This window comes from Crinia signifera, chromosome 2 (assembly GCF_055691185.1).
Source record: "Crinia signifera chromosome 2, ASM5569118v1, whole genome shotgun sequence".
In the NCBI taxonomy this organism is placed as follows: Eukaryota; Metazoa; Chordata; class Amphibia; order Anura; family Myobatrachidae; genus Crinia; species Crinia signifera.
In genome coordinates this window covers 116,592,854-116,664,942 of record NC_139218.1, presented here as the reverse complement: position 1 = coordinate 116,664,942, position 72,089 = coordinate 116,592,854, and the positions used below count along the sequence as shown (strand labels likewise).

The following is a 72,089-nucleotide window of genomic DNA, read 5'->3' as shown; positions in this document are numbered from 1 at the left end:
CTATGAAGCAAGTACAGAATACCTCTGAATATTTAATGTATACAGTGGCGGATTATGACATAGCTCATTTTGTAGCTGAGGACCGAGGCTTTCCAATTATCCTGGCCCCGCGTCGCTAGCTGGAACGTTTTCTCCATAGGATAACATGGGACCCGCACCCGGTTCCGACAGCTGGCAGTCGTGTCCCCCCCCCGGCATCACAGAAGCTTGTGGTTCATTTATTTAAACCCAAATTGCTGGGCCTTAAATCTAATACCAGACTGGTCCATATGGGTCAATTAGTTCTGAAGATATTGCGGGTAAACAGATTTCTTTTATTTCTGAAATATAATTTCATGGCTGTTCATGTTCTTTGAGGGCAGATTTCTCTGGAACCAAACGGCCCAGTTTCACGGGACCAAAATCATTTGAAGCCCACTCAAAATTTCTTCAATATGATACCCTTCAATATGATACTCATGTTGGTTCCGAAGATATAGCCGGTTAAACGATATAGTCGGTTAAAAGGGCCGGGACTTGCAGTGCTCTGAATACAGTTTTGCAGCCCCCCACTTCTGCCCGGTGGCGGCTGTCCCCCAGTTACCATGAGCATGTATTCCCTCTTGGCAATGGGCATGTAATCCCACATGGCAACGAGCATGGAACCCCTGGCAATGAGCATGTAGGTAAGTAGCACTTATGTAGCATAATTTTTAGTAGGCATTATGGTGTTTGGCTTAATACATAATGGACACTATGGTATGTGGCTTAACATGTAATGGGCATTATGGTGTAAATTTTTAATGCGCGCTGAAGGTGCCCAATGTCCCTGTTTATGAAGCATATTGTGAATTTTGGCTCAATCCATGTAGCATTATGTGAATTTTGGCTCAATCTGTATGCATTATGTAAAATTTGGCTCATTCCGTTTGGCATCATGTGTAAGGGGCAAGCATAATGGGGTCTAGTATTTTGTTGCATAATGTGTAGAAGTGGTATATGGTGTGCTACACTGCAATCAAGGCCACGCCCCCTTTTGAGTGGTCCCACCCCCTTTTCCAGAGCGCGCCTTCGGCACGCTCTGGAACCTGTGTACTTTGAATGCAAGGGCCTATTTTTAATCCCATTCCTGCCCTCTCTCTGCTCTCCTCCTCTTTCTCGCCACCGTACACTGGCACCACTAACACACCCCCTCCCAAACCCTCTCCTATCATGGTGCCCTCCCTGTCATTTTCCCCTGGATCCACCCCTGAATGTATATGCCCTCCTTACTATTTGTTTTTATGTCTGCATATATTTTTCTACAAACTATGCTGCTGTTATTTGTCCTACCTTCCGCTTCCTAGCGCAGCAGAGCACTGTGGCACCTTACACATACCTGCCAACATTTTCATTTTGCAAATGGGGATGCTTGAAAAGGGTGTGTGGCTCTGTTGAAGGGGGCATGGCCTTTCTGGGATGCCGAGGCTGCAAGACATGCCCTCGTTTCTCTTCACTTCGGGGGCATGGCCAGTGCTCTGTGAGCTGCTGGCCATGCCCCGAATCCCTTTGTCTCTCTGAATAGATGCTGTGTGCATGTGTACAGAGTCTATTCATTGCTGCTCTGCTGAGCAGAGCAATGATGGACAGGGGGAGTCCCAACTGCCCCCCACCACGGGACACTACTTTCTGTGGGTGGGATGCGGGACAGACAAAGGGCCTGATTCAGAGGTGGATGCAATGGAGCAATTTGATGCATCGGATCAGAGAGAGTATGCTAATGACGTAGCTGAATGGATCTGTACAGAGATGACCAGTGATGTCTCCATCTGATGCTTGTGAAAAAAGATTTAACATCGGTCGTATCACATTGCAGTCGCAGACATGCGGGCAATGCTGAAACAATATACCTGCAATATATACAATATACCTCTGGGCTGTAAATGTATATGTATGCATTATTTACAGTTGTGCATATCAGAAGATTTGTTACAGAAAAAAAGGGGGACAGAGCTAAGTACATTACAGTACACTACGGTTATATCTGTCCCCGCTTTCCTTTAATTACTGGCAAATGGAATAGGATAGAGCCGGAGCTGATTTCATGGGCGCACTCTAAAGGTGTTTTATATATATCTATATTATTATAAACCAAAGTGGAGGTCAGGTTAGCCCACAAAATAAAAAAATCCTGGGTGACGCCATTGTCTGAGATCTACACCATTATGCAGACTCAGAGTGCAAACTAGAACAGGGAGTGAGTGTGTCACCTCTTCCAGATGTCTGCTTACCAGTGAGTATCATTGAACATGTGCCTGGCTCTCTCTCTTTTTGTTTACTTAATATCATGAGATGAACTGTTCGGGACTCAGCAAGAGAAGACTAAGAAGGCCAGGATACGTAAAGGGGCGCATACAGACATAGAGGGGTACAGACAAGTAGACGTGTCTTACTGCACTGTGTTCCAGGAGTGATCTTTTAGGAGAATCTCATATGATGGCACCAACATGTCTTTAAAGAAATGCTAGGGTCAGCTTATTATAAATTGATTAGGGCGGTAACCCATACTCGCTTACCTTTGAAAACTAGTTTCAGGGAGATTATAGTTGGTTGTATAATGCACTGTGTTGTTGAGTGGGCATGTCATGCTTCATTTAACTGGATTGTCTAGCTCCACCTATGGTCTTATATATTTATACTATGTATGGAGTATATATGTGGAGTATAAAATGATTATTTGGGTGAGGATGTATATGGCTGTATACTGTACATGCATATGAGAAGTGTAGATGGATGAGGGATGCATAGGAAATATACTGTATATGGATGAGCTGTGTACAGTAAACAGATATACATGGCTGTATAATGTCAGTGTACACTGTACAATTCATGTCTCTACACAGAATGAACCGCACTGTCCATTATATTTCTCTAGTAGAGTGTTAGCTCATCAGTCACCTCTTATCAGACACTATAATTACCTCTGCCTATGCTAGGTGTGTAGACACTACATCTAATCCCCACCCTGATCCAGCCACAAGTTTCACTTCCACGTCCTCCTTTCTGTCATCCAACCCGCTCTATGATCTGGAACTCTCTGATCCTCCCAGAGGCAGTACTGTTGTCAGGGAGACCACAGGTAATGCAAAATACAGCTATGTATAGCTGATAGGACACACAAATAGACAGGGGTTGAGGGCAGAAGGTGTACACAGCCTGGGACACCGAGTTCTCTCATCGGACTCTGCATGGTGCTATGCTATACATACATAAAGTACATCTTTAACTCTGTAGAGCTGGTAAACTGATTGGTAAGGATGCAGATACCAAAGGTTTATCCAAACGTGTCTCCATCAGACACTGACTTGCGCATGCACAGTCCATGTAGCATGTCCCACAGGATAAGACAGTAAACATCATAGGATACTAAATAGAGAGGGCATTCATGAAGATAAGTAGGTTTGTTTGGCTAAAGTTAAACAGTGATGAAACAGAGCTATAGATTTATAAAGGAATAAATCTGAGTCCAACATGCCATTTTGTCTATAGACAGTTGTGTTAAGTGGATAAATACCATAAAAGTAACTAGAGCAAACAGATGTTTCTCATGAGCAGCTACTTCTGCAGCTTGTGTCCAACCAGACCAACACAAGCTGTAGCTGCTAACCAGTCCTACCAGGGAAACACATCTAGCCAGCTCCAGTATCATTATTTTATTCACCTTAGAATTCCCGCAGTCATGAGAGAGTGTGTACCAGCCCACTTGGTACAAGCTAATATAGAAATATCCACAAGTGCTAGTTGATGTGTATTATGTAATAGCTGAATAACTGCTTAAGTAAGTGTCACCTAATTAAGTAACTTGGTCAATGCTTCTCCTCCCTAAATTTGTTAAAGTGAAATATCATACCAGACATAGTAATGCAATATGCCAATATTTATTTGTTGTGGCCAAATTTCATGACCAGTGATGTATTTAAAAATGTTTCTGCCACTAGGAAACCAGATGTTCAGTTACCATTACCTAAAAACTATGACAAACTAACACAATAACACATCTCAATAGTTAATTACAATGTAAGTTATGTGCATGTGAAAAAAAAAAAGTGGAGGCAAATTGAACAATGGTCTCATGATGCAAATTAGGAACTGACTGGAGAATCTAATGACAATGTCTGGCAACAAAAGGTTCTTCCAGTGAGCATAACCTTTTGTTAGGTGTTGGGTGCACATATCTCCTCACACTGATTAAACTACAGTGGATTGCTATTCACCCTTCTGTATTTATTTGTTCAATATACTGTATAATGTATGTGTGTCTATGCACACTGCCGACCTCCAGTGTAAATGGAGGCGGCACTTGGAGATGACATCATCTCTAAGCACCGTGACCGCCGATTGCCGTGCGGGGCCCGGGACTGCTGTGCTGGGGGCAATTCCAGCACGAAGGTAAGCTGCTGGGCTGCCCCAGCCTCCATGCACCACACACTATAGGTGACCTGATCCACAGACAGGCATCCATTCACCTCCTCCCTGCCTATGTTGCTGTCTGCACAGTACAGCAACTCCATACTGACTGCTGGATGCTGCAGTCCAGAGCTTGGGCTTCCCCATTGCTGTAATTGTGAGCCGGGTCGGATGACCCGGCATACCGTTTATACTACCCCCCACTCGGGTCCTCCCCGTGTTCCACCCTGGTCAGGCCTTCTGCAGAAGCCCTTGCTTTCCTGGGGCAATGGGGGCGGTGATGGGGAGGATCGGCAACAGAAAGGATAGTGGTGCGCCAGTGGTGCACCGCTGGAGGGACCACTGGCACACCCTTTATTTACAGTGGGATGCCTGGAAATTTCTTGGGAGAGCCTGGTTCAGCAGCACAGCTCAGCCCGAGAAATTTCCGGCCATACCACCAAAGGGATTAAAGGCCTATAACGATCCATTAAATCAAAAACATTTTCACTTTACAAATTGCATAAACGTAAAAGTTCGCCCATCCGCCTTATGACTGGTGTTATATAATATGCTGGACAACTGGTTCTGCTAAACACTGTATTTACACGATCGCTGCCACTCACATAAGTATTACTCACTGTACAGTGTCCGCTGCATATTATTGGTCATATCCATTTTCAACGCACAGCAAACAACATATATTTACTTGCTTACCACACATGGAACTAAGTAAATGTTTTGCTGACACAAGTGAAGAGAGACAGGCAACCGGATTAAATTTCGCACAAGGCTGCACAAAGTGCTGCTTTTATATATGTGAGATATTTCTGGTCAAGTCTGGGCCACATCCTTGCTCAATGCTCTGTCTCCACAACTACAGTAGGCATTTAGGGGGTTATTCTAGTTCATTCTTTCTGACAAAATCCTTCTTAGATGGACAAAACCATGGCCCTTATTCTGATCGGTGCGGCCGGATCCGAATATGCGGCCAGGACCGTGCGTGCGAAACCCCGCCTTCCATACGGATCGCCAACTCCGTCCGTACGCGGCAAAAAGCTGTCCGAACGGACCGCACGTGTATTTTTCATGGAATACGCCTCCTCCATCTCAGGGAACCTCCCCCATCATTCGATGGTCGCATTCGATGTGAGAAATATGGTTAGAATTGTATGAAAGATGCCCTGTATTGCAACTTGAGTTATAGGTGAAATGTGTTAAATAGAGAGCATATGATTTGGAAGGGGGTGTGTATTGTTTTGTTTAATTAAAAAGCGGTTACAGGGTAAGATGTACATTGATAGTGTGGATGGTACAGTGACATTTGGGGGGGTGTGTGCATGTTGTTTAGGTGTGTGTGCAATTGTATAGTGAGTGTTTTTGAGTCAGCGGCTCCCCACTGGCGGAGGTCACGACACAGCAAAACAGGAGGCTGGGTAGTGATAGGGGTGTGTGGGCATAAGGGGGACTAAAGAGGAGGGTGGGGGACACTGTGCAGCTTCTGCCAGTGGGTGAGGGTCCAGTGTGGCAGCGAGTCAGTGTCTCCTCTTACTGGGTGGGAGTTAGGGTGCATGAGAGCAGGAGGCTGGGCGGTAAGGCATGAAAGGGGAATGTGGGCAACACAGGGTGAGCGGGTCCCCACTGGCAGAAGTTACGGGGCAGGAGAACAGGAGGCAGGGCAGTGATAGGGTCGTGTGGGCATGAGGGGTTTTGGCTGTTACAGAGTAGGGATGGCTATGGTGCAGACGCCATCGATGGTAGGCATTGATGGCGATTTTGCACCCTGCCATCGATAGTAGTAAAATATTACTTGGATAACCATCGATTGTTATAGCTATCGATGGTCATCCATTATATCTGACTGAATAGGCCAGGGCTGGGCAACACCGGCCCTCCAGATGTTAATGAACTACACATCCCAGGACGCTTTGCATTAGTTTTGCTATCTGGCCATGCTGAAACTGATGCAAGGCATGCTGGGATGTGTAGTTTATCAACATCTGGAGGGCCGGTGTTGCCCAGCCCTGGAATAGGCCGTGGGTCAATCAGAACTCAGTGGCGGGACTTCCGGGTGTGGGGGGGGGGGGGGCGGAGTTATGCTCCGTGTCCCAGCACCTTAAAAAAAAAATTGAAACTTGATCGGTTCTCCTTTGCCATCGATGTAGGGAAACCATCTGGTCCTCCCACATCGATGGCCAAAGTATTCAACATCGGCCACAAACCATCGATTTGAAATCATTGATGGTCGATGGGCATCCCTAGAATTGGAGGAGGGTGGGGGACAGTATGCAGCTCCAGGCAGTGGGTGAGTGTCTCCTCCCACTGGGAGGGAGTGAGGGTGCATGAGAGTAGGAGGCTGTATAATAGTGGTATGTCGACAAGACATTGACATTGAAAGTTGTGGTGCTGGTGCAGAGGACCGTGGGGATACTTCTGGCTTCTGCCAGTGGGGAACCTGCAGCGCGGCAGCCAGATTTCCCACCTAGGGCCGGCACCTTCTTGTGGCGGTACAGGATCCCCCATTCTCACGGGGGTCTGTGAAATGTGGGAGCGGGGTCGCAGGGGGGGGGAAATTGCGGGAAGGGAGCCGGGTGGGTCCGCAAATTGCGGGAGGGGGGCACGGGGGGTCCGTGAATCGCGGGAGGAGGGGCGGGGTGTGAATCACAGGAAGGGGGGGTCCGCAAATTGAGGGGGGGGGGGGGTTTTGGTGAATCGCGGTAGGGGGGGTTGCGGGGGCCCGTGAAATGCGGGAGGGGGCGTGGGGGTTCCGTGAATCATGGAAGGTGGGGGCGCGGGGGTGCTGTGAATCAAGGGAGGGTGTGTGAATTGTGGGAAGGGGGGGGGTCGTGGTGGGCCACGAATTGTGTGTGGGGGGGGGGTCGCGGGGGTTAGCGAATCGCGGGAGGGTGCCGTGAATCGCGGGGGAGGAGCGTGAATCACAAGAAGGGGGGGTTGTGGGGGCCCGTGAAATGCGGGAGGGGGCGTGGGGGGTCCGTGAATCACTGGAGGGGGGTCACTGGGGGGGGGGGGGTGTCACCTGGTGGCTGTGGAGTATTGGTGGGCCTGTACTGTAGCCCTGGCTGGGCGCGGGGAAGTGATGTCAAGGGGTTGGTGGTGTGTATCACACTGGTCTTTTCCCTGGGGGGGGTGGGTTTGTGTAGAATGCTGGGCGGGAACATTATACACACAGGGGATGAGTGTCTGGCTAAATATATAAGAGATAATTATCTTTGTTCTCATTATAAATATATACAATGCTTTGCCTGCAAACCAGTGCTGAGCAATGAAGGGCTCATTGTTTATGGTGCAATTGAGACATTGCATTGATAACATGAGACCATCAATGAATACCATTGGCGGGGACATGTGACAGCTACTGAGCCATTCAGAGGAGCAGGACGATAGTAGCTTGCCATGTAGCGTTCTAGGGAGATATGTGCATAATTGCCAGCGATAACTATTTCTCCACCATCATCATTATTGAACTACTGCAGGTCATAGAAACATTGGACTTCACCATTAATGACAAAACCATAATCTCTTGGTAGCAAACTATTGACGGTTGGAATCTATCAATGGATGATGGGCATCCTACTGCACACCTAGAGCAGATCACTTATCCAGGTGGAGTCACCAATGGCTGATAATAAATGTTTGAGTCACTATATGTTGCTATTGTTAACTATGTGAATATTGCTCTTCCACATGGTACGATCTTTGTAAGTCAGATGCAATGCCTATAATCACGCAAATTTTTTTTTTCAACTGCACATGATTCTACTTAGCTAAGAAGTCACATAGTGGGACAGTCCTGCTAATTGTCCTTCTGTCCCACAGGTGCGTGTGGGGTGGACAGTTGAGGGAGCCTGTGATCACCGCTGCTCTACTCAGCAACACGTGAACACTGAATAGATGCCATGCACACAGCATCTATCAGTGCGGAGAGGGGAAGCAGGCACTGCTCAGCTGCTCAGGGTGCACTGGGCATGACCCCCAAAATTACAGAAACGGGCATTGCGCTAATAGGCCACGACCCTCCACCAGAGGACACACCCACATCTTCAGTGGCTCCACCTCCTTTTTAGGCTGCCCACACCTCTGGTGGAGCAGGATGGCAGTAGCCATTGAGACATAAATGTATAAGTATATTGGGCTTTCCTGGGTGGTGACTGGGGATGGTTATTCAGATGCAAAGTCTTAGGGGCATATTATAGGAGTGTCATATAACTCATAAGCTAAAGGGGCGTACACACGGAGCGAGTTGAGCCTCTGTGCTGAGCAATCTAGCATTGGTCAGATCTCTCAGCACGGGTCACTCAGCGCGCCACCAGTGATGTGTACTGAACGATCGGTCATACCCATGTTGTCTGGGGAGAGAACACTGGTGATGACTAGATATATCAAGCATGCCTGAAATATCTAGTATGGCGATACAGACGCACAGGACCACATTACGGGACATGCACACGGAGCGATCTGTGCTTCATTTCTATGCAATCTAGATGGCTTAGAAAAGAAATACAAAAAAGATTGCAGGGCGCTCAAGGGTGAACAAGAAATGGACAATTTATTAAAAAACAAACACAATATTAAAATAACAACAAAACAACGGTGGCTGCAGGGGAGCAAGATACAGCACCTGGTCCCTAGCGCCAAAGACCATATTTTTCTTGTTCTCTATATTTGGCTTAGAAAAGAGTCTGTAATCGCCCCGTGTGTGTGGTCCCCATTAATCACTTACACTGATCTCTATCCACACTCCCTCCCGTCATCTTCGCTCTGCCGCTGACCTCTCACCTAATCACCTCCTCCCACTCCCGTGTCCAAGACTTCTCTCGCGCTGCCCCCCCTGCACTGGAACAACCTCCCGCCACCCATCAGGCTTTCTGATTCCCTTACCTCCTTCAAGTGCTCCCTCAAAACCCATTTTTTTTCCAATAGCCTATCCCTCCTCCTAACCTCTTTTGATCCTCCTATCCTGCCTCCGTTCCCACTTATCCTATTGTTTTTCGTTCGTCCACCCACCTCCTTTTAGTATGTTAACTCTTATGAGTAGGGCCCTCCTTCCTCACCCTACCTCTTTACCTCACCTGTGCTCCTATCCTGTTCTTCCCTTCCTCTACTTCATCTTCAGTCTCCTCGACAATTTCGACACCTACTTCAGAACTGATGCTGATTTTAGTTCTACCAGCTAGACCCCTATTTATGCTGTATTTTATCAACACACCCTGTACGTTACCTTGTCATTTGTTTGCTATGTACGGCGCTGCCGACACTTTGTGGAGCCTTATAAATAAACTTACTACTACACTGGAGGCCATGCTGTGACAGAATCTGCAGTTAGCGTAGGGTAGGTGCAAGTATTGACTGTACCTCTGATTGCAGGGTCCAAAATCGCACAAAGGGCATTATCCAGATCTGATCGCAGAACAAATTTGGGTACTTGTTTCCTATCTGGGCGCCCATCGCGGGTACATCGTATGCCATTATAATGACATGCGATGCGACCGACGCGATTACCGCGATTTTACATAGGGACCAATGTTAAATGTCCCAATTGACCCGCGATGACCGCGATTTACCATAGGAAACAATGTTAAATGGATCAATTTCCCCAAATTATCATAGGGAACAATGGGAAATTGGGTAAAAACACCCCTGAACATAAAAATGTCCCCCCAAAAGTAGTTGACGCCACCCCGCCATCAACGTGAACCCGAAGCGTGGCGAGCGTAGCGAGCCCGCGAGGGGCGGCGGTACGCGTCCTCCGACCTTTTCATGCCCTACTATCCACTAGGGCGTGGAGTGAGAATAGAATAGTGTGGCGAGCGCAGCGAGCCACCGAGCCCGAAGCGTGGCGAGCGCAGCGAGCTCCGCGAGGGGACGCGGATACCTTCACAGTTATACGCGTCCCCTCGCGGGCTTCCCAGGTGTCCATGGCGACGCGGACACCTGGGAAGCCCGCGAAGGGACGCGTTTACCTGTGAAGGTATCCGCGTCCCCTCGCGGAGCTCGCCACGCTTCGGGCTCGGGGGCTCGCTGCGCTCGCCACACTATTCTATTCTCACTCCACGCCCTAGTGGATAGTAGGGCATGAAAAGGTCGGAGGACGCGTACCGCCGCCGCTCGCCACGCTTCGGGTTCACGTTGATGGCGGGGTGGCGTCAACTACTTTTGGGGGGACATTTTTATGTTCAGGGGTGTTTTTGCCCCATTTCCCATTGTTCCCTATGATAATTTGGGGAAATTGATCCATTTAACATTGTTTCCTATGGTAAATCGCGGTCATCGCGGGTAAATTGAGGCATTTAACATTGTTCTCTATGGGAAAATCGCGGGCATCGCGTCTGGCCCATCGCAGCCGATTTTTTATCGGCCGCGATGGCCCCGATTTTACCCCCGATGCCCGCGATTGAAATCGTGGGCGCCCAGATAGGAAACAAGTACCCATATTTGTTTGGAAAATGGGCAAAACCATGTGCACTGCAGGTGGGGCAGATGTAACGTGCAGAGAGTTAAATATGGGTGTGGTGAAACTGAAATCTAAATAGCAGTATAAAAATAATGCAGCCAGTATTTACCCTGCACAGAAACAAAATAACTCACCATGTGCACATGGTTTTGCCCATTTTCCAAACAAATTTGTACTGACCTCGGATCTGAATTAGGCCCAAAGTGTGGAAGGGCTTTTACAGGCATTAATAAAGTCACATGGGGCAACTATGGCGAAAGGTGCTTTGTGCTTTCTTTAAGGTGCCCATACACGCACCAATTTTACTGTGCATGTAGGGGCACTGTTTTTGACTGTACAATTGTTCTATACAATTTTCCTGCCAGAATGCGATGCAATGTGTATTTTGATGCGTGCAATGCGATTTTAACCCATTTTTGTACTGTTAATTTTCTGATGTAGTCTAAAAAGTATGTGCTGCACATACTTTTTGGAGCATACAATATCGGACTCCCGGGAAACGCATCGGGTCGCATCGCTTCCGCCTATAAACACGCTACGATTATTGTATATGCTATGCGTTTTGTACTTTAAAAGTATAAAACGCATTTGATAAATGGTGCGTGTATGGGCACCTTTACACTGATAATATTAATATAACAATAACATTGATGGAGTTAAATCATTCAGAACTAATTAATATCGTGAATGTAGGCACATAGCGCAAACATTGAGAGCACAAGTTAGAAAACTATGTAGAATAAACTGAATGATCATCAAAAGGATCACAAACTAAACTAAACAGATTATGCATAGCCCAATCAAAATATAGCTGTCAAACATTTTAAAAATACATAAAGGTGCAGCCTTATTACTGGATAAGACCAGCATGCTTATACAGATAGTTGAAAAGATATGTAACGGGATCCCTATTCACACACTGAAACACTTGTACATTGTAAAGGCACCGAGCTGTCATCTGCCAGCAGCAATACAGGAAACTACACACGGGGTTACAACAAACACACAGAGCCATGAAAATCAATAAATTGAAAGTACACTCAATCTGTGCATAGTAAGGAAACTTTTGTGTCAATATGGGGAATAAAAAGATTTATGTTTCTGCTAAATGTTTCCATGTTTAAATTATTTCATTATCATGATAATCTATGTATTATTTAATTTGAACAGAACTTTAAGAAATACTGGAGCTATCAAATTCCAAAAATAGAGTCATCTGTGTATGACCAACTATTAAAGAAAGATTCTAGTGTTACTTTAAATCAAAATAAATGATTTATTGTACATAAAAGGCAAAGATTTGATTGGTACAAAGTGGACTGAGTGAGGAGGTCTGTAGGTCACATTTGGGCAACACATGACCCTCACCTGTAACAGGTATATTTTACCAGTCACAGGCATTCTGGGAATTTTAACTGAACAGCACAGAGAAAGACCCATTTGTAACACTTTGCACTAGAAAGCTTATGATTGGCTTTGACTATTTACTGATAGCAACATGCAACAAAGATCTCTAAAACACACATGAAACTTACTATCTGTTTTTGACATTTTGGTGCCAGGTCTACGCAGCTCACCAGGAGGATAAGCAGACAGAACAGGTAGCTGATAGTGGCTATGACTGGTAAACTACTAGCGAGTGCAGTCTCCTTTAGCAGTAATGTGATCTATACACTTTAAAAGGATAGGAAGCTATTTCCAGCATTGGGTTTAGAGCAGTTGCCAAAGACACAGATGCAAAATATTCCCTACCCAAGCTTGGGAATTATGTATAAAGTTGCTATTCTTATTTAATTCCTGACCCTTTTATACCTCTAATCATCAATATTTACAATGTGGTGGTAATTATAACTATGGAGACTGGCATAACTACTGCATTTTAGGGGATTTTTATTACTTTATTATCACATTTACAGTACAGTATAATGGTTTTACCAAATACAAGAAACTGCAGTTATACAGTGAAAAGCTGATTATTCTTTCCAGTGATTATGTTTATTTGAAGCATTCTATGGCAGCCTTTAGTTATGGGGAACTTCTCTATCTCAGTCAGTAAATACAGGGTTAACTTAAAGGTCTAAGGAGCTAATTCTCGTCCATATCTTTGAGTGTCTCTTTATCCTAAAACACACAGAACACAAATAAAGGTAACAAGTAATATTTAGGCTGGGAAAGAACGCGCCAAAGAAATATAGATCTAGGTGAGAATAATCTGCTTTTTCCTTTTTTATTCCTTTACTGTAGCCTTTACTAATGACAAAGCAATAATATGAGATGGTAATTGGTAATATGTTAGATCAGAGGTTCCCAATCACAGTCCTCAAAGCAAGCATCCCAACAGTCCAAGATTTAAGTATATCAATGGCTAGGCTCAGATGGTTAAATCAAATTGGCTGAGGTACTAATTAAGTCACCTTCCAATCATAAATATATTTAAAACCTGGCATGTTGGGGCACCTTTAGGACTGTTTGAGAACCCCATGTTAAATATATTAGAGTAATCTGCTGCAATAACTTTTTGCTCATGGAAGCACTTCACTTCCAAAGTGGGTGTTTGAAACATTCCAAGTGTAATGTCTGGTAAATGTGTGGATAGAGCCTGAGGCTTCCATACCTACAAATGCGGTGTGGCACTGACAATGTCTTATACCAGGGGTGGCCAAAGCGTCGATCGCGATCGACTGGTGGACCGCAGGCCTGTCCCCAGTCGATCGCGATGCCGAGCAGGCAGCTGTCGGGAGGCTGAAGCGCAGGTGTCCTTCCCCATGTCATGTAGGAGGATCCATACTATAATAAATACACTGACACTGGCAGGATCGAGTGCCAAATCATCACAGAACTACTGAATACTATCTATTTTAACCTGTTCATGTTGGTGCTCGTCCTCCCGGTGAGTGTGACTGGTGCTCTCTGCTCTCACAGGATCTCTGCAGCACGTACGGAGAGATGAAGCCGGCACAGGAGACACACTGCACCGGAGCTGAAGCGCAGGTGTCAGACCCCTGTGTCAGATGCTGCGGCTTGCTGCAAATACAGAGGGACGAGGCACAGGAGACACACTGCACCGGGGACACACAGCCAAAAGGGGTCTGACACACTGCACCGGAGCTGAAGCGCAGGTGTCAGACCCCTGTGTCAGATGCTGCGGCTTGCTGCACGTACGGAGAGATGAAGCCGGCACAGGAGACACACTGCACCGGAGCTGAAGCGCAGGTGTCAGACCCCTGTGTCAGATGCTGCGGCTTGCTAAACGTACAGAGGGACGAGGCCGGCACAGGAGACACACTGCACCGGGGACACACAGCCAAAAGGGGTCTGACACCTGCGCTTCAGCTCCGGTGCAGTGTGTCTCCTGTGCCGGCCTCATCTCTCCGTACGTGCTGCAGAGAGCCTGTGAGAGCAGAGAGCACCAGTCACACTCACCGGGAGGACGAGCACCAACATGAACAGGTGAAAATAGATAGTATTCAGTAGTTCTGTGATGATTTGGCACTCGATCCTGCCAGTGTCAGTGTATTTATTATAGTATGGATCCTCCTACATGTGCGGTTTCAGTGCTTCAGCGGCGCTTAGCTCATCACTAACAGGGGAAGGACACCTGCGCCCCAACCCAAAATTGCCTACTCTCCCATAAAAATAAAGTACCTTTTAATAGTGGAGGGGTCAGCTATGTTGGCGACAGGATTAGGATTAAAGGGGTTAACTGTGTCTTTGACAGCACTGGCAGGAGAGGGGTTAACAGTGTCGGGATACAAGAACCAATCAGACGCTGTGGTCTCTCCTGCCCTGTAAAAGCTTTGTTCTGGGGAAATGGGGAGGGGCCATTCAGTTCCACTCTGCACTAAACGGGCTGTGATTAGTTCACAGCCTGCCTGTAAGGGAGGGAGACATTCTATTGGTTGGGCTAGGAAGCAACTGTACCTCCGTCACCCTTACTGCCCGCCATTTGCTGTGAACACTGACACACAGCAGTCGTGTTAAGTGAGCTCTCTGTGCAGTGTAGGAATATATCTAAAATAGTGAGAAAATCTGGGCATCCTAAGTATTCTGAGCCTGTTCGCTTTCATTATCTGAAAAATCCATCCAGGGATCTGGGTGCGTCCTAAGTATTCTGAGCCTGTTAGCTGGCATTATCTGAAAAATCCATCCAGGGATCTGGGTGCGTCCTAAGTATTCTGGGCCTGTTAGCTGGCGTTATCTGAAAAATCCATCCAGGGATCTGGGTGCGTCCTAAGTATTCTGGGCCTGTTAACTAGCATTATCTGAAAAATCCATCCAGGGATCTGGGTGCGTCCTAAGTATTCTGGGCCTGTTAGCTGGCGTTATCTGAAAAATCCATCCAGGGATCTGGGTGCGTCCCAATTATTCTCTGCCTGCTAGCTTGCGTTATCTGAAAAATCCATCCAGGGATCTGGGTGCGTCCTAAGTATTCTGGGCCTGTTAGCTGGCGTTATCTGAAAAATCCATCCAGGGATCTGGGTGCGTCCTAATTATTCTGAGCCTGCTAGCTTGCATTATCTGAAAAATCCATCCAGGGATCTGGGTGCGTCCTAAGTATTCTGGGCCTGTTAGCTGGCGTTATCTGAAAAATCCATCCAGGGATCTGGGTGCGTCCTAATTATTCTGAGCCTGCTAGCTTGCATTATCTGAAAAATCCATCCAGGGATCTGGGTGCGTCCTAAGTATTCTGGGCCTGTTAGCTGGCGTTATCAGAAAAATCCATCCAGGGATCTGGGTGCGTCCCAATTATTCTGAGCCTGCTAGCTTGCATTATCTGAAAAATCCATCCAGGGATCTGGGTGCGTCCCAATTATTCTGAGCCTGCTAGCTTGCATTATCTGAAAAATCCATCCAGGGATCTGGGTGCGTCCTAAGTATTCTGAGCCTGTTAGCTGGCGTTATCTGAAAAATCCATCCAGGGATCTGGGTGCGTCCCAATTATTCTGAGCCTGCTAGCTTGCATTATCTGAAAAATCCATCCAGGGATCTGGGTGCGTCCTAAGTATTCTGGGCCTGTTAGCTGGCGTTATCTGAAAAATCCATCCAGGGATCTGGGTGCGTCCCAATTATTCTGAGCCTGCTAGCTTGCGTTATCTGAAAAATCCATCCAGGGATCTGGGTGCGTCCCAATTATTCTGAGCCTGTTAGCTGGTGTTATCTGAAAAATCCATCCAGGGATCTGGGTGCGTCCTAATTTCTCTGAGCCTCCTGGCTAGTATTATCTAAAAAATCCAGGGATCTGGATGCTCTAAAATCGTTCTGGTCCTGCTGGCTTTTATTTCTCTAAAAACACAGGTGTACCCTGTTGGGTTCATTCTAAAATACATTTTTATATTTAATTTGTGTTTTAGCATACTTGCTGAGCATGAGTGTTTCTAAAAGGCCCAAAACGTACCATTTTCATGAAGAATGGGAACATGATTTTTTTTTTACAATGTTTAAAGACAAATGCATATGTTTAATATGCCATGCTAAGGTTGCTTTGGCGAAGAAGGGGAATTTACAGAGACATTACTCAAGTCTGCATCAAAAATATGATGAAGACTTTCTGCCTAACAGTGAACTAAGGAAGATTAAAGTGAAATCCCTGAAAACTCATTTAGGAGCGCAACAGCTCACATTCACAAAACCTATTGTGCAGTCCCAGGCTGCAGCTGAAGCATCTTTCCGTATAACAAATATTTTAGTGAAACACAAGAAACCTTTCCAGGATAGTGAAATGTTGAAGGAAGCTTTCCTTAGTGCTGGAAGTGTTTTATTTGAAACATTTAAAAATAAAGATGACATCTTGAAAGCAATTAGAGATATGCCACTATCTCGTCAAACTACAGTGAGACGAGTAGAGGGAATTGGCAATGACTTACAGAGGCAAGTGAGAAAACACATCAGTAACTGTTGTTACTTTTCCTTGCAGTTTGATGAATCCACGGATATAGTGGATACTTCACAATTAATTGTGTTTATAAGAATGGTTTTTCCTGATATGAGTAGTATGGAGGAGTTTTTAACTCTCATCCCTATGAAGGGAAAAACTAGAGGTGAAGACATTTACCAAGGCTTTCTGAATTTTGCCAAGGAAAATAATCTTCCTCTTAGCAAACTAGTGTGCATTGCCACAGATGGAGCCCCAGCCATGGTTGGCAAGAATAATGGGTTTCTTGGACTATGTAAAAAAAATGAGGATTTTCCTGATTTTACAAGAATCCATTGTGTTATACATCAGAATGCACTGTGTGCTAAAGTTTTAAACATGGATGATGTTATGGACATTGCAATGAAAATCGTAAACTCAGTTCGGGCAAGGAGTTTACGAAGACGACTTTTCCGTACTCTACTGGAGGAAAGTGAGGCTGAATATGAAGACCTGCTGTTGTATAATGATGTAAGATGGCTTAGTCGGGGGCAGTTCTTAGAACGATTCCAGTCCTTGTTGCCTGAAATAACGGAGTTCTTGGAATCACTTGGAGAAAGTCCATCTCAGCTGCATGATTCATCATGGTTGCTACAGCTAGCTTTTCTAACCGATTTAACCAGTCACTGCAATGCATTTAACCTTGAACTTCAGGGCAAGGATAAAAATATTATCCAATTAATAAGTTCAATAAATGCTTTTAAATCAAAATTGCAGTTTTTAAAGTCACAGCTTTCAAAGGGAATTTTGAGGAATTTTCCCAGTTTTGAGAAAATGATAGACAAGAATCCCAAGAGCAGCAGCACATATGATACATTCTGTGCTGAGATCCAAAATCTTTGGGAAGAACTAGAGAGGCGATTTCAGGACATTAAGCAGCTTGAACCTATCCTAGCCTTCATGTCATTTCCATTTGCTGATGTTGACATTGCTGACATTTCTGGTAATATCTCCTCTATGTTCAATCTGAATACATCAAATGTAGAGGAAGAAATATTAAAACTGCAATCTGATATCCCTTTGAAAGCAAGAGCTTCTGATAATAATTTTTGGAAACTACTCAGTGCAGAACTGTATCCATGCTTGAGATCAGTAGCTCTTCATTTGACGGCATTTTTTGGGTCAACCTACCTTTGTGAATCTGCTTTTTCACAAATGAAAATAATTAAATCAAGATATAGAAGTCGTATGACTGATGAGCATTTAAAATACTGCCTTCATATGTGCCTAACTAGCTTGGAACCGTCGTTTAGGGAGTTAACACAAGACATGCAGCCTCATGCAACAACTTCACATTGCCAATAATTTTATGTGTAAAACACCCTTTCATTAGAGCCTAAAATGAATGTTTTGTTTGTTTATGTATCGCATTATGATTGTTTACTATGGTAGATCCCAAAAGATTTTTTACATTTACAGTAGATCCCCAAGTCCGAAAGTGTGGCCACCCCTGTCTTATACTGTATATTCTTTTTTTTTTTCTTATAGACAAATACAATAAGTTCTCTACTACACCTTCTGAGATTCTGCTTACTTGGGAGTATTACTCTACCCAGTAGACCAGTGGTTCTTAAGTTCTTTAAGTACCCACAACAGTTCAGGTTTTCTAGGTCTCCACACAGAATCGCCAGTGAAATAATTAGCTCTACCTGTGGACCTCTTAAAATGTAACAGTAATGGGTGCACCTGCCGGGTGACCTGAAAAACATGAACAGTTTAGGGTACTTGAGGACCAAGGTTGGGAATCACTGCTCTTGACAAAAGCAATGGCAGATCTCACTGATCTGTGCACGCTTCTGCCAAAACTCGCACCTTGTCATGAAACTTGCATAACAAGGTGCAGGTTTACTCGCGAAAAGAAAACAAATCTGACTTTGCACATGGTCTTAGCATCTAGCTTAAATATCTGCATATTTATACTAGCCCAATACATGAAGATCTTTTCCGGCGCTATACCTGTACCTATTACATACTTGCCTACCTGACCCTCTCCATGAGGGAGAAAATGCTCTGTTCCTGGACTTCCCTGGTAATGTACGATTGGCATCACCTGTGGGGAGCTAGGTAATTGATAAGAAAAGTGTTTCCCCACAAGTGATGGTAATCCTATATTACCAGGGAAGTCCAGTAACAGAGCATTTTCTCCCTCATGAAGAGGGTAAGGTAGGCAAGTATGACGTATTACTGTGCAAGTTGCAGGACACAACCTACACAAAAAAGTTGGACCCTATTACATTTAAGTTGTATAGATGTTGGCCACAAATGTCCTGAGGAAGCCCAGAAAGCCGTTGTTTTGGATCAGGATGAAAATCGTTCTGTGGGATTAATCTACCAACATTGAGATAAGCCACCTCAAAAAATGTTTCGATGCGCTGTGTGATCCCGGGATGGTCTGGCCAGTCTGAGTAAGCAGTTTGCCTTGTTGAAAAGTTTTATGCCACGTGGTAACCAGCCCACACTGTTTTTAATTTGGCACAAGCAAATATATGCAGTATCCTGGCTTTTATGCGGTTTTCATATATTAAATTAGTTTAATGCACCATGAAGCGCCCCTTGTCATCCATCTCTGTCTAAATTTCCACCTCCTTGGATCCGGGAGGTTTCTCCATTTGTAAAGGTTGCTGCGTCATCCCATACTATTGGACTTGGGTGACTCCATATTTACCCTAAATTCTTCCAAAGCCTCTGGCTGTAGCGCTGGGTTAACATTTGCTTGTGAGATAGATAGATATATATATATATATATATATATATATATATATATATATATATATATATATATATATATATATATATATATATATATATATATATATATATATATATATATATATATATATATAGATCAGCTTGAGAGTCATTTTCTCTAGATCATTTAATTAGATAGGAGACGGTCTGTAAAGGAGAGTACACAGTGTGCTTTTGACTAATCACAATCACCTAGATTAGCCAAAATCTCAGTTTCCCGATTAAGGTACCGATCTGCAGCCCTGCTAATTCAGTATCGCCTAGCAGAAATTCTGTTCAGTGAAGGCAAGTTTGGCTATATAAGACTATCATTAATCAAAACTGTTTAGCCAAAACCGCACTGTGTCCCCCTTAAGAATTACAACTAGGTTTAATTTCTGCATATAACATGTGAATCTGAGTATAACTTGAGTCATTAGAAGATACACCCTTCAAGATGTGAAAATGAAAGCCATGATGCACTTTTGATTTTATTTCAAAGTAGAACGGTAATATTGAATTATTAAAATAACTAAATAATTCTGGTTTAAACACAAGAGCCACAAAAGGCACCATCCATTGGGGGGGTGGGGGAGGTGTGTGTGTGTGTGTGTGTGAGAATTTGTTAACCCATCGAATGTCACTTTTGTGTAATATTATATAGATATATACTGGCTGCTTTATTCTTACACTACAATTAAGGTTACCACCCCTCACCCAAATCTAAAGGCCCCCACACACTAGAACGATTTTTTGGTCGATTGTACGATTTCCGATCGATCGTCCGACATATCGGACAAATTTTTTACCGATAATCAGCAATAATCGGGCAATTATTGTTTAAAATTTTTTGGGGGGGAAAATCGGCTGAACTATTGGACAATCAGTCGGAAATCGGACCAAAAAAAATGTTCTAGTGTGGGGGCCTTAACTCTCTCTGTACAGGTTACATCTGTCCCACGTTTTTTTTTATCATCTGCATAAATTGCAGCCCTTGCTAATAAGTCTGAATTAGGCCCAAGGCCTCAATACTGACATTTCCAGTCGCAGAATTAAGAGGGCTCCATTTTATTTTGCGCTAATTGATGTTTATTTACTTCTGGCCTTATTTAAGCCACTTAAAATATTTAGAATTGTTATGTACAGGTAATCCAGTCAAAGAAAACCTGAAACCCATTTCACATGTACAGATATACAAGCAAAACACACTGTCGTTTATGTTGTAGAGTAAAATACTGTCCCAAACATTTGCACATCAGTCAGACATTGCTCAATACTTGAAAATGAAGACTGCCTTATTTGTGTAACCCAATATTCTTGGACTAGTCAATCCATGATGGCAGTTTCTCATGAGACAGTGTAAGGCAGATGGTGTAGAACGACAAAATATATAAATTCCATACAATCCCACACTGAAACAATTCATTCTTTTGGTCCTCCTACCATAATGTGCATTTCAACTGAACTGACAATTAATAACCAGTCAGAAAACCACAAAATAGACCATCGAAAAGTGAAAGGCCATATTTCATGCTAGAATCATTCCACTCGAAGAAAGCAATGTTCCCTGTAGAGTTTTGCTGCCGTTTCTTTAATAGCACTTAAATTCAAAGTTTGTTTTTAAGGTCAAGAACAGTAGCGCATCAGGAATTATTTTCCCATAGAGAGAATATTATTCGCTGAAAATAGTGGTCTACACCCAATGTTATTCACACAAAGCAGGAGGTGCTCATTAAGACATGTACGTCTCTGAGATAAGGTGCATCACTGAAACATTTTCACATCATTCTCTTCTCTGTCCACTTGTGAATAGTTGTGTCCAAGACATTTCCTTTGCGATTCCAGCAGGTGTAATAAACATGTTGATTCATGTGGCAGCAGCAGTGTAGAAAGTGCCCAGTGATGAGACCATCCATAAACGAGGTAAATAGTTTGATAAGTGGAGTTTGTGTGGTAACAGTCTTGTGCAGGTGGTGGATAGGTTTTGGTCTTCTGGGAGATGGAAAGCTTTTCCTTTGAGAAGAATAAAAAAATATGTTTTATTGAATACCCAACCATAACCTGTTAATTGCTTTAACTGGCTGTAAATTACACCCTATTTTTGCAATCGGGTTAGAATGTAAATCTGGTAATGTACATAAGTGAGTTTACCATATGCCCATAAACACAAAATGGTTATTCAGACCTATCTCTTGATAAAAAGGTACTGCACCGATAATCCAGCACCCTCTGTTCCAACACTGTGCCAGATTATCGTGATATCAGCAGCATCCACATCCAACTGCACAACTTCCCTTGCAAAATTAGGTCTAGATGTATCAAGCTTCAAAAGTGATAAAATGGAGAGTGATAAACAACCAACCATTCAGCTCCTGCCTGACATTTTTCAAACACAAACGGTGACATGGCAGGTAGGAGCTGATTGGCTGGCTGTATATCACTCTCCATTTTATCACTTTTGAAGCTTTGTAAATCTGGCCCCCAGCCTGTAGTATAACAGGTAGGAGCTGATTGGGGATTGATACACAGTCAGCCATTTTATCACTTTTTGAAGCTTGATATATCTGTCCCTTAGGGAGGTATTCACTTATGGCCACACTTTTCTCTGTTTTTTTTTTTATGGTGAATGGGGATTGAACCTATTCAACTCAAGGGCTAAAAACACCAGGGTTGGCAAATTAGCTGCCAATCCATTTGTTTTTGCCAAAGGATGACAAAATTGTGTCCATTTTCAACACTGAGGCATTTTTCGCCAATGTCTTTTTACTAAACAGAGAAAAAAAAGTGAAAAAGGCATTGGCGAAAAATACCTCCAATAGCAGCGAAAATGGCCACAATTGAAAAGACAGTGATCGAAATAGTACTGCTTATTCAGCTAATCAAAAAAGGTTACTCATTCAATAACCCAGATTGTTTAATATTAACCGTAAATCATACAACTGAGTATAAATATAATACTGTATTTAGCATCTGTATTTAAGCTTGCTTTACAACGTTATCACCAACCAAAACCAATGGGAACACATATCATGACCATTAATATAATAAAAGACCTCTATAATCTTGTTCTCAGTATAAGGCTTATTGAATCTGATTTTGCTAGAAAACATAATTTGGAGTATAGGTCTCATGCGCTCAGCTACAGTCTATCATGGGGCACATTATTATAAAATGTTGTGACAAGAACGATACACAGATGGCAGAATATAGCAACTTGGCTTATCACATGGTATCAAATGAAGTCAATAAACAGTTGTACATAAACATAAAGAGTGTCATGCATGCCTATTACGTATTACCGAAGCACTTACCCAGTTACATGAGTGTGCACGGCATTTTAATGCAGCCCTGGCTGTTGTCTTCATTGCTGTCCAGTTTTTTCATTCTGTATTGATGTATTTCACGAACCAGCGTATAAAAAGCATCTTCAACACCCTGAGGAAACAATTCATGTGTAAATACTGTTTTCTTAAAGAGACTCAAGCATAAGCATTGTCATGTTAAAGAGAACATAACATATACAAATTTGCAATGTTTGTTTTACCAGAAAAACAAACAGAAGCTTATTCCACAGCGGCACATCCCTGAAATGTACCACCACAAAAAGGAAAAGCACAAAAACAAAAACACAAAGTAATCACTTCCAAAAAAAAAAAAAAAAAAAAAAAAAAAAAGGGGATCAAGATAGGAGAACGAATAACTTGAACTTGCCAGAGAAAAGGCATTATTTATGTCCATGCCCCAAACAATATGTAGGAAGAACATATATAAAACATTGAAAAAGGATCAGATCACCCACTGGCCACACATTTCAAGAAGTTCCATAATAGAAATCCAAATGTACTTCAGTTCACAAAACTAAGTAGTAAGACTTCACAGGAGAGGGGGAGACTACACAAAACTAACAATGAAGAATTAAGAATATGCAGCCTCAACTCAAAAGCACACAGATGGCACATACAATCCGCTTAGGACCGCATTGGAAGCCAACGGATCAGACGTGCAGCACGTCTGATCTGAAGGGCCAACCACTCGACCCACAGGACAGTGCATCGTGCACGCTGTGCATATGATCCATCTAAAGTGTGCAGATCGAGTACACATCATTCAGGTAGGGGTAAGGAGCATTAACTAATGCCCAAATCGTTGCCCCCCACACCAGTTCGACTGGCTGCAGGACACCCTATGAGAGCACAAACAGACCAGAGCCCCTGAGAAAGTCACACTCAGCACTTCCCCCCAGCCAGAAGACAACCTGTGTAACATAGCTAGCCATAAACACAGATTAGAAAAATTACTTCACGCAGCTGCGGGACGCCGCACTGCATACTACTTGAAAACACCTTTGTATTGTTTTGCGACTAACATTTTAAATCAAGAACCCGCAACCACCACCCTTCTGGAAACTGGCCCGAATAATCCTCTGGGACACTTACCACAGGTCTAATCCTGCATACAGTGGACTTGACACTATATAGCATCTACAGTATTTCTATTGTTTGAATTATTTACTTATTTAGACTTGGATTGTATTACTCTTGAGTGGGTATATTTCTATTATCAAATCAACATCAAATGTCCCCCATTTAGATGTAGCAGCATTCAGCTTCCTTGCGATGCTTAACCCTAGCTGCGACTATTCACACTCACCATGGCACAATGCAAAGTGAATGTATCATGGGTGCGAATATACCACAAAATAGAGATCGCTTGGCTGAGCGCAGCTACATCTGTACATCAGCCAAGATGCCCCAACCTGCCAGCATCGCTGATCGGATCCGTCCAGGAATTGACAAATTTAAATAGGTTAAAAACTGAAAATGGTTGGGCTTGGGATCATTAAACCCGTTTAATATTCCTTCCCTATGAAATTATTTATTAACAGTTTCTTATACAGCGCACACATATTACGCAGCACTTTACAGTTGTAACCAGCTAATTGTGCAGCTTTTATCTTTATAGTGTGCATCAATTATAAGGTCAATAAAATATTTCTCAAACAACTTATTGTGCCATTTTTTGTACAAATATTTTATTGCTTTATAGTTTGATATTATATAGCTTGCCATGTTAAAAATGAAAGATATATGTATGGTTTTTATAAATAAAATCCCATCAAAAAGGCTTCTGCAATGTACTTTCACTTTGAGCTGCGACAGTTCTTAGCCCATTTGCACTAAGCAAAAAATGCGGGGGTATCCAGGAAAACCAGCACGCCGGGTTATACATGTAGGGGGGGGGGGGGAAATAATCGCCATAGAAGGCTGTGCTGCCCAGACCAGTGAACTCCTCCTCTCTAGATCCACATCCCCTTCCGGGTGCTGGGAGGCGGAGTCCGCAGCAGCAGCAGGATCATCAGGGTAAGGGAGGGATGGGGAGCCGCTGCACATCGCAAAGAGCAGCTCTTAACGCAAGAGCTGTACTTTGCAATAATTATCGCATATGTGATAATTATCTATGTGGTAGCCAGTGATGTGCGTCGAAGTGGGGCCGCGGATGTTAGTGCATTCCGCCCTCTATCTGCTGCTCCCTCTCTCCATATACAGAAAGTTTTAAAACAGATCAGTGTCCTTACAAAAATTGCTTACACTTTCTGTTAAGCAGTAATTTGGTGTATCGAGTGGCCTCTAGTGGTCATTGGCGGTACTGCACACTATTATTATATCTAATCTCAACCCTCAGTATGTAAGCTCTCATGAGCAGGGCTCTTTTCCCTTCTTTGTCGTGGATTATTAGGTCGACCACTATCGGTTAACAGATAAACGTTAGACACAGGAAAGGTAAACATGCAGTAGGTCGACATGGTAATAAAGGACAGGAAAAGGTCGACAGTTTTTCATGGTTTTCGGTGTCTAGGGTGACAAACTCCCCAATTTGTGCAATGCTTTGGGTTCGGCACACTATTATAATCTTACTCTATGCCAACATGGATGGAGAAGTAACAAGTCTGTTTAAACAAAAATCACGTTGATCTTTTCATGTGTCGACCTTTTGCCTGTCGACCAACAGTGGGTCAACAGGATACTCAACTTTTGGTACTTATGTAATATCTGGGCTCCCGTTTTTCTTATGAGACCGCTGCGCTCGCCACGCTTCGGGCACGGTGGCTCGCCACACTATATAAAATCAACTCCATGCGTAGTTGGATAGTAGGGGTATGAAAAAATGGGGTGCATTTAACATGGGAGCCCAGATAATACATAAGTACCCAACTTTTTTTACCTAAACAATCTCAATACTTCCTTGGACGGCATCTAAACCCTCGTTTTTTATGCCACCCTAATACTTATTTCAGTATCGTTTTCTGATGGTTATGTTTATATACCATGTACTTATACTATACTGGGTACTTGTGTACTTTCATGGCTCCCATCGCATGCCATATGTAGTGGCATGCGATGGGATGCGATGTTTGCAGTTTTTAAGCATTTAAAAAAAAAAAAAAACTTGCATGCGATTTTTAACAGAAATGCATCCAAATGCATTGAAAATAGTGTCATTTTTCAGGCTGTACCACCCCCACTATCAACTGGAACCCGAAGTGTGGCGAGCGCAGCGAGCCCGCGAGGTGTGGCGGTACGCGTCCTACGACCTTTTCATACCCCCACTATCCACGTCGGAGTGGAGAATAGAAAGTGTGGCGAGCCCCGCGGACACCTGTGAAGCCCGCGAGGGGACGCGTATACCCGTGAAGGTATCCGTGTGCGCTCGCCACGCTTCGGGCTCGGTGGCTCGCCACACTTTCTATTCTCGACTCCACGCCGACGTGGATAGTGGGGGTATGAAAAGGTTGTAGGACGCATACCGCTGCGCTCGCCACGCTTCGGGTTCACGTTGATAGTGGGGGTGGTACAGGCTCAAAAATGACATTTGGGGGCCATTGAACATGTTTGGTAGTAATTTCAATGCATTTGGATGCATTTCTGTTAAAAATCGCATGCGATCACATGCGATGGACATCGTGGGAGCCGTGGTTGTACACAAGTACCCTATACTGTAACTAAGTCACCAAATTCTAGTTTAGCTTACTTGTTTATTTAAAGGTGAATAATGATAATAAAATGGTAAGGCACATACCTGTCTTGTTTTTGCAGAAGTCTCAATAAAGGGGATTCCGTAACTCCTGGCCAGCTCCTGAGCTTGCTTGGTGTCTACAGTCCTTGTTGGCAGATCGCACTTGTTACCAACAAGTACCATAGGAACATCATCTGAGTCTTTTACTCTTTTTATTTGCTCCCTAAGGAAGGGAAATATCCTTTAAACTGCAGCAATGGAATAATTACAGCAAGAAATGTTTGTAGGCAACAATCTCACCTAGAGAAGTAAATGTAAATCTGCCATAATGAAAAAGTGAAGAACATTTTGTACATGTTTATAATTATATTACTAGTATTTCGCGGTTGCAGTGTCCTGCTGTACACATCTCTAGGAATTACTGTGGGCTAACATTAACTGTGCCCCTTCATGGAGTGTTGTTTGTCACCTCTATAGATGATGTTGGTCGCAATGTGCTAGCAAAACAGTTGTTACACCAGCATCTTGTAGCCAGAATTGAAACTTGAAGAGTATTAAAGGCCAAAACACTGGGGCTCCGTGGCAAAGTGTAGCAGCGGCTTTGTAGAAGTCTGGGTTTGTCATTGCATTGGGCAGCTCTGGTCAGGAGAGCTGTCCATTGCTATACCAATCGCATATGTAAGCATATATTAGCACAATGTGGTTGGCATCTCCCGCCCCCTATCAGTAATTAATATTATACATTTGTTAAAATCATAAAGCACATATTAAATTTAATTAGTTACATAACTCCCAGGATTGGGGGAACAAAATTCTTAGTACTTGTGTACAATCACGGCTCCCACGATGTCCAACGTATAGGAAAAAATCGCATCACATGCGATTTTTAACAGAAATGCATCCAAATGCATTGAAATTAGTATCAAACATGTTCAATGGCCCCCAAATGTCATTTTTGAGGCTGTACCACCCCCACTATCAACGCAAACCCGAAGCGTGGCGAGCGGCGGCGGTACGCGTCCTACGACCTTTTCATACCCCCACTATCCACGTCGGCGTGGAGTTGAGAATAGAAAGTGTGGCGAGCACAGCGAGCCACCGAGCCCGAAGCGTGGCGAGCGCAGCAAGCCCCGCGAGGGGACACTGATACCTTCACAGGTATACGCGTCCCCTCGCGGGCTTCACAGGTGTCCGCGTGCGCTCGCCACGCTTCGGGCTCGATGGCTCGCTGCACCCGCCACACTTTCTATTCTCAACTCCACGCCGACGTGGATAGTGGGGGTATGAAAAGGTCGTAGGACCCGTACCGCCGCCCCTCGCCACGCTTCAGGTTCGCGTTTAAAATGCGATCACATGCGATTTTTCAAAAAATACCTGCAAAAATCGCATGCCATCGCATTTGGCATGCGATGGGAGCCGTGAAAGTACACAAGTACCAAATTCTTAACCTACCGTTTGTGACAACATACAAATGTGAAACAAGAATAACTAGTAAAAGCTTTATTTCCCGTTTGGGAAAGGCACATTTTTTTTTTTTATAATTAAATTCAAACATGTTTTGATTTTCCTTCACATAACGTGATCCTATTATTTAGGACAGTGGTGTCAAACTCATGGCCCTCCAGCTGTTGTGGAACTACACATCCCAGCATGCCCTGCCACAGATTTTATATAATGTATTGCTAAAACTGTGGCAGGGCATGCTGGGATGTGTAGTTCCACAACAGATGAAGGTCCGTGAGTTTGACACCACTGATTTAGGTGGTTTCTTTGGATTTGGTATCAACTATCAAGAAACATGTGGATATTTGTTGCTGTATTCCCTATTCTAGTAACCATAATAAGAAATGGTTAAATAATATACCTAAAACCGCATTATATTGTGTTTGGAGAAATGTTACCTCAGGCACCATATTTAAAACTAAACTGATTGACACCTTTAGGGAGAGCGATTATCATCAGGTAGTGTTAGATCAAGCATTAGATTACTCTGTCTCTGGATAGGTGAAATAAATAATAGATAACACAGATGCTAAACTTAAGATTTGACTCTGTTGTATATCTAAATATGAGGCAGTTAAAATGATGAATATTGGGAATTGGTACTACAAATTCACAATTGCTATATTATGGAGAATTTGGGATAAAAGACATCGGCTATTTTCAAGAAGGCAAAGAATGTCAAAGACATTTTACCTCCTAGCATTTTTAAAAATCCTTCCTGACAGGTTCATAACTCAATCCAAAGTGACTATTACGGTTTCGCAGGTCTTCAGTTTTTACAAATAGAATTATAGTAAATGTTCTAGGTCTCCATGTTGTGAACAAAACTAAGCCTGTGCACTCTCCTGAACTTAAAAAAAAATATTCAAAATGGAGTCCTTCAAAGATAATTATCAGCCTCACCATGCGCTCTCTAAAGTCAAGATTCCTGGAACATATAAAAAGGTATATTAATACCATTTTTGGTACTTGTGTATTATCACAGCGCCCCCGATATTAAGTCGCACGATTTTTAATCGCATCGCATGCTATACACCCGATGCACAGCGATGCAATGCAATTTAAGCCCTCTATATGATTTTAAATTGTATAAGCACCCTAATGGGTGCTTACAATGTTAAATGCACCCCCACGCCACCCCCAGTATGAACGCCAACCTGAAGCATGGCGAGCGGCGGCGGTACGCGTCCTCCGACCTTTTCATACCCCCACTATCCACGTCGGCGTGGAGTTAACCTTATATAGTGTGGCGAGCGCAGCGAGCCACCGAGCCCGAAGCGTGGCAAGCCCCGTGAGGGGACGTGTATTACTTTACATGTATTACGCGTCCACTCGCCACGCTTCGGGCTCGGTGGCTCGCCACACTATATAAAATCAACTCCACGCCGACGTGGATAGTGGGGGTATGAAAAGGTCGGAGGACGCGTACCGCCGCCCCTTGCCACGCTTCGGGTTCACGTTCATAGTGGAGGTGCATTTAACATTGTAAGCCCCCATTAGGGTGCGTATACAATTTAAAATCGCATCGCATTGTATGCCATATAAAATGCTATACAATTTTAACATTGTATGACATCGGGGGAAATTTCGTCGCATCCCATGCCTTATGGTCTGCGATGCGATGGGCACCGTGATAGTACACAAGTACCCCATTTTTAATTCATAGCGTACTAAGAAATTTCTTGAAAGGTCATGTTGCAGATTAAAGGTAATAGTGGTAAAATACATCTGCATTACAAGTAGAGGTGGAAGATAGTTTCAGAATGTTTCACACAGAAGCAGCAGCTTGGATTTTAAAGATGGTCTTTTAATCCACAAGGGCTGAATGAAACAGTAGTTCACAGAGCGGATGTAACATCTATATATATGTCTAGTGTCTGATTGTGTATCTCCGAAACACTGCCATCTGTTGGCAGCAAGTGAAACTACACCTCTTTCTCTGTAACACATGCACAAACACATAGGAAATCACGAGCGGGCTTACTAGTATATATATATATATATATATATATATATATATATATCCATGTTTTCAAAGTGGTTGATATCACTATATTATTTTATTATAAAACATATATGTCTGTCCTTTAGTTAGTGAATAGTCTGCTTGTGTGGCACATGCATTTCTTATATTATTTCTGAACTTTGAATTGTTATGTATATTATAGATATATTATTATGCATGATGTAACATTGTTCAGCCTGCTTTACACTCTTGGGATTATTTATTAGACAAAATCACCTGCTGATAATTCATGCACTATTACTTCCCGTTATTGTGGCACTGCACAGAGAAAGGGTTTGAGTATATGTAGGATGCAGGGACATTGGCAAAGTGCAGATTGTTTCAAAGTGCCACTGTACTGCCGGCCCTGCTAAGAGTAGTGGACTCTGGGCAGTATTCAATGCCGATTTTCGGCATGTGCATTGAATCCTGAATCGCTGCACATTCGCCACGTTCTGGAGGGCTGGAGCATTCACTGACAGCCCTCCCTGTTGCCCTATTCAACGCCGCAGGAGCTCGCTGCCCCTGATGGCAAATTTTAACCCCTGCGTCGAGCCGGGGGACGGCGACCGGCAGGGAGATGGAAGTCTCCCTGCCTACGCAGGAATGTGTGTGGTGGGGGGTGTGTGGGGGGAAGAGGGCTCCCAGGGACACGGGCAGCAGCTGCCCCCCCTAGAGAGCTGGCAGAGGATGTGGGTAGGGAGCCACTGAACTGCTCCCGCTCGTGCATATGTAATGAGCGGGAGCAGTGTTTAGTGAATATATTAATATGTAATGAGTGGCTCCAGATCCCCTGCTGGCTTATGTGTAAAAAAAATAAAAAATAGCAAGCCCCTTCACAGGAAAAAATTACTGATTTTTTTTACACAGAAACAAAAAAAAAAAAAAGTATCTTTTAAAAGATAACATTCCAGTTTACCTTAAAAAGATGGCGATTGCTACACGGTGAAGCACAGCGAAAATCACGCTGAAAACAATTCGCCATCCTAACATTGAATACACTCACGGCGAATCACATTGAAAAACTTATTGGAAAACAGCAGCGAATTGCAGCGACTAACTGCAAATCACTTTTTCAGTCAAAAGATACGCCGTGGAGCATGACAATAACACCCATTGGCCGCAAAAAGCGACGAATCAGCGGCATTAAATACTGCCCTCTGTGTTGCCATCTGTCATGGCCAACACTGTTGGATTAAACAAGAATAAGTGAACTGCCAACTCTATACAAACGCTGTATACTGGCCCGAAGCATGAGACCACCACGTTTGCAGCTGGAGCACTGCAAAAAGAAACTGTGCAGAAGCTGGATTGCATGAAGTGAGTTCCCACACCCATAGACGAGAAGCCAGATTACCTCTTTGTTCTTTGGACTGGGACTGTCAATTGTCTAAGACACCACAGCATCCACAAACTCTAGCTCAGATCAGCAAATTGATCTCGCTAGCTGGAAAGGGTCTCACTTGCAGCTATGTTTGGCAGCTCCTACTACCTGCTTTTTATCATCTGCAATACGTTGCCAACTCAATGTTTCCTGGTGAACCTTAATGTAACACATGCAGTAGAGGAGAGAAACCATTGAAATGACCTCTAGCCAGGGGCAAACGCAGGATTTTCAGAAGGGGGTTTCCAGAGGTGCGGAGCAAAGTACGGAGATGGACACTTAGGTGACCCAGTATATGTTTTGATGTCCCGCGGGTGGTAGGGGTATTCTATCAACCGCTCAGCATGTAGGGCCTGGATCAGTAATTTCCACTAATTACCCCTTTACTGCACAGATGGTGGTAGAGGAGGTGGGAGAAGGGGGCATTGGGCTGAATGAAGGGGCCCTGATACATAACTTCCAGGGTGGTAGGGGATGTTTAATACGCAGAGGAGGGGTGTATAGTGGAGTGGGCTTATTATTCATAATTTTCTGGTGGGAGGACAACTTGCTTGACTGCAGATATCTCCAGTTCCCGGAAATAGATTTCTTAGATTTTAATGGAATTAAAAACTAGAGAATCCCACCTACCAAATGGTACTGGGGACGAGGGGATCAGAGTTCAGGAGGCAGAGCAATCTGCCAAGGACTATATAAAACTACATACCAGGTGTGTGGAGCTGGAGCAGTAACCAGCTGCTTGAAGGCTGATATCTCTGGTTCTGGGAACAGTAGAGACAAGCTTCTAGTGTCCTTCAAAGGGGGGAGAGTCACAGATTTTGGAATATATCCTCAGAAAAACTCTACGTCAGACAGAACCTGAAATATCTGACTGGGAACAGCAATTAACAGGCTTGGATGGGGACCACTGTTTGAAGTCAGATATCTCCGGTTCCCAAGGTCCGATTTTAAAAATTCTTGTACTCTTGGAAAGAGGGGACCCTCAGCTTTCAGACAATGGTCCTTAGATTCCTGGGGGGGGGGGGTTACTGGGTACTCAGAAACCCCCCCTGCGTGCGCTACTGCTAGCAGTGGGCAATCGCCTTTGACATAACCTTAACCCCTTCACGACATTGCCTTTTAAGGTAATTTTTTTTTTTTTTTTCCTCCTTGCATTCAAATAAGCGTAACTTTTTTAATTTTCCGGCTATATAGACACATGAGGGCTTTTTTTTTGCGGGACAAGTTGTACTTTGTAATGGTACCATTTACTATACCGTATAATATTCTGGGGAATCAGGAAATAATTCAATGTGGGGTAAAAAAAAAAAAAAACGCCATTGCACAATTTTGCGCTGGTTACGGTTTTTTTGGAGTTCATAGTTCGTTTAAAATGATGGGTTATCTTTATTCTATGGGTCGTTACGATTCTGGTGATACCAAACTTATATAGTTTTCGTTATGTTTTACCACTAAAAAAAAAAATCGCAACTTTTACGGTTTTTCTAATTTGCGTTGCGTCGCCATGTTCTGCGGCTTATAACTTTTTTATTTTTCCACCTACGGACCTGGGTGAGGGCTCATTTTTTGCGGGCTGAAGTGTACTTTTTAATTAATACCATTATGGGATATGGGCAACTTTCTGATCTCTTTTAGTTATTTTTTTTTGGGTACGCGATGCGACCAAAAAACGTAGTTTTGGCGTTGGGGATTATTTTCCGTTTACGCCTTTAACCGTGCGGGATAACTAATGTTATATTTTAATAGATCGGACTTTTAGGAACGCGGCGATACCAAATATGTTTATTTTTTTTATTTTTTATTTATTTTTATTTGGGAAATGGGGAAAGGGGGGTGATTTGAACTTTTAATATTTTTTTATTTATTTTTTATTTTTAAACTTTATTTTTTTTTTTTTTTTACTTTTACTACAAGGCCCCCTAGTGTACTTGACCACTAGGGGGCGCGATCGCCTGTACTAGGTTCAGCCATAGAGCTCTATGGCTGAACGTAGTGATTTTATGCACTTCCTATTACATCCTGCCTGAGGCAGGATGTAATAGGTATGCATACACGGCCAGCACAGGGGTCTACATTAGACCCCTGGCTACCATGGCAACCGATCGGCACCCTCCGATCTCGCTGCGGGGGGCCCCGATCGGCGCCGGAGGGGGGCGCCCCCCCTCCGATCAGCTATTTAAGCACTGCGGGCGCTTTGCCCGCGGTGCTTAAAGGGTTAAACGGCCACGATCGGCGAACTCGCCGCTCGTGGCCGTGAGAGCAGGGACCTGGCTGTAATATACAGCCATTACCTGCTCTCTGTCAAGCCAGCTCACTCCGTGAGCTGGCTTGATTCCCCCGCAACCGACATATGACGTATATATACGTCATATGTCGTGAAGGGGTTAATCCACTACCAAAGGATTTAATATTAGGTCACAAGGATTTTTATATATACACTTCTACCATACTTTCCCAATTTTCTGAGTCCGTTCACAAAAGTGGCTTTTATTAGTTATTTCTCTCACAAATTTGTGTTTTATCAAATGCTTTAATAATAGCTTTTAAATTAAACATGTTTTTATTGAATTTACAGATGGATGACCCTACGCCTATAGTGTCCCCTATGTTTGCTCTGTTAACAAAAGGCCTTATTCAGCATGGATCGCTAATCCGAGCACTCGCAAATTCTGTATCAAATGAGTGTGCATGTGTACACAACGCATTGTGCACGCACAAGGGGAAGTAGCGATTGAAAATGTGTACGGAACGTAAAGGCAATGTGTCTGGAGCTTGACTGACAGGAAGCCGGCATTTGGGGGTGAAACCTGCCATTGTCTGGGTGTGCCTGAAGAAAGGCAGGTGTGCCCAGGTGTTTTTGAAGAGGGCCCATGATGTCAAATATTTTTGATGGTTCGGGAATTGCATACGGATAGCGACTCATTCACAATTCTCTTGCAATTTAGCAAGGGGCATATTTTCTTTCTGTCTAGGTGCTGGCTTCTCGCAACTGAAAGGACATTTGCACTTCTACAAAAGAGCATAAACATTGGCTACAATTCATTTTATTATTTTTGGCATTTCATACTTTTTCTTCTTCTTTCTTCCCTTCTAGTCTAGAACTCTTTGAGCGCTTTGTGTCTATTATTGAAATAGATCACACTAATGGTGTGTACACACGGCAGATATGCCGTGCTATGCGAGTCCGATACGATCAGATCGTATCGGGACTCGCAAAGCACGTCATGCATGGAGTGGCACAATTTAGACTATATAGTACAGTTCTGCACTATATAGTCTTGCCTGCCGATTTGCGCTCACACGGGAGCGCGCATCGGCAGCGCATCGGGCTCGCAAGCCCTAAAAAAAAAAAACACAATCAGCATGCGATATGGCTTCCGATGTTCACTATATCGGCAACATCGTAAGCCATATCGCACCGTGTGTACACACTATTACACTTAACAGAGCTGCCTATACAAAAAAATTATTCCAAGGCGCGGCAAAGAAGCAATTCTTTTTTCTTTTTTGTTACGCTGGCCTCTCGCAGCTCACTGCAAACTCTCCAATTAGAGATCAATTGCGAATTAGGCTTAAAGTGTCTTATTGCTATGGTATAGTGCAATGGTCAGGAATGAGGACAGGGGGAGAAACCCCCCCCCCAAAAGTATGGTATAATGCAAACTTGTAACTCATCTTTCAATGGGAAACAGGGATTAATATGTATCATAATAGAAACCAGTTTAACTAGTCCACTTTTTTTTCCCCACGAAAGCAAATACAATGGTTTAATATATTCCTAAATTGTCTATTTAGTATTGCGTACCAAATACCGCACAGTGCTGGGTGAACACGTAAAACTGCTTAATTAGATGACTGGTTGGCAAGTTATCTCCCTCCCGGAATGGCACATATGCCCCTAAAGCCAGATACACAGTGTACCCAGACGACATATCATTACTATGGTACTCACTGTATCAGAACCGTATAATGAAGGATGGAACAATCCCTCATTCCATCCTCCAATACCTAATACAGCACTGCATGTGATATGGTCTCATTTGCGGTTCAGCGCGGCTGGGCGAACTATCCACGTGGACAGAGGGAGAATACAACAGTGCGCGGAGCACAGCGAAGCTACCATGCCTGAAGCATGGAGAGCTAAGACTAAGACCCACACCTATTGACAGTCGACCCTATGACCCATACAAATTTTAATGGATGCCGCCCAGATGGGTGTTTAATCTGGGTTTCCTTTTTAAGTTAACTATCAATTATTACTTACAATAAATGTTTGAATGTCAGGGAGTCCAAGACCACTTGGAAAAAGAGTGAACCCTTAGCTGCTAAGAAAATCCAATACATGTATGTACTAGCACTTATCTTCTAAGGCCAGTCTCAAAGCCAATTTCAGTAAAATGCTCAAACAAACCTAAGAAAGAATTTGAAGCACTGTGTGGTTTCTATGCAAGTGCTATCATGCCGTCACATGCACAAGATTCCAGTGAAGATGTTCTGGATGCAATGAGACAAATCTATAGCAGTAAAACTATTTGGGGTTTAGTCCTTTCTAAAATTACACAGTCGTATTAGTGTATAAATATACGCAGCAGCAAACCAGCACCAATTAATTAGACCCCCAAAAATGCAGCCTGTCTTAATTCATTGTACACTCATTATCTAGAATTCTATATAAAAGTTTTCATTTTTTGTAGCACCAAAATGGTTTTATCCTTTTACATTCCATGTGCCGTCTCCACTATTTAGGAAAGGGTAAACCGTAATGTGCGTTTCCTTTGAGATTACACGGCCATAGTCAGGAAGTGAGCAGTATACAAAGACTTATTCCAATTACGCCACACCCAAATTCTTACCATAACTTAGCTCAATACTTAAAAAAGGTATTAAAAAAAATAATGTATTAACATTTTTAAACATAAGCCAAAAGGTTTATAGATAAGAGAGATACAACTTATCGGAGACTACAGATATCTGAAGAATATGTGTTTTTAACTCAGTAAAGATACTTACAGAAAAAAATAAATGGGGAAAGATATATTTTGGCATATTTACCTGTATGAATTGATATCAGCAAATGATTTGCTATTGTTGATTGCAAATACACATAGGAAACCTTCCCCAGTCCTCATATACTGGTCACGCATGGCACTGTACTCCTCTTGCCCTGCAGTATCCAAGATATCCAGGAGGCAGGTTTCTCCATCAATCACCACCTGCTTCCTGTATGAGTCCTAGAGAATAATAATAAATAATAATAAAATGTCATGGACTAGTATGCAAGCATTGTTAAATTGCACATGATTAACTGGGCAGAGGTGCTTTGGAATGCCCCTGTGAGCTCTGTTTTCACTGTGACTTAACACCTTTGTAAGCATATGAAACGCTAAGAATATTTCAGCCTGTTGGGTAGATGTACCAATAGTCTGTTTCAAAGCAACCAATGAATGGCTGCCTTTAAACTGCAATAGTCGTTACGCCTAAACAAACTTGATTTAGCATTAAACTACTTCATATGAAAACCATTGATCAAAATCAGCAATCATCAGTGACTTTGACAAACCATGAAATAGTCCATCCAGCCTTGCATCTGTAGCAGAATGACTGTCGGCCACACAGATTTAGAAAACAGGAGATAATATTTGGCTGAAGTCAAGCTAGGAAATTACATCAGATGAATGCTTAAAAACTGTCTATAAAAATAAATTAAAAAAAAAAGTGTAAACTACAGTGTTCATTTCAGGGCACTACTTGTCAGCACCAGCAAACAACTTTGTGCTGTGAATGAATAAAGAGTTCCTAACACATTGTGGGGCAATCAAACATGATAACACCCCCCCACCCCACCCAAAAATCAGAGAAACATCAGGATAAGTTTTCTCTCTAATAATTGAATCCCCTCCCAAAACCCTTATAAGAGGTTTAAATAACAAAGATGTGGCAGTTCTAGTAAATGATTCAATACAGAATTATCAATAACTAATTCTAAAGAGTTGTGTGATCAATTCTATTCATCTTTATGAACAAACAAGTAACATTTGGGGAAATGCATGAGGTCAGTTTGGAGATAATACCTCTATTGTGGGATCATATTCATCTACAAAATGGTTCTGTATAAGTTGTATTGTTAAGGCACTTTTCCCAACACCACCGGCTCCCACCACCACCAGCTTGTATTCCGTCATTTCTGCAGAGTGGTTCCCTGGAAAAACAATACGTTGTGAGGTTGAAATCAGCTTTAATGATTGAGCAGTTGAATAGCTTGAGGATAGTAAACAATGTGACAGTTCAAAACTTAATACAAGACACAAATATATTAGTATCAAATATATTTAAGAGGCTACTAATAAACTTTATTTAGCGCTATGATTTCATTAGCAAAATACTGCTAATATATATCAAAGACTGATATATTGGGCATATACAGTATATATATGAACAGAAGTGCTCCGTTTTACAACCAGTCACTGTAAATAAATCCCGATTCCAATATGGGCAGTAACTGCATTTGCAGTTGCCTTTTCAGCAATTCTGAATGAATACTTTACTATAGAGCAGGGGTGGCCAAACCTGTCCTCAAGATCTACCAACGGTGCATGTTTTCCAGGCAACCTGTGGATGGATTCAGTATTGAATCCCGGCGGTCGGGATCCCGGCGTTCAGAATCCCGTCAAGGGGGGGACGTGGATCGCCCCCCCCCCTTGCGGGCTCGCTGCGCTCGCCACGCAGCGGGCCCGGTGCCTCGCTACGCTCGGCACACTAATTTATTCTCCCTCCAGGGGTGTCGTGGACACCCACGGAGGGAGAATGTGTCGGCATTTCGGCGGTCGGGATTCTGAACGCCGGGATCCCGACCGCCGGGATTGTAACTGCATCCCCTGTGGATCTATAGTAGGAATGAATGCAGCAGGTTTGAAAATGTGACCGTTAGTATTGGCTACAGCTGTGCACCAGCTAGGTGATCTGGAAAACATGGGCCATTGGTATATCTCGAGGACCGGTTTGGTCACCCCTGCTATAGAGTGTTGGCATTTTTTCCCATTTCTTACAAACAATTCAATTGTTTTTAGCTCTGGTCAAGACTGCACTGTAGCTATTCAAATGTTTTTGCGATCAGCCCCTCTTGTGAGTGAGAATTCACAGTATTAGCCATATCTCCTGGTCCTAGTGCCACTTGGGTTGCAATCAAGGCATGCCCAGCACTCGCACCCAGCTCCAACGCCATACTGCTTTGCACGCAGTTTTGGCACACACGTCAGGAGGATGCACACAGAAGCACGTGATACAGATGCCCTTGCTGCTATCAGTGACCATGAGTTTGATATAAGTTGCATGTGAATGACTGCTGCATGCGCATAACGTATTCATGTACGTAAAGACTAAATGCACGCAGGTGAGAATACTCGCTGTTGTAATGCGTGCAGAGATGACAGAGAACCCATCTCTAAGGGTAACATTGGGGCTGGTCACAAAAACTATGAAGCAGCTCCCGTGCAGTTTGCAGCTACAAACAATTGAATCTTCCCTATAAAATGTTTATATAGTAATGAAAAAAAAATATATTGTAAAATCTGGAGCAAAATCAATATAGTGAGAGTGTTTGCTTACTTAGGCTGCTTTCACACCGCAAAACCTGCCGAGACCCGGTATTTAAAACGGGTCCATGCAGGTTAATGTCCCATTCACACCGCACATATTACCCAGTATAGTATAAGTATAAGCAGTGTGAAAGCACTCTACCACTGATCGGCAATGAGACTTTACCTGAGGTAAGGTTGCCCCGGCAACATGGTGGAGTCTGGCAGAGGGGAGTACGGAGGCAGGCCCCGGGTGGAGCTGGCTAGCGGCGGTGACATACAGGAGTCTGGGGGATCCGGGAGGCAGAAAGCGCTCCGGCACACTTATCACCACTGAGGTCCTGCTCCGTGCATATCTAATGAGCGGGACCCAGTGCAGTGAATATTTAATGAGCGGGTCCCCACCCCCTGCTCATTTCATATACATGGGGCGGGGACACGCTCATTTAATATTCATTGCACTGGCTCCCGCTCATTAGATATGCACAGAGTGGGACCAGCTCAGTGCTCACTACTGCCAGGGTCCTAAATACCGTTTCAGACCAGTTCACTCTGCCCGAAAAAAGTGTCTGAAACTGGTAGGACACAAATATCGGTATTTCTTAAACGGGTAAAGCACCCCTGGAGCTTTCACACTGCAGCTCTAAACATTTGAAAAGGCAAAAAAACGGCAATATACTGTTTAAGAGCTGCAGTGTGAAAGGGGTATAAGTTACTCAGCAAGGGAAATATGTACCAGTGCTGTATTTTACTATATAGCTTGTTTGTTTACAAAAACACAAGTGTAGTCAAGGAGGAACTATGGCAACTTGTAAAATAAAATTGCAGAAATGATGAATAAGTTTGCAAGCTTCCTTTTCCGATTCACATGTTTATGACCTCCTTAACTCATACGTAAACAGAAATTCCTGGAGCCGTGCAGGGGACAATCTCCTAATAACCAATTCTACTGCCATCCTGATTCACATGACACACACACACACACACAGTTCAGGCTGGGAGAAGCACATGAACCAGAGGAAGGAAGAGGCAGTACATGGCTAAAGGCCACAGGTCCTTTGGGGATGTATACAGTTGCCATCTCCTAATTGAGGGAAGAGATAACATTTTAATACTTAACCTTCAGAATGCAAAACTACAGCATATCTTCAACTGTATAGGAAAACAGTATAACCAGTTATCTGAAGCATTAATTCAGTACTAAATCAAATAATGTCAGCATTCTGAAGGGGAAGGGGGGGGGGGGGGGTCAACATAAAAAAAAAACATGCTAGTTTATGTCAGAGTAATTTGGACTACATGGAAAAATGTAGTCAGTGAAACTAATAAAGACGCTCTCTCAGATAGCTTAAGTTCTAGCCCAGAAGAATGTTCAATCCATTATTCTATTGTGCAGATGTCACAGTACAGAGAAACACCCATTTCCTCAAGAATTTCACAGAGTAGACTACAGCAATATCAGTTTTCATAACAAATAATATAATAATCGTATACATCCCTTTAGGTTATGTAAACTGCCATTATGCACCAATCCACTTATCTAATTCTGCTATGATAAAGACTAGAACTACATCTAGAAAATCGCTACCACTACAAAACAGAATCAAAGGGATGGTTGACTCCAAAATGCAAGTACTTTACTGTACTAGTCCCTGTGGTTGCTGCTAGGTAGAGATGAAGTCGGTGTCCCTGCTTTAAAAAACATAACGGATAGGCTGTAGAACATATGGACCACAAAGAAGATGATTTTGGGGCAGTACAGACAGTGTAATGGTTAGCATTACTGCATTACAGCACTGAGGTCATGGGTTCAATTCCCACCATGGCCCTAACTGTGCGGAGTTTGTATATTCTCCCCGTACTTGTGTGGGGGTACTCGGGTTTCCTCCCACAATCCAAAAATATACTGGTACGCTAATTGGCTCCTAACAAATAGAATGTCTGTGTGCGCGTCTACAAGTGGTAGGGAATATAGATTGTAAGCTCCACTGGGGCCGGGACTGATGAATGTTTAAATATTCTCTGTAAAGTGCTGAGGAATATGTGTGCGCTGTATAAGAAACTGTTCATAAATACGATTGTGACAGTAATAGCACCTACAGATGTAGCCCCTCTCATTCACTCTCAGCACTCGCAGGAAACCTCCCCACTGGCAAGCGCTGGTGGAGAGGGACACACATGCGTCTCACACACACGCGAGTCCCATTCACTTGGCGGCGTGACCCTGCCCGTCTCCACGGTGGGAGACCGGCGATGGCGGCGGGAACCTCCGGCGGAACAGGGCGCGCAAGCGTGTCATGCACACAAGCACCCTTCCGACGGCTGGCGGTTGGAGATGAAAATCGCCGGCCCCTGCAATGAAGAGGCCGACTCCATCTGTATGTCCACCAATGACTCATGTAGAGGATTTAAATTGTTCAAGCTGTTGGCTGCTCCTAGATGGCATCTGTCAAAGCAAATCAATTGTTGCTCTGTTCGGGTGCGAATAGCTCAGGAATTACACATTTCAGCTCACATCCTCCATAAATGGCAAGCTAAAATGTAATACAAGTCAGAATTTGGTGCCCTAAGCCAGTGGTTCCCAACCTGGGGTACTAGTACCCGTGGGGGTACTCTGCATACCAGTTGGGGGTACTTGAAAATAATATTGGAAATGAAAAAAAGTATTTCGATGGCAGAAGAAGACCCATTGCCATTGAGAAGAACCATGTTTTGTCACTTACGGTCCTGTCTTCAGTGTCATCAGCATCATCAGTGTCTCCTGGTGCCTGACCAGCAATCCACGGGGAGCTTCCTATGCTGCCCTCAGACATCAGCAATCATCTGCCCTGCGCTGACACAGGTGGAGGAAGCAGCGGCATTAATCCTACAGGTGTTAGTGGGAACCCTGGAGACAATACTTGTGTATTGTCTCCAGGGTTCCCACTAACACCTGTAGGATTAATGCCGCTGCCAGGGGCCAGACATGGAAGGGCACGATTCCTGTCCATTACTCCTTAATATAAGGATATGCATAAGGATAGGCATACCGCTCACTTCCTCTCCACTTGTAAGTACTGTCTATATTTCAAATTGAGAGGAGGGGGTACTCTTCAATGAAAAGCCTAATCAAGGGGTACGGGAGAAAAAAAAGGTTGGGACCCACTGCCCTAAGCAATACTTTAGGTTGATTTACAGCCATCATGCACAGCTAACCAAGGTAACAGGTAGTAATGGGCACACACACGCAGCAGCCATGGAGGTGGGGGGGCATACAATTTATTCCTCAAGTGGTAGGGCATGTTTTTCAGTGATAGCTAGAATCAAATCAACCCTGGTCTTCTCACTAATATTTTTCTTATTGATGATAGTGGATCAACTATTCTAAAGAAAACCTTTAAAAACAAGATCAGCAGCAAGATGACATGGATTCAATAAGCCAACTACCTTCAAACAGCTTTTTTGGGGAAGATAGCAACAGGGGTTGCCAAACCGTTCCCCATGATGTTCACATTTTCCAGATCACCTAGCTGGTGCACAGGTGTAGTCATGACAGTCACAATTTCAAACGTGCTGCATTCATTCCTGACACATTCTACAGATCCACAGGTGGTCTGGAAAACCTCAACCATTGCTACATCTCAAGAACCTCTGTTCTACATCGAGAGCTGCAATTCAATCAATTGGTGGGAGTTGAATTACTTTCCATGGCTAACCACAAGGCAGCACTTACCGTGCATTTCTACTTGTACCCTCCTGAGGTGCAAACAGAATTTCATGTCAAGTAGGACTTAAGGGCTAGTTGCGACCCGACACCTGCAACTAGTCCAAAAGCTGCAGCTCAATGTAACTAAAACAGGGACATTTTCATGGGAAAAAGTGGCTGTTGCAAGAATTAGGTGAATAGCTCACAGACACAGGTTGGGGGTGAAATCCCAACAGTCACTTTCCAGATTGTCAGGATGCTGACAGCAGCATTCCAATGGTCAAAATCTAGACAGATGCTGCAGCCTGACCCTCCCTCTCGTACCTACCCAAACCGCTGTACTTACCTTTGGATCTGTCGGGATTCTGACTGTCAGGATCCTGTTGTCTGTATTCTATTGGGATCCAGACTGCAGTGATCTTGGCCGCATAGTGTGGGAGCTTTATTCCTGCAAAAGAAATGTATTAACCCCCTAGGAGTCACTGGCTCAATTAATTACAAGACACTTTTTTCTTATGATGGGCAAGAGCAATATATTACCTTTATCCATGATCAGCCGCTTAAAAAGGACATACACTAAATTTTATTTTTGGTTTGTGGGGGGCTCCTACAAACCATTGAACAATTTGAAATGTATACATAAAGTAACAACTCAAAATGATTAATCTTTCTGAAAGTATAAACGGGATATTGTCGCCTGGTGACTAATATCCAGATGCTGGATAAATCTAGTTAATCGCCTGACAGATCACTCAGCACACAGTGCTGAGCAACCAAAATGCTCTGCAGTGTCGCCCTGTGTGTTAAGAACCACACGCAGGGCGATATTAAGCCATTTTCGGAGCGATTTTACGTATTTTAAATTAATCGCTCAGAAAATGGCAGAGAATTGCTGTGTGTGCAGCACACACAGCAATTCAAAAGTGCGTCCCCGCAGCCCCAAATCTGGCCATGATTAATAACTGCCCCGCTGGTTAATTCAGAGCACTCGCCAGCATAGCAGACAGTGAGCATCGCTTTCAGAGCAAGTACTCTTAATCCCGCCTGTCTCTCCGGCCGTCTTCACTGTGTCTGTGTCCAAGTTGTGGGCAGGTGAGGATTTGGGAGCAGTGCTCTGAATCCACCCTGCCTCTCCGCCCTGCCTGTCCCGACAGAAGACTTCACTTCAGTGCAAGCTGCAGATGCTAAGTACGTGGGAGAAGACTACAGAGTTGGTAAGTATTTTTTTTCCCCCCACTGTGCCGCCAATGCTTACATATAATTTTTCTTTTTTTTGTGGGGGGGGGGGGGACGACGACGACACACTATACCGCCAACACATATATGTTTTTTGGAGGGTCACTATACCACCATTTTTTTTGGGGTGGGGGTCTCTCTATACCACCAACACATATACCATATGTTTTTTCTGTCCGTGTGTATGGCCCATAAGCCCCTTCAGCGATCTCACTAGATTGCTTAGAAAATGCCCCTACATCGCTCCATGTGTAGAGACAATAGCGATGCGCGGCACTATTGACCAGCAATTAATATCCAGCACGCTGAATAAATCTAGTTAATCGCCAGTCAGGGCCCTGACATATCGCTCAGCATGCACATGCTGTGTGCAGCGGAGCAATGTACATTGATCTGAGATCGCTCGGCTGTGTTGCCCAGTGTGTAGGCCCCTTAAGGTTTAGAGAGAAATAAAAGTACCAACCAGCTGCTGGCGTATTACAGGCTGTGTTTTGTAAATGGCAAGAGCTGGCTGGTTATCATTCCACTTTTTTCAGGCTTACTACATGTGACCCATACCCCGGTGTGACCTACTGTATACTGAATCGATACAGGACGGGTGGCAAGTCTAGCGTTAGATAAATCTTAAGAAAGAACAGTGTAGGTTTGCCCACGAAAACACACATCTGGAGCCAGTCACTAGGGAAATATAAAGTTATCAACTAATGTGCTAATCAGGCTTTTCTGTTCTCTGAGACTTGTACTTTCAAAGCACACACGCGCTGCTTCCATAGCCATGTGATGGGGAGGAATGAATGGGAAGCAGGGGGAGGCTGGTGAGCAGGCCATGTAGCGGGCACAGCGCAGGTTGAGCACTCAGCAGTTGGGAAAGGACGCAGCGTGCCGGGGACGGGATGATGCTGGGCGCACCTGATGGTGACCCGGGCACTGGCTATGCTCAGACACGTGTATAACAGGTTAAGAGGTAAAACTATGGATGCCGGGCTACACTTCCTTACCTTCGGCACTACGTAGCCGCGCCGCCCCGCCAGGTCCATGCACCGGCCCGTCTGCCCCCCGCCAAACAGCGCTCTTCGTCAGGAACTAGTTCCCCTCTGTCCGGGCGCACCCAGCAGCCCTCCTCCCATCGTCCGCTTCCGCATTTCGGCACCGCTGCAACACTCGCGAGAGCTCCCGTCCGAATTCAAGCCTCGTCCTGACTGCTGAAGTTCAGCCGGCTGGTGCCTGCCGTGTGTGTGTGCGTGTGTGTGCGTGTGTGTGCGTCTAGCTCGCCTCGCAGTTGGTTTCCATTTCCAGATAATATGTCGACTGTCAATAGGTCGACACAAGCAATAGGTCAGCATGCCAAGGGTCGACACATAAGCAGGTCGACTTGAGTTTTTCATGATTTTTTCACTCAGATAACTTGTGTGTGCTATATGATGCATGTGGACTACAATTGGAAAGGAAACAGTAAAGTGAACAGAGTGAACTGGGGGTTGATGTCCACTAATGTCGACATAGACACAAAACTTTTAAAAACCCATGTTGTCCTTTCACGTGTTGACCATTTCCCTTTCGAGCTTTTGCTTGTGGAACCTATTGTCCATGTCCACATTTTTCATGTTTTGACCTTTTCACTTTCGACCAGAAATGGTCAACCTACTTCCGGTCTATCTAATAATCCACACCTCTCACAGCAGGCACATACACCAAGAGAGGCTACATTGAAACATACTTCACTCACACGCAATGTTACACATAGCACAGGGAAAATGATAAACATACTTATTATAAGATTAATCCCTTAGCAGTGGTTCCCAATCTTTTTTGATTCACGGCACCCTACAGTATCAGAATGTTTTCACGGCACCCCTAGGCCAAAAAAAAGAAAATAATTAGATTGGGTTTATATGCGATCCTTAAGGCCCACATACACTATGCGATTTGGTCCTGATTTCACCCGTTTCAGATGGATCGGGCAGTGAAATCGGGCCAAATCGCAGGTATAGACACCCGGTCCGACCCTGTGCGCATCGGGTCAGAGTCGGGAGGTCGGACCGGCTGCACATAAGATTTGCTAAATCTTATGTGCAGCCGGGCAGGGGACACAGGCGGCGGATGCTGGCGAGGGAGATGGGCAGGGGGAGCCGGAGCAGGGAGCTGTCAATGCTCCGTCCGGTGGAGGAAGCAGGGGGGCGGGGGACGCTTCTAGTAGCGCAGAGGCAGCGGACGCTGCAGGGGACACAGGCGGCAGTAACGTAGAGGCAGGCAGGGGGAGGCGGGAGCTGTCAGCGCTGGAGAAAAAAAAAGCCCATACAATGAATGAGAGAGCGCTCAGCCAATCACAGGCCGCCCATTCATTGTATGGGTTTTTTTTTCTCCAGCGCTGACAGCTCCCGGCTCCCCCTGCCTGCCTCTACGTTACTGCCACCTGTGTCTCCCGCAGCGTCTGCTGCCTCTGGGCTACTAGCAGCACCCCCCAGCCACCTCGCAGCGTCCTCCACCCGCCACCTAGATGTCCCTTGCCCCCCTGCTCCCTCCACCTTGTAGCTCCCGGGAGTTGCAAATGATACATTGCATGCGATGTATCATTTGCAAAACTTGGCACATCAGTGCCTAATCGTGTGTCCCCCTCCCGGGGAGCTGCAGGGGGAAATCAGGTCCGACTTGTCCTTAGGACAAGTCGGACTAATGTATGGGGGCCATTAGGGCAGTTATGTGGTAAAGGGCAGGATTTGCTTCTGTTTGTATTGGCAGCCATCAGCAGGGGCGGGCTGGGCCGGGGGGCAGAGTGCCATATGCCCCCCGGGCCGCTTACCCACCCACTGTCTGCGGGCCGTGCTGCGGCTGGATCAGCTTCTCCAGCCCTCCTGCACTGGCCGCGGCTTACAGAACACGGCCGCGGCTACAGGAAAATGGCCGCCGGCCCCCTGCACTGAGGACATGTTCTCAGTGCAGGAGGCCGGCGGCCATTTTCCTGTAGCCGCGGCCGTGTTCTGGAAGCCGCGGCCAGCGCAGGAGGGCTGGAGAAGCTGATCCAGCCGCAGCACGGCCCGCAGCTAGCGAGTGGGTAAGCGCTCTCCCCCCCCCCCCCCCCCTCACCCCAGCATATGTGTTTCTGTCACTGTGGGGGCATATCTGGCACTGTGTGGGGGCATATCTGGCACTGTGTGGGGGCATATCTGGCACTGTGTGGGGGCATATCTGGCACTGTGTGGGGGCATATGTGTATCTGGCACTGTGGGGGGCATATCTGGCACTGTGGGGGCATATATGTATTTGGCACTGTGGGGGCATATGTGTATCTGGCACAGTGGGGCATATGTGTATTTGGCACTGTGGGGGCATATGTGTATCTGGCACTGTGGGGGCATATGTGTATTTGGCACTGTGGGGGCATATGTGTATCTGGCACTGTGGGGCATATGTGTATTTGGCACTGTGGGGGCATATCTGGCACTGTGGGGGCATATGTGTATCTGGCACTGTGGGGACATATGTGTATCTGGCACTGTGGGGGCATATGTGTATTTGGCACTGTGGGGGCATATGTGTCTCTGGCACTGTGGGGGCATATGTGTCTCTGGCACTGTGGGGGCATATCTGGCACTGTGGGGGCATATGTGTCTTTGGCACTGTGGGGGAATATGTGTCTCTGGCACTGAGGGGGCATATGTGTCTCTGGCACTGTGGGGGCATATCTGGCACTGTGGGGGCATATGTGTCTTTGGCACTGTGGGGGAATATGTGTCTCTGGCACTGTGGGGGCATATGTGTCTCTGGCACTGTGGGGGCATATGTGTCTCTGGCACTCTGGGGGCATATCTGGCACTGTGGAGGAATATGCGTATTTGGCACTGTGGCAGAATATCTGGCACTGTGGCGGCATTTGTGTCTGGCACTGTGGGGGCATATGTGTATTTGGTACTGTGGCGGAATATCTTGCACTGTGGGGGCATATCTGGCACTGTGGACATCACATTGTGCGGTGTAATGGGCATCATGGTATGGGGCGTAATGGACATTACGGTGTGGGGAGCATTGGGTAATTGCCATCACAGTATGGGGTGTAATGGGCATCAAGGTGTGCAGCATAATGTGTAATTAGCATCACAGTGTGCGGTGTATTGAGTAATTAGCATCGCAGTGTTGGGCGTAATGTGTAACTGGCATCATGGTGTTCAGCATAATGGCATTACGGCATGTGGCTTTATGTGTAATGGGTATTACAAGGTTCGCTAAAATGTGCAATCTGCAGGTACACAATACAATCATGGTACAGGCAACGCCCCTTATGATAGGCCACGCCCCTAATTTTTCGGCGCGCCTACGGCGCGCAAAAGCATTCCTTCCGACGGTGACTTGGCTGATTATGGGCCAGTGCTCTGGACTTGCCCCCTAGGCTAAAAGTTGCCAGCCAGCCCCTGGCCATCAGCACTGGTTTTGCTCATTAATAATTTGAGTTGGTCCTGGACCATCAACCCAGGGCACCCCTGCATGTGTCCCAAGGCACCCCAGGGAGCCACTGCACACAGTTTGGGAACCACTGCACACAGTTTGGGAACCACTGCCTTACTGAAAGATTTAGCAAAACAGTATCTGAAGATTGTGGGGTAGATCAGGGGAATATGCGCTATCCCCGTGCCTTATGGCGGGGATAGCGCTTCCCCTGTTCTATGACACCCGCTGAGCAACTGTCTAACGTGCGGCGGTGTGGGGCAGGAGGCATAGCGCAGCTACGATATTTTGTATTGCGCGCCTGCCTCCTGTCTGATTTATGTACAGTCAGCATCGCTGACCGGTCCCGCCGCCTGCAGCTATTGGCTTCGACAGCTGCAGGCGGCGATGCCCTATGCTCACAGCAGGGACAGCGCTGTCCCTGCTGCTGGAGTAGCGAGATCCCGCGCATGCGCAGTCCAGCCAGCCGGGGAGAAGCAGACAGCGCTGCTTCCCCCCGGTTATCAGTTAACTGATGCGCTGTCAGGTGGAGGAGGCATCACCGGAGGGGGGAGTTAGCGCTCCCCCGCTTTGGCGGGCAAGATGTTAGAAGATCTTCTCGCTCTCCCCTCCTGCTTCGCCTCGCTACTGAGGCGAAGCAGGAAGTGATATAGCGGCGCTTTTAGCTATAATAAATCTACCCCTGTGTTACTTATCAAGCTCTGGAATCACTTGGTACATCTGGTCGCAAAGTAGCCCCCGTAGAAACCTTTCTGCGTTTGTAGTCGGAAATAGTGATTAAGAATATCTTCTGCAATCCTACATGGTAAATATAGGGGACTCCTAATATTTGGTCTTTTGGAGAATATTCTCTCCCAATGAAGTACGAGCCGCCACTGTTTGAGTCACAAACAAAATGCGTAGGATGATCCTCTCTCAGACTCTACGCCATTGTTCCAGGCCTGGAGTGCACCATTCCATAAGGACATGGGTAAACCACATTGTTATATTGATATGCTGCTTGTCAACTTTTATACTGTCTATTCCAGATTATGTTTAATTCGGTGAAGGTAGATGATTCATCTAATTGTTTCAGTCACTACGTACATGATCTTTATCAAGATTGAACTAGAGTGTGTGTTTGGGAGTTTTGTATAATACTAATTCCTTTTAATCAGCAGATGCACCTTCTTCTCTAATGTTAGCAGCATATCAATATTTACTTCTTTATTAAAACCTTGCCATTATAATAAATAGATACAATTTCAACCAATGGAAACATTTCCTCATGAAATAAGTAAAAAGGGTACTTATATGTTAATTGGGCGCTCACTATTGTAAGTACGCTCATACCCCCACTATCCATGTCGTTATGGAGTTGATTTTATATAGTGTGTGCGAGCCACCGAGCCCGAAGCGTGGCAAGCGGACCCGTAAAACTAAGCAAATAGCTTAGTGGGCGCCCAACTAACATATAAGTACCATAAAAAGTATATATCAAGCAATAAGGTTTTCAAATGAATATATACAGTACATAAAAGTTCTTAAACCGTTAAATTCTGATTAGTTTACAGAATAGTTATCAGATACTACCATGTTTAGCATCAAAAAGTATGATGGAATCTGTAGGGGATGCTGATAACATCCTGGCGATGGGATGACTTGCAGGCAGAAGACCGGCCCTGATATCCTGACTTGCAGGCAGAATCCCAGCACTGAAATCCTGGCATCAATGTGGGTACGGTAGTTGCTCAATTGTAGTGGGCTAAAGGACCTTTTACGCCGAGGGGGAGGAGCAAGGCCTGAGCACTTGCTCCTTGACTATCCGCGTCACCACTGGTTGCCCTTAGTAGGTGGCAAGTGATGTGAGCCACCGCACCCAAAGCATGGCGAGCGAAGTGAGCCCATGAGGATATGTTTGGGACCCTTCTTCTGACCTTGCTCCTCTGTCCGCCCCCTCTCCTCCCCTGCGATGTTAGGAGGTCCCTTTGCCCACTTGAATTTAGAGCTAACCATGAGGGTACCAACTCTGGAATCCTACTTCCGGTATGGCCATCGCAATGAAGCGGGACGAGTTAGCGTTAGACGGGGAGTGGGGATAAGTTTATTCACTAGTAGCTGGGTACACATCTATACAATCCCTGTTTTCTTGCGACCGTTCACTTAAGCTGGGTACACATCTATACAATCCCTGTTTTCTTGCGACCGTTCGACCGACCGTAGACGCGTCGGACCATCCACAAACAACAGCCGATACGCGCGTACACACCTGTACAATTTTACTTGCGACATCCGATGTACTCCCCTCCAAACAGTCACAAGAAAAATATTGTACCACCGTACACACACTCTCGATTACACAGGCCTTCTTTCTTCCTAAAGTGCCTTTCATGTGAATCAACCGATTGTGGTTCCTTCATTACATGATGCTTCAGGTAGTTCTTACACTTTGGATGTTGTCTGTGCCTTAAAAATGTATGGGACTAGAACAGCATCATTACGTAAGACTGATTGTCTCTTCATCCTGTTTGAGGCCACTCATTGTGGATGGCCGTCTTCCAAGCAGACATTGGCTAGGTGGATCGGGCTTTCCATTCAGCAGGCATATGTCTACGTGCATAAACCACTACCTCTATTGCTTTCTGCCCATTCTACTAGATTGTTGGGTCCATCATGGATAGCAAGACAAGATGCATGTACGTTAAAACTTTGCCGTGTGGCAACTTGGTCTTTGTTTTGCACGTTTCACACATTTGCTTCTTGGCCACTCAATTTGTCCAATTTGTCCGGTTGAAGTTGCAGGATCCTCAGAGCTGTCCTCAGAGCTGTCCCTCCCGTGGGGATAACTTTGGAACCTCTCCATTATGAAGATCTCCATTGGCCCCTGCTGGATGAAAGAGAAAATAGGCTTTTGGTACCTACTGGTAAAGCCGTTTCTCTGAATCCACAGGGGCCACTGGATGCCCTCCCTGCTCAGTGTCACCTGCTTGTTTCTTGTTCCAATGCCATGCATCCAGGGGCCATTTCCCGGTGGGCTGGCACATATCACAATGGAAAGGGGCCAGCTGCTCTCTCTCCCCCCTGGCTGGACTGCGCAACCTCAGCGGCTGCGGCGTTATGCTAACCCTCAAAATAGAGGTGAGCACTCTGTCAGCGAGGAGGGGGGGGGGGGCGAGGATGCGGCTGGAAGAACTGACATGCTGAGAGCAGTGTGTCAGCTCTTCCAGCCACATCCCCCCCCCCCACCGCGCTAATAGGCCCTGCAGGCACGGCACTTCGGGACAAGACAGATCAAAGCGGCAAGGTCATCCTCCCGCCCATACTAGAAGATCCAGCCGCTGGCCACAGATAAGCATCGGACCCCTTGCTACCGAATCCAGAGAGTGAGAGAGGGGAGGGGGGTTTCTGTGCGTGTGAGATAGGTGTGTGTGAGAGCTATTATCGTGGAAGGGTGGGGGTCGGTGCTGTGTGTGTGAGAGGGGGGGGGGGGTTTGGTGCTCTGTGTGAGAAGGAGTTAGGTGGGTTTGGTGCTATGTGTGTGAGAGGTGTCTGGGGGGGGTTGATGCTGTGTGTGAGGTGTCAGGGGGGCTTGGTGCTATGTGTGTGAGAGGTGTCTGGGGGGGGGGGGGTTGGTGCTGTGTGTGAGAGCTGTTAGTGCAGGGGGGATGGTGCTGTGGGGTAGATGTAGCATTGTACTTTTTTTCATTCCTTAAGTGAAAGGACCCGCTTCACCCTATTATCGTGGTGAAGCGGGTCCTGTTATCGGCAGCATGAATTATCACTGTGGCATCCATTATGAGAGTGCGTTATCCTCCCCCGATGGTGATATGCATCCTCCCATAACAGATGTCAGCTGTGTCTCCAATCTTCTAACACTCTACGCCGCTTTCTTCGGCATCTTCAAATTAAAGCTGTACATACACCAAGTAATATTCGCATAGGATGCTGGGAAATAGACAGCTGTATACCTGGCGTATGCACTGTTTTAATTTGAAGACGCTGAAGACCAGCAAGCAGCGCAGAGCTTTAGAAGATTGGAGAACCACAGGGTCGCATAAGGAATGAAGTCCCGCAGCGCCTGATAATACATCAGGTACGTAAATTATTGGGTTGGGGGGGATGCCTGCTCAGTGATGTGGGGTGGAATGCCAGCTCAGTAATTGGGGGGGAATGTCTGCTCGGTGATGGGGGCAGCACCCTGCCCCTCAAATATCCTACAGTGAACACTACACGCACACCCATAGCCTAACCCTGTCCATACACACACACCATCCACAGCCTAACCATTTCCATACACACACACATTCATAGACTAACCCTATCCATCCATCCACCCACCACCACCCCCCCCCCCCCCCCCCCGAAGCCTAACCCTAATCTTTCATACACCCTGGCCTGCAGCATAACTGTGGTGGGGAAATCTCGTGAGGGGTATGGTCAGCCGGGAAAGGGGGGGGGGGGGGGAGAGTGATATATGAGGCAGGAATATGCCCTCCCCTTGGTTGACCACACCCCTCACAAGATCCCACCCCCATTAGGGCTGCTTTGAGAAATGAAACAATGTTTAAATGTCTATACAAAAATAATGCGATATGGTCATCTTCAGGATGTACATTGGCATTCTTGTAATGTATTTACACAACACATTGAAATTAATAATAAATCCAGAAGGGATATATCGTGATTTTGGATTGAACTACAGACTACCCAAAATCACAATATTTCCCTTTTGGATCATCTGTCTTTGACCTTCTTGACAGACCTGCATGTAGACTAGGGCGGAGTGAAAAAAACAAAAAATCGGCTAGTGTGGAAAAGTTGTGACTTGACCTGAATAAGCAATGTGCAAAAGGTTTTTTTTTATCTGAGTCAACATCTACTGTTCTGGCAAGAGGCCTGAAGTTTCACTTTTTAGGTGAAAATAACGAAACCTATGAAGATGCTCCGATCTAGTTAAAATTATTTAGGGGATGGTAAAAAGGGCTAAAAGAAAAAATTCTGAAAAAATGGGATGATTATTACGAGTGGTACCTGTTAATGAAAAAGTGGTTAGTAGTAATGTTTACACCCTTTTGGGGAATATGTAAAAAGGGATATGTAAAAGGATGGACTAGTGCTCTCCCTAAAACTGACCCTTACGTGCTTCCGGTGTGATGATGGTAACTCCGTGTGTCAGATTGAGAACAGCCGGGATGCCGCCTGATGTTGTTGCGGCTCTGTCCCGTCCGTCTGACTGTCTGAGCGTCAGGGCGCACTGTCAGAGCCGTCGCTTGATGTTGTTGCGGCTGGCTCAGTGCACGTCCGTGGCTGCCGGAAGTCGGAGATCGTGGAGCCGGAAGTTCACCGCGGCCGCCGGGCAGGGTTTCAGGATGAGCTTGGGAGCAAGTGTGAGAGTCCTCCTTACGGGACCAACGCGTTTCGTGCGTCCTGTGCACTTTTTCAAGGATGGTTTCCTGTCCAACATTGTGGGTTTATATAGGGAAAAACTTTATTGGTAAAAACGGAAGTTCAATTCCGGAAGTGGGGTAAAAAGGTGGGAAACGCATGTTCCTATCTTTATAATGGGAGTTGAATCCTATTCGGTTTTCAATGGAAATAAAAATTAATACAGTATAAAATACAAGGTACCACTCATAAAAATGTGTTTAACTCAATGTCAATGTTGAGTCCTAAAGGTTCTAAAGTTTTCATGCTGTAAATCCACTTGGTTTCAATTTTCTTAAGTTCTTTTACAAGATCACCTCCTCGCCAATTTCTTGTTATTTTTTGTATTACTGTACATTGAAGGCCAGCGGGGTTTCTGTTGTGTTCTTGTAAGAAATGATTAGAGACACTGTGGGTTGTGAGTCCTTTTATTATATTATAGATGTGCTCTGCGAATCTGATTTTTGCCTTTCTTTTAGTTTGTCCGATGTACTGTTTTCCAGTTAAAATTATGTCAGGATGTCTTAGAGTGGTTTATTAATATTCTTTAACATAGTAAAAAGAGTACAAGCTTGTCCTAGTGCAAAGTGACTGACTTTGGCGGGAGAAAAAAACTCCCTAATAATTGACCAATTTTCATGGTGAATATTGTGTGTTTTCTCCTGAATGTGTTTAGAATAGAAGAAGCACAAATACTCTAAATGGAATTTCAGTGACACTGTGTGAAATATAACACTGCATAATGGCCCTTAATCAGACCTGATCGCAGTACAAATTTGTTCTCAAAATGGGCAAAAAAAAAAAATGCTGCACTGCAGGTGGGGCAGATGTAACGTGCGGAGAGAGTTAAATTTGAGTGGGGTGTGCTGAAACTGAAATCTAAATTGCGGTGTAAAAATAATGCAGCCAGTATTTACCCTGCACGGAAACAAAATAACTCACACAAATCTAAAGGTGGCCATACATCTACAGATCGATTGTCAGATTGGGCCGTTTGGAACAAACACCTGGTAATATCTGAATGACAGTTTTTGGTAGTTTTCCATCATTAATTGAAAGCAACTGTCATTTTCTCTCATCCATTACTAGGATTTTGTTCCAACCAGCCCAATCTGACAATAGATCTGTAGATGTATGCCCAGCTTAACTCTCTCTGCACGTTACATCTGCCCCACCTGCAGTGCAGCATTTTTAGCCCATTTTGAGAACAAATTTGTACTGCGATCAGGTCTGATTAAGGGCCATTATGCAGTGTTATATTTCACACAGTGTCACTGAAATACATGAAATTGGATTTATGCTGCTCTCTTTGCAGTGCATATGCAAAGATAGACAATCATGTGTACATAAATAAGAAATAACTGTTGTAGTCTGTTATTGAAAAACAGTAACTGTTACAATAAGTATTACAAGTAACAGTGTAAACTGTCTAATGCAGGGGTTCCAAACTTTTTTGAATCATGGTGCCCTAGAGCAGTGGTTCCCAACCTGGGGTACTAGTACCCCTGGGGGTACTTGAAAATAATATTGGTAATGGCGGACAATGAAAAGGTCTTTTGATGGCTGTAGAAGACCCATTGCCATGGAGACAATCTATGTTGTGTCATATGCCTGACCAGCAATCCACTGGGAGCTTCCGGCGCTGCCCTCAGACATCCAGAGAGGAGGGGGTACTTATCAATGAAAAGCCTAATCAAGGGGTATGGGAGAGAAAAAAAGGTTGTGAACCACTGCCCTAGAGCATCAAAAATTTTTCATGGCACCCCTAGGCCAAATGCTTCTTATCGAGAAATTTAGAAAAAAATATTAAATTACGGTAAGTACATTGTGTTTATATGTCACAGTTATCTGGTGAGGGACAGGATTTGCTTCTGTTTGTCCACATATATTATGATTGGCAGCCACAAGCACTGGTTTTGCCTGTTACATTGACCATAAATAATATGAATTTATCCTGGTCCACCAAACCAAGGCACCCCAGGGTGCCTAGGCACACAGCTTGGGAACCACTGGTCTAATGTGTCATTTTACATATCACTTTTGTTTATTGACAGAAAAACAGGTATGCATCCCCTATGCTGGGAACATGAAAGGGCTGCATTACAGCATATAATTATGTCAAAGATAAGCCAATATATGAACAGTTAAATACGTTCAAGTGCATTATGCTGTAATAAGTATTGCTGATCAATCCTGCCTAGAAATGAACACAGTGATTGGCATATGTACTGCTGGACACCAATCATAGAATGATTAACTTGTTATTTTTGAATCAATGTTCTTGATTTTATTTTTCTAAACATTAGATGTATTTGTTTATTACAGCATAATGCACTTCAACATATTTAACTGTTAATATATTGGCTTATCTTTGCATAATGATATGCTGTAATGCAGCCCTTTCATGTTCCCAGCATTGGGGATGTTTTTCAGACCAATTCATGTTTACAATAAACTGCCACAAGAAAAGACAATACACAGAAGTGTTTTAAATCCTGCACCTAAAGAACAGAGTGTAATGCATTGTTACTGAACTTACTGGAACTTTCAGTAAAGAGTTTGTTGGTCATTAGAAGACACATAGGTGCACTATTAGGAATTTTTTCTCCCGCAAGTCAGTCACTTTGCACTAGGACAAGCTTGTATTTACGGTAAGTACAAAATCCCTGTTTTCTCTTCATCCACTAGGTGTCACTGGAGTAACAGTGGGGACGTCCCAGAGCTCCCAACATGGGTGGGATGGCGCTGAGACCCCCTTAACACTGAGCGTCCAAACTGTGAAGCGGACGCCGCAAAAGTGTCAAATCGGTAGAACCGAACAAAAGTCTGACAACCAGACCAGGTGGCAGCTCTGCAGAGCTGCTGAATGGAGACCCCTCTGGCAGCCGCCCAAGAGGGGCCCACCGAGCGCGTAGAATGCGCTGTGATGGAGGCAGGAGGGCGTTGAGCACTTGCCACATAGGCCTGACGAATAGTCAGGCGGATCCAACATCTGCTTTGAGGCTGGCCAGCCCCGCCTGATCGGATCATACGTAAGAAAAAGAGCATCTGACTTCCTCAGCGATGCTGTTTTGGATACATAGATCCTCAGGGCCCTGACCACGTCAAGAGTACTGTTCTCAGGAGACACGTCTTGGAAGGCCGGTACCACAATTGGCTGATTTATGTGGAAGGCCGATACCACCTTAGGCAAAAAGGAACCGCTGGTGCGCAGTTCTGCCCTGTCCGCATGAAATATCAAAAACGGGGGCCTGCATGACAGAGCCCCCAGATCTGAAACTCGCCGTGCCGATGCTAAGGCCAAGAGAAGCACTGTCTTCCATGTGAGGTAACGAAGGTCCACGTCCTCTAGCGGTTCGAGCACCACAGACTGTAAGAAATTTAGAACAAGGTCTAAGTCCCAAGGAGCCGTGGGTGGAGGAAAAGGAGATTGCAGTCGCAAAACTCCCTGAAAGAAGGTGTGTACCTCAGGTAAAAGGGACAATTTCTTTTGAAAAAAAGATAGACAACGCCGATACCTGTACCTTTCAGGTGGAAAGACGCAACCCTGCACCTAAGCCAGCCTGCAGGAAAAGAAGAAGCCTGGCCTTTTTGAAAAGAGTGGTGGACACACCACGACTCACACCAGACCACATAAGCCCTCCAAATGCGGTGGTAATGCTTGGAGGCAACGTCCTTCATCATGGTAGGCATCACCGCCCACGGGATACCTGCCTGTCTCAGGATGGACCTTTCAGCAGCCACGCCATCAAATGAAGCAGACTTAAATCTGGAAAGATGAAAGGCCCTTGGCTGAGCAGATCTTCTTGAAGAGGCAGGGGCCAAGGCTCGTCTATCAGAAGAGACGTGAGGCTGGTGTACCATGACCTGCACAGCCAGTCCGGAGCCATCAGGAGGACAGAGATCCCCTCCCTCCGGATTCTCTGCAGCACCCGAGGTATTAGCGGAAACGGAGGGAAAATGTACAGTGGAATGGCCAAGGGGCCACCAATGCATCCACTCCCACCACCTGAGGATCCCTCGTGCGGGCGAAGAACCGGGGTAGCTGGTAGTTGTGGCGAGACGCCATGAGGTCTGCTTGGGGACACCCCCACCGGTGGACCAGTTGCTGGAAAACCTGGGGAGTGAGACACCATTATCCTTGGTGAACGTCCTGCAGACTTAAGAAGTCGGCCTCCCAATTTTCTACACCAGGAATGAATATGGCGGAGATGGCCAGGGCGTGATCTCGAGCCCACAGCAGGATTCGACTCACCTCCTTCATGGCAGCGCGACTGCGCGTGCCTCCCTGCTTGTTGAAGTAGGCCACCGCAGTGGCGTTGTCTGACTGCACTCTGATGGCCTGACCCTGTAGGAGATGATGGCCCTGCAGGAGAGCATTGTAGACTGCTCTGAGATCCAGGATATTGATGGAGAGCATGGCCTCCTGCTGAGTCCAATGGCCCTGGAACTGATGGTCTAGAATGACTGCTCCCCACCCGCGAAGACTCGCATCTGTGGTGAGCAGTATCCAGTTCCAGATGGCAAACCTCTTTCCCTCCCTGAGGTTTGCTGGGTTCAGCCACCACAGTAGAGCGTGCTGTGCCCGCACCGACAACCGTATCCTGTGGTGAAGGTGCAGGTGAGAGCCGGACCACTGACATAGAAGGCAACGCCGTAAGGGTCTCGATCGGAAACGACCGTATTGGAGAGCCTCATAGGAGGCGACCATCTTCCCCAGAAGCCTGGTACATGTGAGGACCGACAACTGTCTGGTCAGAAGGACCGAGCGGATCAAGGCCTGGAGGGACTGTATCTTGTCCTCCTCGAGGAACACCCTCAGAAGAGTGGTATCCAGTACCATCCCCAGGAACTGTAACCGTTGAGACGGCTGGAGCTGGGACTTCTGAAAATTGAGTATCCATCCATGGCGAATGAAAGTACTCTGAGTCAGGGCTATGTTGCCCAGGAGGACCTCCCTGGATGGGGCCTTCAGCAGAAGATCGTCCAGGTACGGTATGACCGTCACTCCCTGGTTCCGCAGAATCTCCATCACCGCCATGACCTTGGTAAAGATCCGGGGGGCTGAGGAGAGGCCAAATGGAAGGGCCTGAAACTGCCAATGTTGGCTGCGGACCGAAAGAAGGCCTGATGTGGAGGCCAAATAGGGATATGGAGGTAGGCGTCCTTGATGTCGAGTGACACCAACAACTCGCTCTCCTCCAACCCCGCGATCACAGATTGCAGGGACTCCATCCTGAACTTGACCAGTTGGAGGTAGGGATTGAGGTCCTTCAAGTTCAGAATGGGACGTGCTGATCCATCCGGCTTGGGGACCTGAAAGAGGCTGGAGTAGAACCCCAAGGTCCTTTGGTCTACTGGGACCGGGATGACCACCCCTGCCGAGACCAACTTTTGGATGGCCGCAGTTAGTAGCAAGCTCTTTTCTGCTGAAACTGGCAAACCGGTTTTGAAAAACCGGTGAGGGGGTGGTTTTTGGAAATGTATCTTGTAGCCGAAGGCCACAAGATCTCACACCCAAGCGTCTTGGCAAGACTGCAGCCAAACGTGCTTGAAGCCTCGAAGACGCGCTCCCACCTGGGATCCCCCAGGTGGGCCTGAAACCAGTCATGCGGCGGGCTTGGTGGAGGCCTTGGTCTCTTGGGTGGAAGAGGAAGCACCTCTGCCACGACCTCTGGAGCATCTCTGAGAGGCAGCGCCTCCTCTAGAGCGACCTCTGAACTTTGCCTGGGGCAGAAAGGATGTTCCCTGAAAGGTCCTACGAGTAGAAGGAGGGGGGGCCGTGGAAGGGAGAAATGTGGATTTCCCACCAGTGGCTTGTGATATCCACTTATCTAGTTCGGGCCCAAACAGTACCTCACCCGTGAAGGGGAGTGCTTCTACTGCCCGCTTGGACTCATAATCAGCTTGCCACTGGCGGAGCCAGAGTGATCGGCGTGCCAATATGGACAGAGCAGATATACGAGCTCCTAAGATGCAAACATCATTGGAGGCTTCTACCGTATAGGATGATGCCTCAGAAATATGTTCTGCTAATTGCACCAGGACATCCACCTCACCTCCATGTTTCAGTTGATGAGCCAACTGGGAGGCCCAAACCCCAATGGCCTTATTGACCCAGCATCCGACCTGAGCCGGACGCTGAACTACCCCTGTCACAGTGTAAATAGATTTAAGCGTGAGTTCAAGTTTACGATCTGAGGCGTCTCTAAGAGTGGTAGCCCCCGGTACTGGGAAAGACGCATGACCGAAGGGTCAACTACAGGTGGAGTTTCCACCAGCTTTCTGCCTGCGGCCGCTAGGGGGTATGAAGACAGGAGTCTCAGAGAAACCTGGAATTTTTTATCGGGGTTTTTCCAGGCCTGTAGCACGTGGTCATCTAACTCCTCTGCAGGAGGAAAAGAAGCCGCCTGTTTTGGCTTTTTACCAAACAGGGAGGGGCGACTGGGGGCAGATGCCACTTCTTCCACATCTAATGCCAGTTTGACCATATCAATAAGGTCATCTAAACCTTGCGCAACCGGTTCCAGTTGCTGTGGTGGCAAATCCTGTTGCACATCCACCTCAGGGGCAGTGTATTCCCCTTCCTCAAGGTCAGGCATATCATCGTCAGTGTCTAAGACCTGTGTGAGCAGTCTCTTCAACACTGGGGGCGGTGCGTCGTGGGCAGAGGGCCGTATGGGCTCTGGGGCCAAGGCCTTGGGTTAAACCCTGCACAGCTAAGGTTAATTCCCGCTGCTGTGATCTAGAGGATTCTCTATCCTTCTGTGAATAAGAGATTTCAGAGGACAGGCGTGACATCACCTCAGAGCTGTAAAGCCCATGCAGGGGAGGGCTGCTGGGTAGTGGAAGGGGTGGGCTCAGGGGTGCATTTTTCACACACCAGAACACCCTCAGCAGACTGTAAGTCTAGCTTTACATTTCTTGCACTTCTTTGAGCTGCCTCCTGCCATCTTAAAAGTGATTAAGCTATACACAATATATGAATATATATGCAGCAATCAACAGGTTAATTAACTGTACACACACACCAGGGATAGTACAGTCAGAAGATAGAAAGAAAAGACTGGACAGGAGACAGTATCAAGAGGAGAAGCTGCCAGAGGCCATCAACTATACTATGGTATATACCAGAAAGCGCTATAGCCCAATTTACATACAGCCCAGAATTGTCTCACCCAGCTCTAACCCCACTGTCTGCATGCAGGGCTTGGGGAAGCTATTGCAGGTCTGGACACCAGGAGGAAAGGCTGTGCTTGAGTCCGTGACTGTCTCAGCTGAAAGCGGAGTCCCTCAGCGTGTCAGCAGCGGTGCGCACGAGAAAGATGGCCGCCGCTGCTCTCAGTCACGCTGGGGGAGATGCTGGGGCTGCTGGGAGCGTACCACACGCTAACTCCGCCCCTTCTGCTCAGTGCTCCCAATATGGAGCCAGTTTTAAAAACCTGCACTACCGCCATGCTTTTAAAGCACTGACCACCACGCTAAGAGGGAGTTCAGAAATACATTACCGCTGCCTTTCTGGTCGGCGGCGGTAGAGGCTGAGGGAGGACAGGACACGCACCGCGTGCACGCCGCTGCAGCCGGATCCCCACCGACAGCTCCCACGATGCAGACAGGCAGTGGCTGACTGCCTGTCTGTTGTAGTAATAAAAATTTTTTTTGGAAAGCTTTTAAAAAACTTGTGCCCTGGAGCAAGCCAGAAGTGTGATCAGCTCCCATGAGGGCACATTCTACGACTGCCTAGGTGGGGAGTAGAAGGGGGATGAGTTGGCCACACTTAATTATATTTAAAGTGCCCATGCTCCCTGTGGTCGCCCTTCTATCCCCACTGTCACTCCAGTGACACCTAGTGATGAAGGAGTTTTCTTGGAATCAGAGTCCGCCTTCCATGAGCGGAGCCACAGAGACAGACGTGCCACCACAGCAGAGGTGGACACGCGGGAGGTAAGGGTAGCTCCATCCAGTGCAGCCTCTCCTAAATATAGTGCGGCCTGATGCATAATGTCAATAGTAGGCAACAGGTCATCTGCACTACCCCCCCTCTGAAACAGTATTTGCAAGGGCGGTAGTCCACTCCACCATGGCTTTAGCCACCTAGGCAGATGCCAAGGTAGGCCGAGCCACCAACCCCAGAAGATATATAGATAGATAAAGATTATATATATATGGTGGCTGTCTATCACAGCGGACCCGGTCCTCCTGAGGCAAGAGATAAAGGGTGGCAAACTTCTTGGGTATTTCCCAGGCCTCAGAGGGTATCCTCTAAGAAGAAGATATACCTAAGTCCTTAGACTTTGCATAGAACAGCCAAACAGAGTCTGGCTGTATTATCTGCTTTAAAATACTGGTAGAGCAAATGCTGCTCTGACTTGCTTCTAAACCAGACAGTGGTATGGACCTGTGCAAGGCAAAGTGAGCACTAACCGTAAGATGCAGTGCGGGCTGAGTACTGGCAGTGAGATTTGGGCTGAGAATAGGGGGGTGGGGGTGTTACTGCAGCTGGAGGTCTTGAAAAGGAAAGGTTCTACTACAGACATTTTGGTGTACAGTGGAGCACAAACAAATCTAATGACAAGGTTAGTAGGCATTAGGACACTAACCTGAAGTGCATCTTTGGCCACCCCTGGGTTAGAATATTAAGGGCCATAACACACTGGGCGACTATGCCCAGCGATGATCGCGTGCATCGCTGGGGGGGAAAGCCGCTCAGTGCATACACACTGAGCGGCTATCCCCCTGCCCGGCGCTGACTGAAGAGGAGAGGACGGCGTTGCATAGCAGAACGCTATGCAAAGCCGCTCATCTGCTGGTATAACGGCTTTCCCGGTGATGTTGCGGGAGCGCACAGCAGCGCTCACCGCCGGGCCATACACACTGGGTGGCTTTGAGCTGAAAGCTTCTCAAACCTCCTGTTTAAGCGACTTTCAGCTCAAAGTCACCCAGTGTGTATGGGCCTTTAGGGTCATAGTTTGAATTCAGAGGAAGGGTTTTAGCATAGCATTAAATTATATTAGCATTAACACTTCAGAGTTCCACCACCTCTAATGGTGAGGAGGAACATTTTCCACATTGGCCCTGCACAGTACTTCTAACAGAAAAGCATTCTAGTTTGCAGGGGGATGCCAAAAACCCTTCCACTGGTCCCGTCTCTGCCTAATGGGGGGAAGGGAGAGGGGGGTAATAAGGTGGCATAGAGAAATGAGTTCCCCCACCTCTGCATGACCAATTTAAGCCCTGGGTATTACAAATAGGATCCAATATGAATGAGTTCTGCAAGATCCAAATGATGATCTAGTGATCATTTTGGTGATCCATGTAAAACAAGATACTTTATAACGGCAACATTTTCTTTCTAAAAACCAGGTCATTTCAAATGCCTGGGTTGCACTTTGTTTATATTTTATTATGTTGAACCAGGAGATCCATTTTCATAACCACATTCAGGCAAAAAGAGTAAAAACACAGTAATTTGTACCAGCCAGTTCCTTATTTATTTTTTTAAACACGATTGTGGCCTATTTTCTATGGGCAAACGACAATCTCAAAGAACATATGGCTCTCCATAGAAGCGCAATTCGCTTAATATTCAAGGGGATTTCTACAGACCAACTGGTGGCAATGCAATTCTAGAACATATTCAGCCTAGCCACACATACATAGAAAATGATAGATCATATGCTTGTGGATATGAGAGGGGGATACAGATCTAAGTTGCTTTTGCAGAGAGGCATGCTGGATGGTTATAAGCGTTAAAACCAAATGAGCCAAGTTTGTCCAGCTAATAAGAACCCACAAGCACTGGTTATGCCTACATAATTGACCGTGAATATTCTGACTTCGTCCTGGACCACCAACCCAACGCACACCTACAAGAGAATAGGAGGCACCCCAGGGTACCGTAGCACCAGTTTGGGAACCACTGGTATAATGGTTACTCAGATCATACAGTTCAGGTTAAGTGTTTAACTAGATCACATGCAAGAAAGATTTGCTATATGCGTGATAATAGGATACAATTGTGAATTTAATTTTAAGGCGGATGCAAATTGAAAATAAAATTATTATTGGTAATAATAGTTCAGACTTTATTTTTTTTAAAGACAGGGTATAGCATGGCCGCTAGTAAGACAAACCTCCATAAGCAGGTGGTGTGGTACAGGCCAGCATTTACCTTCAACTGAGAAGGTGTCAGTTAAAAAAAAATAAAAAAAAAATCACAAGATAACAAAATTAATTGGTAAAACTTTATTCTATTTTTCAATTTTTTTTGCCATTAAACAGAAAAATTGGAGCCAGGTTTTGTTTTTACAAATGTAAGGTAAGTCTCCAACCATCGATCCCCTAAATCAGAACAGAAGTTAAAAAAAAAAAAATTATAATCCATCAACCCAGAGAAAATAGCTCCTGGTCTTTCTGGTTTAAAATACTAAAGACAAAATGTATTTTCTGGCTTGATAGTTTATGGTGGCAGATTGTTAGGGAAAAAAAAATGCTACAAGGGCCCTGGTTGTGATGAGGGAGCATAAAAAATAAAATAGAAAAAACAACCCAGACAGGTACAGTCTCTATTTACCTTGATGTACATATCAGTATAGCCATCAAAAGCATAAAGATTTCAACAGTATAATGAGTGGTTTCTGTAAACTTGGAAAAAAAATTAACAAAAAAAAAAAATAATTCAGGCACATTTTCTCTTTACATTTCATGAACATTTATAAGCTGCCTTGTCACAAGCAGCAAAACGACAAAACAAAACTGTGCGTTCTCAAATATGTTTAACATCACACTGATGGCACATGTCACCCTTGGATATCTGCATCTCAAAGTCACTTAACAAAAAGGAGGCAAAAAATTATTTTAGAATCCTGTGCGGTCTAAAATATAGATAGATATATAGATAGATAGATATATCTATATATATCTATATATAGATAGATGAGGGAAATTTACTCTTCAGTGACTAGTGACTTGCTGAGTAGTATATATTCCGCCCTTACTATCTGGTCCTTTGACATAAGGGGGACAAACAAACATTCCAAATTAGCAATTGATGGAGGCGAAATATATACTAAACAATATAGAAGGCAGAATTTTGAAGGTTTAAGTCAGTCATATCAGACATGAATGAGGTTAAAAAAAAAAAAAAATTGCGTTGAGATGCACAATTCAAAATAATTCAAAAATCAAAGCTTAAGAGGAAAAAATAAAATAAAAAAGCAGAATAGGGGAAAAAAATATAAATATACTAAGGCTTCAACTCCTCACTTGCAAATGTGCATAATTTAAAAAAAAAAAAAAAAAGGGATTTGTTTCTCAAGATTATCCTGACGAACTCAAGATGCAAGGTGTTAAAAAATGGATGTAACTGTTATATATAATAAGATTCTCTGCATTTGCGGGTTGCAAAGAGAGGATGTTGCTCTTCACATTGTCCCTTGGTTTGATCATACTTCATTAGGTAATGTGCTTTACTGGATGGAAAACAAATCACTCGATGACACCAACTTGACGGATCTTTCTCTCTATGACAAATCCCTGCAGAGAGGAAGAAAAAAAAAGTTTTTTGTTTTTTTTCTGCAGAGCCACAAGGTTAACAATGAATTGTCTAGGAAGTTTGAAAGGAATGCCTAAATGAGAGTATGGGTTCGCACTTCATTACATTCAGACAGCAGTAAACTGCAGTGTTTTAAACATGGAAACTGGTCTACAATTTTATTCAAGCGCTACTTAGATTATCTTGCCCCATCAGACCTGAGCCCCAGCTGTAATCCATTTATTCATTCAGAGTGATTTAGTCCACTTCAGGTGGACCATGCCCGTAATTATGAACTAAAATAAAGTCAGTCAGCAGCAAATGCAGCTCTATTGGTAAATAATTAGTAACTGGTGAATATTTTTAATTAGTAACTGGTGAATATTTTTTTATATTCATACAATGGTCAGTTTTAAAATTGAATTAGATTAAGAACAGAAGGTTTAAAAAACTATTAAATATAGAAAATTGAACACACCAATAGATCATGGATAAAACCACCATCATTGTGTTCCAAGGAAGCCCAGCCTGGCGTAATCATATCTGAAACGCTCCAGTCAAGTGGTTAATCACTAAACAAATCAGACTTTTTTTTTCCAATACACACTTCACATTAGATTCCTAAGGCTGTGTACACATGGGGGCGATTTTGTCTAATATTGCGGGCAATATGGTCGCTGAGCGACCATATTGCCCGCGATGGGAGTGTGCACCAGCGATATATCGCTGGGTGCACGCTCACATTTTCTCCCCCGTAGTGATCGCTGGTCACAGGAACATGCTCCTGCGACCAGCTGATTTCCACTGCCGGGCTCCCCCCGGGCAGTTTCTTTTTCATCAGCGACCATCTCTGGTCGCTGATGCAAACGGGATACTGAGTGATATATCCCCTGTGTGTACGGGGCTTAAGCCTTTACCACATTATCACTCAGACAACTACACTTCAGACCCTTCAGGTAAAACATAGAAACAGCTTTGATGGCAATCACTGCATAAACATAGAATTTGACGGCAGAAAAGAACCACTTGGCCCATCTAGTTTGCCTCTTTTTTAAACAGGTTACCTCAAACCATTTTGATCCTTATTGCTTTGTAAGGATATCAATATGCCTATCCCAAGCATGTATAAATTGTACTACTGTATTTGCGTCTGCCACCTCTGATGGGAGGCTATTCCACTTATCTACTACTCTTTCTGTGAAGTAATTCTTCCTCACATTTCCCCTGAATCTTCCTCCCTCTAGTTTCAGTGCATGTCCTCGTGTTCTGTTGCTCCTCTTCCTGTGAAGAATGTCTCCCACCTGTACCTTGTTAAAGCCCTTGATATCTTTGAAAGTTTCTATCATGTCACCCCTTTCCCTTCTCTGCTCTAAAGTATACATATTAAGATCTTTTAGTCTTTCCTAGTACATTTTGTGATGTAGGCCATGCACCATTTTAGTTGCCCTTCTTTGTACAGTCTCTAATGTATTTATATCCTTCTGGAGATATGGCCTCCAGAACTGAACACAATACTCTAGGTGAGGTCGTACCAATGACCTATACAGTGGCATTATTACGTCTTTCTTTCTACTGCTGATACCTCTCCCTATGCAACCAATCATCTGACTTGCCTTATTCATTGCTTTGTTACATTGCCTACCTGCCTTTAAGTCCTCTGAAATAGTGACACCTAGATCTCTCTCTTCCTCAGTAGTTACCATTATAGTGCCATTTATACTATATTTAGTCTTTGGCTTTTTGAGACCCAAGTGCATGATTTTGCATTTTTTGGCATTAAACTGTAGTTGCCATTCTCTTGACCATTCCTCTAATCTACCTAGATCAATCAATCATTTGTTTTACCCCTCCTGGTGTGAATAGCCTGTTGCATACCTTTGTGTCATCTGCAAAAAGGCACATTTTACCCTCAGTTCCATTTGCAGTATCACCAATAAAGATATTAAAAAGCACTGGTCCTAGTACAGATCCCTGGGGCACCCCATTTGTAACCTTTCCCTCTTTTGACTGTACTCCATTTAACACAACTGTTTTCTGTCCTGCAACCATGCACTTATCCATTGAACTATCTTAAATAAACTTGAAAGCTTGGGATTGGATTTTAACAGTCTGCGATGTGGGACAGTGTCAAAAGCCTTACTAAAGTCTAGATAAGTTACATCTACAGCCCCACCTTGATCTATTTAGTCACCCAGTCAAAAAAAGTCAATAAGATTTGTTTGACATTACCTTCCCCCAGTAAACCCATACTGTTTGGATCCTGTAAATTGCTGGTTTAGATATTCTACAACTCTTTGTTTTAAAGAGTGTTTCCATCAATTTCTGTTTTCCAGTCCTCTGGGATTACTTCAGTAGCTAGTGACTGGTTGAATAATTATGTTATTGGTTTTACCAGTTCCCCTTTAAGCTCCCCCCACCCCAAAACCTATTTTGTAATAAATACACAGCTACTGCAAAAGCAGAACCTTTACTTTGTGACCATCAGATGTCAGTTGGATTTTCTAGTTTCAATAACTTACTTTTGTATTATCTGGTCCTTTGGGCTGACGCAAGACCATGAGACGTGGCGCACTCGCATCATCCAAGGTTATGCTTTTTAACCGACTCACTAATCTGTCTGGGCGAGGGGCTGCTACCATTTCAGGGCCTTTGCTGCAATAGTGGAGAAAGAATATATCAGTGTTGCAGAATTGCCATCATAGTTTATTCTATTGCAAAATACATTATAAGACTTTATTTAACAAATGATCTATATACATATACACGGTCATTGGTAATTAATCACCCAGTTTAAAGCTGCCACATACCACAAATCCAGGATTTAGTCATAAAGTTTAGAAATAATAGACATAATCCAAACAAGCACAAAAACCATTTAAATCTATTTAAACAGAATTGTTTGCCAATCCTTTGTTGAGGCACATGGAGCTAAATTATTGCGGAGCCGTACTATATAAAAACTTACCATCCAATTGGCAAACACAAATACACATAGCGACATTAGGGAACATCAGAACATTCATTTATACAGACATTTACCTTAGTAGTGTAACATTACAGCCACTGCACTTCCCAGTTCGCTGATTAAGGATAACTGAAAATTCCACTTCATCCCCAGCCTGCAGTTCAACACCATCCTGAATCTCCTTCACATGGAAGAAAAGTTTTTTGCTGTCTCCTATTTCATAGTTGATAAAGCCAAACTGGAATAAAAAAATATTTATTAACATAGAACATTTATTGATTAAAAATGAGGTGCATGAAACATTTTACTTTAATGACAAAAGAGGGAGATGAGCAGTGACCGTTTTAGTAAGAGTGACCATTACGATAAGGAGAATAGCAGTGCTCTACAGTGCATGCAATGGCCAAGAGCAGCAGTAGCTGTGCTCAAAGCAGGCTTCAGGGGAAACCACAGCTCATCCTTCAAATATCTCTCAGCCATCTCTCCTTAAGGTCCATACACACTGGGCGACTATGCCCAGCGTGTATGGACAGCGATGATGTCAATCACCGCTGCGGGGAAAGCCGCTCGGTGCATACACACTGAGCGGCTTTCCCCCTACCCGGCACCGACAGATGGGGGATCCTCAACGCCGCTCATCTGCTGGTATAACCAGCAGATGAGCGGCTTTCCCGGCAATGATGCGGGAGCACGCAGCAGCGCTCATCGCTGGGGCATACACACTGGGCGGCTTTGAGCTGAAAGCCGCTCAAACAGGCTGTTTTGAGCAGCTTTCAGCTTAATGTCTCCCAGTGTGTATGGGCCTTAACGCTCCTTCACATGCTTCCAGGAGTCATCAGTAATATAGGCAAGTCTTTACCATGTGGCCCTCTGACCTATCTCGCAATCTGTAACACTGCCTCAGCCACTATCTCTAATCCGCAGCGACAATTTTTGTGTAGTAAAAACACAAAACAGCCAGCCGACATGAAAGCATACACAGTGCTCGCCCATAGTACAATGCGGCTGTCGTGGCAAAATCTAAATATTGTAGAACCACTTTAAGACAAATATAGGTTTCAGAATATCAATTCAAAATTGGTCATTAACACCTCACCTGATCTTTCACACATTCAACAGTACCCCTGCGGATGGGCTCTATGTTGCAGGCCATGGTTTCCCCATTTTGACTAAGAACACAAAGTTGGAACTTCACAGTTTCTCCTTTCTGCAGACAATCGGCTTTAGTTACCATTCCCACAATGCCAAAGGGGAAAAGGCATCCTTTCATGCTTTCTGAAACAAGAGAGTCACACAGAGGTTGTAAACGTGCACAACACACAGAATATGGTACTTATGTATTAGCAGGGCAGCCATTAAGCAAATTGCTTAGTGGGCGATTCTGCGCAAGAAAAATCGCATCACATGCGGTTTTTGCTTGCGATGCGATTGCATGCAATGCGCTTTCCAATGTAATTTATTCACTGCTTTCTACCCTCGGGCGGTGCGATTCTATCGCATGCGATTTCATAGGATTTTATGCCATTTACTTTACTATACATTTCTATGAGATGCAATGAGAATTAGGCACGCCACCCCGAAGCGTGGCGAGGGGTGGCGGAATGCGTCCTCCCGACCTTTTCATACCCCCACTAGCCACATCGGCGTGGAGTTGAATTTATATAGTGTGGCGAGCACAGCGAGCCCCGCGGAATACTTGTAACATAATCCGCTGTGCTCGCCACCCTTCTGGCTCTGTGCTCTCGCCACACTACATAAAATAGACTCCACGCCGACGTGGATAATGGGGGTATGAAAAGGTCGGGAGGACACGTTCCTCCACCCCTCGTGGGGCTCTCTGCGCTCGCCATGCTTCGGGGTGACGTGGACAGCATGTCATAGAAGTGTATAGTAAAGTAAATGGCATTGCACCCTAAACAATCAAATGCGATTTTGCGTGCGATGCGATCGGATCGGATCGCACCGCCCGAGGGTAGAAAGCAGTGAATTACATAGGAAAATTGCATTGCATGCAAAAAACCGCATGCAATGAGATTTTCCTATGGTGCCGTACATATGCAAATAGGGCACCCTGCTAATACAAAAGTACCCAGAATATAACCAATATGGAAAGGGAAATCACAGCGCCTCATGTTGCATTACACTGACTGGGTATGGCTTAGTAGAAGGCATTTTTTTCCTCTAAAACAATCACTGACAAATTAACTAAACTAATATTCAGGTATAAAAAGGGTTAGCCAACACTCCCAATATTAATATTTCAAGCAAGAGGGGGCTACAATAAACCAACCTTGCTGGTTTGTTTCTGTGCTGGCTTCAGCCTCTGTTTCGGCTTCTGCTTCCTCAGTTTGCTCAGGAGTCTCTTCAGCTATCTTTTCTTTGTCAACAACTATAAAAAAAAAAAAAAAATACTTACTGTCAATTTATGAAAGCATCAACCATGAAAATTAAAAACCTAAATTAAAAGTATATTTATACACACAGAGGTGTCCCCTTACATCCTTATATGACACCCCGTATCACAGCAAGGACATGGCAGCATAGCAGAGAAAGGGCAATGAAGTGAATGGGAGCTAGGTTGAGCCATGTGCTTACCTCCCAATTCACTTCACTGGAGACCTGACAACATGCCACTAATCATTCACATCATGATCCCACTACAGTTAGCAGCGATACGTAGCAATGTAACATAGTAAATTAAGTTAAAAATACGTCAGTCCATAGAGTTCAACCTATCTGACTTGTAACTACTGACTTAAGTCATATCTATAGGATTCCCTTAGTGGCCAAAAATGCATCCAGTTTTGATTTAACTTAATTAACAGTAGTTTCTGTAATCACCCCTACGGCAAGGAGTTCCAGAATGTTACTGCTCTAATGGTGAAGAATCCTCTTTGTACCTCAGTACCTGCCGCATATCGTAAGTACAGGCCTGTTAGTGAACAAATCTCCCAGTTCCATAGGATTCCCAATCCTGTATATTATATTAGCCCAGCGGTTCACAGACTTTCTTGAATCTCTGGCATCCTAGATTATCTTTATTATTTTCAAGGCACCTCTAGACAAAAGTTTTATTCATTAATAGATGTAAGTAAATTGTACTTACCTGTCATCCTTGAGGGGCATACACATGGAGCAATTGTGTTCCCTTTTCTAAGCAATCTGACTAGATTACTGAGCAGATCGCTAGGTGTGTATGCCCCCGAGCGATGGTGGCCCCGCACGTCACTATTGCCCGCTAGTTAAGTGAGTGCAGGCAGTTAAACTGTAGACAAATTGCTTAGCAAGTGACTGCAAATTACTAAGCGATAGTGATCACAACGGCTCAGTTACATGGTGGTGGGCACTGCTGCTTTTAGGACTGTCAACCCCAAATGCTGGTTTTGCTGATTAGAATTACCATAAATAATTTAGTCATAGGACATAGGACACAACCCATGGTATCCCTGCATGTGCCATGTACCACCCACTTTGTGAACCTTTGAGCTATTGGTGTATCAAAAAGTAATCTACAGATTATATATTATAGAGTTTTACAAAACACTGAGAATCCCTTTAACTCTCCTTTAGTAGGGTCCGATTATGATAAAATGTACTTCAATTATTGTAGCCAGTGTAAGATTAGGACACTCCAAAATGATGTTGAACCTAGGCATGAATCAGTAATATGCTTCACCAGCTTATTCACTTGCCTGGGGTGGTGGCATCTCATAACTATGCCAGGCTTTCCCAGAGCTCAGCCTGCCCAGCATGACCCTCTGTTGCTTTGAAAACCACTTTGTGTCTTCCTGCTGGCCTTAGTATAAAATGGGGCACATCCTAAAAGAATTGCC

General features: G+C 44.8%; 3 protein-coding genes across 5 annotated transcripts in view; 1 reads left to right on the top strand and 2 right to left on the bottom strand.

Annotated features, from left to right (window-relative positions):
* The first annotated feature begins 16,241 nt into the window (after positions 1 to 16,241).
* On the top strand, positions 16,242 to 18,092 carry LOC146058432 (general transcription factor II-I repeat domain-containing protein 2A-like). The gene has a single exon (XM_083170712.1). It carries the CDS (start codon positions 16,242 to 16,244, stop codon positions 18,090 to 18,092), a length of 1,851 nt encoding a protein of 616 aa, XP_083026838.1.
* A 2,985-nt stretch (positions 18,093 to 21,077) lies between these two features.
* NRAS (NRAS proto-oncogene, GTPase) lies at positions 21,078 to 45,079 on the bottom strand. Its single transcript, XM_083172746.1, has 7 exons — positions 44,914 to 45,079; positions 43,026 to 43,127; positions 37,492 to 37,619; positions 36,473 to 36,651; positions 26,592 to 26,751; positions 22,826 to 22,949; positions 21,078 to 21,527 (listed from the first exon to the last, which is right to left on the bottom strand). Exons 3-6 carry the CDS (start codon positions 37,600 to 37,602, stop codon positions 22,830 to 22,832), a joined length of 570 nt encoding a protein of 189 aa, XP_083028872.1. The 5' UTR covers positions 37,603 to 37,619; positions 43,026 to 43,127; positions 44,914 to 45,079; the 3' UTR covers positions 21,078 to 21,527; positions 22,826 to 22,829.
* An 18,909-nt stretch (positions 45,080 to 63,988) lies between these two features.
* CSDE1 (cold shock domain containing E1) overlaps positions 63,989 to 72,089 on the bottom strand; it is a 63,824-nt gene continuing 55,723 nt past the window's right edge. For all 3 annotated transcript variants that reach the window (XM_083172743.1, XM_083172745.1, XM_083172744.1), the window contains 5 exons: positions 70,547 to 70,645; positions 69,353 to 69,531; positions 68,331 to 68,494; positions 67,811 to 67,943; positions 63,989 to 65,293 (listed from right to left, as the gene is read on the bottom strand). In XM_083172743.1, the coding sequence (XP_083028869.1) occupies positions 65,246 to 65,293; positions 67,811 to 67,943; positions 68,331 to 68,494; positions 69,353 to 69,531; positions 70,547 to 70,645 (623 nt within the window). In that variant the 3' untranslated portion in view covers positions 63,989 to 65,245. The remainder of the gene's footprint in view (positions 65,294 to 67,810; positions 67,944 to 68,330; positions 68,495 to 69,352; positions 69,532 to 70,546; positions 70,646 to 72,089) is intronic.

What these genes read in the sequence shown, in the direction of transcription:
- LOC146058432 (XM_083170712.1), top strand. Translation starts at nt 16,242, where the DNA reads ATGAGTGTTTCTAAAAGGCCCAAAACGTACCATTTTCATGAAGAATGG.
- NRAS (XM_083172746.1), bottom strand. Translation starts at nt 37,602, where the DNA reads ATGACGGAATACAAGCTGGTGGTGGTGGGAGCCGGTGGTGTTGGGAAA. An exon ending in AATATGATCCCACAATAGAG is followed by an intron (nt 36,652 to 37,491) that starts GTATTATCTCCA and finishes ATTATTCTCTAG; the next exon opens with GACTCATACAGGAAGCAGGT. An exon ending in GCTGATATCAATTCATACAG is followed by an intron (nt 26,752 to 36,472) that starts GTAAATATGCCA and finishes TCCCTTCCTTAG; the next exon opens with GGAGCAAATAAAAAGAGTAA.